At 46.1% G+C, this 72,089-nt stretch overlaps 1 protein-coding gene and 4 non-coding genes across 5 annotated transcripts; all 5 read right to left on the minus strand.

Annotated features, from left to right (window-relative positions):
- Positions 1–31,225: 31,225 nt before the first annotated feature.
- On the minus strand, positions 31,226–42,243 carry EIF4A1 (eukaryotic translation initiation factor 4A1). Its single transcript, XM_078669764.1, has 11 exons — positions 42,149–42,243; positions 40,254–40,314; positions 40,029–40,161; positions 39,524–39,663; positions 38,977–39,145; positions 38,606–38,715; positions 38,002–38,145; positions 33,406–33,543; positions 32,502–32,591; positions 32,138–32,217; positions 31,226–31,899 (listed from the first exon to the last, which is right to left on the minus strand). Exons 1-11 carry the CDS (start codon positions 42,169–42,171, stop codon positions 31,755–31,757), a joined length of 1,233 nt encoding a protein of 410 aa, XP_078525890.1. The 5' UTR covers positions 42,172–42,243; the 3' UTR covers positions 31,226–31,754.
- On the minus strand, positions 33,216–33,353 carry LOC144801117 (small nucleolar RNA SNORA48). Its single transcript, XR_013604993.1, has one exon. It is a non-coding gene; the product is annotated as a small nucleolar RNA SNORA48 (small nucleolar RNA).
- Positions 36,698–36,836, minus strand: LOC144801118 (small nucleolar RNA SNORA48). Its single transcript, XR_013604994.1, has one exon. It is a non-coding gene; the product is annotated as a small nucleolar RNA SNORA48 (small nucleolar RNA).
- Positions 38,783–38,922, minus strand: LOC144801137 (small nucleolar RNA SNORD10). Its single transcript, XR_013605008.1, has one exon. It is a non-coding gene; the product is annotated as a small nucleolar RNA SNORD10 (small nucleolar RNA).
- On the minus strand, positions 39,210–39,350 carry LOC144801116 (small nucleolar RNA SNORA48). Its single transcript, XR_013604992.1, has one exon. It is a non-coding gene; the product is annotated as a small nucleolar RNA SNORA48 (small nucleolar RNA).
- Positions 42,244–72,089: the final 29,846 nt, after the last annotated feature.

Raw genomic sequence — 72,089 nt, forward strand, 5'->3', positions numbered from 1 at the left:
CAAGCATCACCCGAATAAAGGTTGTTCTATGCTTCCTCACCCAATTTTAAACTCACATCCTTATGTTTATTACTTTTTCACGTTAGGACTTCTTTTTGCACTGCACTTCCCCAGTCATACCACACTTGACCACTCACCAGTCTCTAGGAGTGGTAAACCATACTATTGCTTGTTTAGCGGAAGGGACCTATTTACTTCTTGGTCTCTTTCAGTCTAATCATAATACAACTGCATAGATGGTTTTGAGAAAATCCCAAATGATGAAGGGCGGTTCCGAGTGGTGACTGATGGGTACCTCTGACCATCTCTTGGGTTGTCATTGGATACCATTATTGATTGGTTTAGTTTAAGAGTCCTATGTCGTTTGCCTGTTTCACACACTCCTTTAACCACCTTTTCTTAGACCCTCTGGTACTCCTTTGTTGTTCTGTCTCGAGGGGGACGCCTTAGTCACCGCCGGGGTAAGAAAAAGGTCCATGGCCGGTGTGAGAAGTTGGCCTGATGTGCAGTGTTCACTATTCTAGTGATCACTATATATCAGTCCAAACAACCCTTATTGATGATTGGTTGTAAGTCAACCTTATAGACCAGCTATCCTAGTAGCATGGATACGAGCAGTCTAAGGCTAAGACTCTAGAGGGCGTGTTAAGCCAGCTGTTTTACCATCACATTACCCCTTGAACACCCAGTGAAAGGACACCACACAAGTTGTTATGAAAATAAACAGTGTATTTATTTATAACAAGACTACCCTGGCTCTTTATGAGACAGGGAGCTAAGCACACAACAAAACTCTTACGAAAATACTTTTAAGTTAGCACGTTACACAAATGCCCGAGGGGCACGAAAAACCATATACGCTAAAAGTGGAATGCGAATTACTAGCAGGTAAGTAACAGTTTTAATAGGCTTTGGAATCGCTAGGACTGGACTAGGGAATCGTTAGATTACTACTAGGAGGCCCAGGGGACTCGGGTGCAGAGTGTGCACTCTCACGCGGGATGCGGGACAAAGTCTATGGAAGCTAGAATTCACAAAGTTAGTGTTCACGGGCGAACCCGACCTGGTGGGAAGAAAACGACAGTGGATCCTGACCCTTGGATAGTGAGGCTATGCTGGGACACCGGAGTGCCGAAGTTACCTAGCCCAGGGGCTGCAGCTGCATAGGTCTGAAAAGACGTCGGGGATCTCGTTGCCGGACCAGGAGCCTGGAAGAAAGAAGTTGCTGGCAGGCGACCAGTGAAGGAAAGTTCGATGGATCCAAGCCTGGATCAAGGAAGAAGAAAACCTGAAAGCAGAGGGGACCAAGTTCTTGAATCACTAGCCAGTGATTAAGTGGGCACCAGGAGAGCACCGGGCGAAGTCACCGCAGTCAGGTGAGTGGGCACTACTGGGCTCTGCAGTCTCTCGGACCAGGAGGCGTTGTCGGCGACCAGGATGGAGGTGCGAGCTGTCCCACGAAGGTTGAAGTCGTCGGCGTCGAAGTTACCCAGGAGTGGGCAACAAGCCTTGGCTAATTCAAGCCCACGCGGTGGACTCAAAATGGCGTCTTGAGTGGACCAGGAGGGTCCGGGGTGCTCCTCTTCTGGAAGGGAGCAAGGGCCAGTCTGGAGCAACCAGACCAGCAGCAGAAATGTCGTCGGGCGTCGTTCAGAAGGCCACAAGCCAGCGGGCTAGTAGCCAAACAACGCGGTGAGCAGCAAAAAGCAGAAGGGCCCCACGCAGATCGTGGAGATGCTGGGAGGCTGCACTTCGGTGCTGGAGCTGCTCAGGGTCGGGGCTTCTCGGACCCCAAAGCACTCACCAGGAATTTACTCGGCGGGCTTGCTGTGCAGAAGTCGTGCAGTCTTGCAGATGGCCGGTCCCTCGAGGTCTCGTCGCACCCACGGTTCTCAGCTGGGCTGTAGAGGTGGGTAGAGGTCAGAGGTGCCAGGGAAGCCGGTTCTCGTCGAGCTGGGCAGTCGGATTCCGGAGGAAGGACTTGCAGCAGACCGCAGTGTTCTTAAGATGGTGCCTGCGGATGCAGGGTGACTACTCCTTAGCCACAAGGGAGAAATCTTAGGAAGAAGTCTTGAGTTCCTTTCGTAGAAAGTAGTTTCAGGATTCAAAGATGATCTGATTTGGAAGGGGGCCAGTCTCTACCTTTATCCTGTAAAAGGGGGCTGGCACGCGACTAAGTCCTGCCCTATGGGTGGGACTAGGAGGGGGGTGGTTACACCCACTTCCTTGGCGGGCTTTTCCCCAGCACAGGGTCTGGAGTGACCGTGGAACTGGTTCCAGCCAGCCTATGCACAGTGAGCACCGGGGTGCCACGTGCAGTCACCTTCCTCTAAAGCCCTGCCTACCTACAATACACAAAACCCTGTCTGGGACGGTGCTGGCACCGCCCCTGGCAGGAAACCCTTTGTCCTTATCTCCTGCTCTGGGAGGACTCCCAGCAGCAGGAGGGCAGACTTGTGTCTCGGTGGCAGCATCCATTTTGTGGATGCTAAGGCTCTGTCTGACTTTTAACCGGGTTATAGGTTACAGGCATGTCGTGTCCCTCTAGAAGGGTGGAATGCTAACCCCGTCGCCAGAATTGGCGAGGGGTTAGTATTCCAATTCGTATGACACCTTACTCGACATGTTTTGATAAAGCGATACCAGAGTTGGCACATAACCGCGAGGATTATAATGCACTTAAGAGTATATGGTATGCGATATCATGGAAACGGCTAAGGGATGGATCCCGAAAGCCGCAGACAGGCTCAGCTCATGCTAGAGCACCATCTCACACGATTCCAAGCACTCTGCCTTCAGGATTGTTAAGGCCTGCCATAGGAGTGACTGATAGGAGATCTGTGTGTCCATTTTAGGGTTAGATATAGGTATACTATATCTAAAGCAAAGGGTGAGTACACCACCTTGCCCCAGCTGTCGTGCAGCCAGTTGTGTCAGTTTTAGTTAGTCAATCCAGGGGTGGCACAATACATGCTTCAGCCCCTGGGAGACTTCTGGGTGCACCTCAGCCCTGGGTACAGGGACTTGGAGAGGGCCCAGTGCCAATTCAGTACCTGAGTACAATTTGGATAGAGAGAACAGCTAGGCTGTGGGTCTGATTAGCAGGCCCACAGCCAGGGAAAGTCGTAAACCAGTGCAGCAAAAAGCAAAAATCTGGGTGATCATAGGATTGCAGACCCTACTCTCCTACATGACCCCCCCCAAACTTTGGGACAATAAACTAACCTTGACCAGGTGAGTCTTCTTGCTCTAAGTGGAAATACCTGGAGAGCCCATCAGCATTGCTGTGATCAGTCCCAGGTCTATGCTCCACTGTAAAATCCATCCCCTGTAGGGAAATGGACCACCTAAGCAGTTTGGGGTTTTCACCCTTCATCTGATTTAGCCACAAGAGGGGCTTATGGTCTGTCTGAATGGTGAAGTGAGTGCCAAACAAGTAGGCCCTCAGCTTCTTCAGGGCCCAGACCACAGCAAAGGCCTCCCTCTCAATAGCTGACCAATTTTTCTCTCTGGGTGTCAACCTTCTACTAATGAAAGCAATAGGCTGATCATTACCATCAAAATTCAGTTGAGACAGAACAGCTCCCACACCCAACTCAGAAGCATCTGTTTGGACAATGAATGGCTTGGAGTAATCTGGACTCTTGAGGATAGGTGCTGTGCACATGGCCTGCTTTAGGTCATTGAATGCTTTCTGACAGCTTGCTGTCCACTGAACTTTCTTTGGCATCTTCTTGCTTGTCAGGTCATTAAGGGGGGTCACTATGGACCCATAATTTCTGACAAACTTCCTATAGTACCCAGTCAGGCCCAAGAAAGCTCGAACCTGAGTCTGGGTGATTGGAGGAGTCCAGTCCTTGATGGCCTGTATCTTACTCTCCAGTGGCTGAACCTGGCCTCCACCTACAAGGTGGCCCAGGTATACAACCTGTGACTGCCCTATCTGGCACTTTGTGGCCTTGATAGTGAGGCCTGCCTTTTGCAGGGCCTCTAACACTTTCCTCAGGTGGACCAGGTGATCCTCCCAGGTGGAGCTAAAGACAGCAATATCGTCAAGATAAGCTGCACAGAAGTCATCCAGCCCAGTGAGGACTTGATTCACCAACCTTTGGAAGGTGGCAGGTGCATTTTTCAGTCCAAAGGGCATTACCACAAATTGATAATGCCCTCCAGGGGTAGAAAATGCTGTCTTGGGTTTGGCTTCCTCAGCTAACCTGATTTGCCAATACCCAGCTGTCAAATCAAATGTGCTTAAGAAGTTGGCAGAAGCCAATCTATCTATAAGCTCATCTGCTCTTGGTATTGGGTGGGCATCAGTCTTAGTGACTGCATTGAGGCCTCTGTAGTCTACGCAAAACCTCATCTCTCTCTTACCACCCTGGGTGTGAGGCTTTGGCACTAGAACTACTGGGCTAGCCCAAGGGCTATCTGAGGGCTCAATGACTCCCAGTTCCAACATTTTCTGCACTTCAGTTTTGATGCAGTCTCTAACATGATCAGGCTGTCTGTAGATTTTACTCTTGACAGGCAGACTGTCTCCAGTGTCAACATCATGGGTACACCAATCAGTTTGGCTGGGTGTCAGAGAGAACATATGTCGAAAGGATTGCAGAACTTGCCTGCAATCCTGTTGCTGATGTTCAGTGAGGCTGCCACAAAAGACAACACCATCAACTGACCCATCATCAGGATTCTGAGTGAGCAGGTCTGGGAGAGGGTCACTCTCTTCCTCCTGTCCCTCATCTGTGGCCATGAGCAAGCTCATGTCCTTCCTGTCAACATATGCCTTGAGCCTGTTAACATGGAGCACTCTGAGAGGGCTCCTGGGAGTTCCAAGGTCCACCAAGTAGGTAACCTCTCCCTTTTGCTCAATGATGGTGTGGGGCCCAGACCATTTGTCTTTCAGAGCTGCTGGGGCCACTGGCTCCAGCACCCACACCTTCTGCCCTGGCTGGTATACAGTCAGTACAGCCTTTTGGTCATGCCAAGCTTTCTGAAGTTCCTGGCTGGCCTCAAGGTTTTTGGATGCCTTTTCCATATACTCAGCCATCCTGGAGCGGAGACCAAGTACATAGTCCACTATGTTGGTTGCAGGCTTTTTGAGAGGTCTCTCCCATCCTTCCTTCACCAAACACAGGGGTCCTCTTACAGGATGCCCATACAGAAGCTCAAAAGGGCTGTAGCCAACCCCCTTCTGTGGGACCTCTCTGTAAGCAAACAAAAGGCAGGGGATCAGGACATCCCATCTTCTCCTAAGAGGTTCAGGTAGTCCATGAATCATCCCTTTCAGGGTCCTGTTGAATCTCTCAACAAGCCCATTGCATTGTGGATGATAGGGTGTGGTGAACTTGTAGTTCACACCACACTCTTTCCACATAGCAGTCAGATATCCTGACATGAAGTTTGTACCTCTGTCAGAAACGACCTCCTTAGGGAAACCCACTCTGGAGAACACTCCAACTAGGGCTCTTGCCACTACAGGGGCTGTAGTGGTCCTAAGGGGAATAGCCTCAGGATACCTGGTGGCATGGTCCACCACCACCAGTATAAACTTGTGTCCTGATGCTGTCTGGGGTTCCATTGGACCAACAATGTCAATCCCCACTCTTTCAAAGGGAACCCCCACCACAGGTAGTGGTATGAGGGGGGCCTTTGTTGTGCCACCTGACTTACCACTGGCTTGGCAAGTGACACATGAGCGACAAAACTCCTTGGTATTCTCATTCATATGGGGCCAGTGAAAGTGTGAGACAAGCCTGTCCCAAGTCTTTGTCTGACCTAAATGACCTGCAAGGGGAATCTCATGGGCCAAGGTGAGAAGGAAACCTCTCAGAGACAAGGGGATGACCAGCCTCCTGGTTGCACCAGGCTTGGGGTCTCTTGACTCAGAGTACAGGAGTCCATCTTCCCAGTATACCCTGTGGGCACCTGTGGCATTCCCTGCAGCCTCAGCAGCAGCCTGCTGTCTGAGGGGTTCAAGGGAAGGGCAGCTCAACTGTTCCTTCCCCAGGTCTGCTCTGGAGGGTCCCCCTGAGCCCAGAACTCAACTTGATCAAGTTCAAGCTCTTTAGGCTCAGTTTCCCTCAGCTCTTCTAGATCAGCCTCCTCAGAGACTTGATCCTCAACCTGGGGCAAGGGGGAAGGCAAAGCCTTACCCTTACTGCTCTTCTTCTTGGAAGGTGTCTGGTCCATAATTTCAGGATCCAGCACCTGTTCAGTGGGGCATCTTCTGGCCTGTGACCTAGTCACAGCAAGCACATGTGCTGGCAAGCCTAACATCTCCATGTGAGTCCTCTGCTCCACTTCTGACCATTGTGATGACTCCAAATCATTGCCCAACAAACAATCAACTGGGAGGTCTGAACTGACTACAACTTTCTTTTGTCCCTTCACTCCACCCCAGGAGAAAGCCACAATTGCCACACTATGACTAGTAGTGACATTGCTGGCATTGGTCACCAGGAAATCAGTACCTGGCATGATCTGTCCAGGGTCCACAAAGTTAGGTGTCACCATGGTGACACTGGCACAAGTGTCCCTATAGGCCTGAGCCATCTTGCAATTAATCAAAGGTGTCTGCCTGTATTTGCCCAAAGTATTGGGACTTATTTCAGGGGACATATCCATATCCCCTGTACAGACAAGGACAGCCTGAGTGAGTGTGCCAACTAAGTTGTCAGACCCCTCAGTACCCAAGGTTAACCCAACTAATGCCTTGGGAGTGACACTACCACTACTGACTGTACTAGGGGGTGCAGTTGCTTTAGGAGCTGTAGTGGCAGGAGTTTGTCCTCCTCCTCTTTTGGTGCACTCACTAAACCAGTGAGATTTACTTTTGCAGTACTGGCACCACCTTTTTGACTGGCCTTCTTGAGTCTTCTTCTTCTGGGAAGCCTGACCCCCACCCTCTTTGGTTTGTTGGGGACCTGGTGAAGACTTCTGGTCATTTTGCTCATTCTTAACATTACCCTTCTGGTCTGCTTTCTTCTGACCACCCTGGTTCTGGTTCTGGTTCTGCTTGATCCTTGTCCTGACCCATTTGTCTGCCTTCTTTCCCAATTCTTGGGGAGAGGTCAGATCTGAATCAACAAGGTGCTGGTGCAGCAACTGGTTCTGACAATTGTTCAAAATGTGTTCTCTCATCATTAGATTATACAACCCTGTGTAATCTGTAACCTTGCTACCCAGCAACCAGCCCTCCAAAGCCTTAGTGGCACAATCCACAAAATCAGACCAGTCCTGAGACTGAGTTTTCTGGGTGTCTCTGAACAGCAACCTGTACTGCTCAGTGGTTAAACCAAACCCATCAACCAGTGTATTCTTCAGGACCTGGTAATTGTTAGCATCCTCCACTCTTGTAGTGAGGAGCTTATCTCTACCTTTACCATCAAAGGAGAGCCACAGTATAGCTGCCCACTGACTCTGGGGAATGTTCTGCACAGTGCAGGCCCTCTCCAGAGCAGCCATCCATTTCTGGATGTCATCCCCTTGCTTAAAGGGGGGCACTATTTTAGTCAGGTGTTTAGTATCTAAACCCTTCTCTCTATCTCTTGGGAGATTGCTGCCACCAGTGGGAGCTAGCCCACTCATCTGCTGCTCTCTTGCCAGGGCAAGCTTCTCTTTGGCCAGGGCAATTTCTTCCCTTTCAATCCTCAGTTCAGCTTGTCTCATCCTAGCCTCATGCTCCCTTCTCTGAGGGGAAGTAAATCTCCTCTGTGGAGGATTCCTTCTCCCCTGAGAAGAGGCATTAGAGTGCAGAGATCTATTGGAGTCCCTAGAAAGAGATCTATCTCTCCTAACTCCAAGGTTAGGCCCACTTCGGGTTAGTACTGGGGGTCCCCCAGATCCTAGCCCAAGTAAGTCTAAGTTGGTCCTAGTTAGCCTTCTGACTACCTCAAGACCCTTGTCTACCTCATCCCCAGAGAGTACCTCCTGATCCTCCTCCTCAACTGCTGAATCAGTGTTGTGGAGATCTGGATCCCCAGAGGTTCCCTCTAAGGCTGGCATGCTCTCATGTAACTGAGAGAGCTTTCTGGCATCATATGTCTCTAAGAGACCTATCAGAAAGGGAATGGTGGGGTTAGACCCCTGCTTCAGTTTCCTGGAGACACAGATTTGTCTCATCTCCTGAAAGCTGAGAGCTGCATATCTTGAAGTGACCTGTGGAGGGTCAACACTGACCAGGGGAGTCTCAGTAGAGTCCCCCTGAGTCGACATGCTTTTCTAGTGAGGTGTAAGTGGTGCACTTACCTACACTATATGTTTGCCTACTGATCCCTTGCTAGAGTTGTAGTTTAGGGTGTGCTAGGCCCTAGGAGCTACAACAGCTGGTTCAGTAGAACTCAGAGTATTCTAAGCTAAGTTATATGTACCTTTAGTACTTATGTGATCTTTCACAAGATATTCTTAGGGCATGTGTGGTAAAACAACAGCAAGCTCAAATCCCAACCGCTGCTCACCAATGTGAGAAGTTGGCCTGATGTGCAGTGTTCACTATTCTAGTGATCACTATATATCAGTCCAAACAACCCTTATTGATGATTGGTTGTAAGTCAACCTTATAGACCAGCTATCCTAGTAGCATGGATACGAGCAGTCTAAGGCTAAGACTCTAGAGGGCGTGTTAAGCCAGCTGTTTTACCATCACATTACCCCTTGAACACCCAGTGAAAGGACACCACACAAGTTGTTATGAAAATAAACAGTGTATTTATTTATAACAAGACTACCCTGGCTCTTTATGAGACAGGGAGCTAAGCACACAACAAAACTCTTACGAAAATACTTTTAAGTTAGCACGTTACACAAATGCCCGAGGGGCACGAAAAACCATATACGCTAAAAGTGGAATGCGAATTACTAGCAGGTAAGTAACAGTTCTAATAGGCTTTGGAATCGCTAGGACTGGACTAGGGAATCGTTAGATTACTACTAGGAGGCCCAGGGGACTCGGGTGCAGAGTGTGCACTCTCACGCGGGATGCGGGACAAAGTCTATGGAAGCTAGAATTCACAAAGTTAGTGTTCACGGGCGAACCCGACCTGGTGGGAAGAAAACGACAGTGGATCCTGACCCTTGGATAGTGAGGCTATGCTGGGACACCGGAGTGCCGAAGTTACCTAGCCCAGGGGCTGCAGCTGCATAGGTCTGAAAAGACGTCGGGGATCTCGTTGCCGGACCAGGAGCCTGGAAGAAAGAAGTTGCTGGCAGGCGACCAGTGAAGGAAAGTTCGATGGATCCAAGCCTGGATCAAGGAAGAAGAAAACCTGAAAGCAGAGGGGACCAAGTTCTTGAATCACTAGCCAGTGATTAAGTGGGCACCAGGAGAGCACCGGGCGAAGTCACCGCAGTCAGGTGAGTGGGCACTACTGGGCTCTGCAGTCTCTCGGACCAGGAGGCGTTGTCGGCGACCAGGATGGAGGTGCGAGCTGTCCCACGAAGGTTGAAGTCGTCGGCGTCGAAGTTACCCAGGAGTGGGCAACAAGCCTTGGCTAATTCAAGCCCACGCGGTGGACTCAAAATGGCGTCTTGAGTGGACCAGGAGGGTCCGGGGTGCTCCTCTTCTGGAAGGGAGCAAGGGCCAGTCTGGAGCAACCAGACCAGCAGCAGAAATGTCGTCGGGCGTCGTTCAGAAGGCCACAAGCCAGCGGGCTAGTAGCCAAACAACGCGGTGAGCAGCAAAAAGCAGAAGGGCCCCACGCAGATCGTGGAGATGCTGGGAGGCTGCACTTCGGTGCTGGAGCTGCTCAGGGTCGGGGCTTCTCGGACCCCAAAGCACTCACCAGGAATTTACTCGGCGGGCTTGCTGTGCAGACGTCGTGCAGTCTTGCAGATGGCCGGTCCCTCGAGGTCTCGTCGCACCCACGGTTCTCAGCTGGGCTGTAGAGGTGGGTAGAGGTCAGAGGTGCCAGGGAAGCCGGTTCTCGTCGAGCTGGGCAGTCGGATTCCGGAGGAAGGACTTGCAGCAGACCGCAGTGTTCTTAAGATGGTGCCTGCGGATGCAGGGTGACTACTCCTTAGCCACAAGGGAGAAATCTTAGGAAGAAGTCTTGAGTTCCTTTCGTAGAAAGTAGTTTCAGGATTCAAAGATGATCTGATTTGGAAGGGGGCCAGTCTCTACCTTTATCCTGTAAAAGGGGGCTGGCACGCGACTAAGTCCTGCCCTATGGGTGGGACTAGGAGGGGGGTGGTTACACCCACTTCCTTGGCGGGCTTTTCCCCAGCACAGGGTCTGGAGTGACCCTGGAACTGGTTCCAGCCAGCCTATGCACAGTGAGCACCGGGGTGCCACGTGCAGTCACCTTCCTCTAAAGCCCTGCCTACCTACAATACACAAAACCCTGTCTGGGACGGTGCTGGCACCGCCCCTGGCAGGAAACCCTTTGTCCTTATCTCCTGCTCTGGGAGGACTCCCAGCAGCAGGAGGGCAGACTTGTGTCTCGGTGGCAGCATCCATTTTGTGGATGCTAAGGCTCTGTCTGACTTTTAACCGGGTTATAGGTTACAGGCATGTCGTGTCCCTCTAGAAGGGTGGAATGCTAACCCCGTCGCCAGAATTGGCGAGGGGTTAGTATTCCAATTCGTATGACACCTTACTCGACATGTTTTGATAAAGCGATACCAGAGTTGGCACATAACCGCGAGGATTATAATGCACTTAAGAGTATATGGTATGCGATATCATGGAAACGGCTAAGGGATGGATCCCGAAAGCCGCAGACAGGCTCAGCTCATGCTAGAGCACCATCTCACACGATTCCAAGCACTCTGCCTTCAGGATTGTTAAGGCCTGCCATAGGAGTGACTGATAGGAGATCTGTGTGTCCATTTTAGGGTTAGATATAGGTATACTATATCTAAAGCAAAGGGTGAGTACACCACCTTGCCCCAGCTGTCGTGCAGCCAGTTGTGTCAGTTTTAGTTAGTCAATCCAGGGGTGGCACAATACATGCTTCAGCCCCTGGGAGACTTCTGGGTGCACCTCAGCCCTGGGTACAGGGACTTGGAGAGGGCCCAGTGCCAATTCAGTACCTGAGTACAATTTGGATAGAGAGAACAGCTAGGCTGTGGGTCTGATTAGCAGGCCCACAGCCAGGGAAAGTCGTAAACCAGTGCAGCAAAAAGCAAAAATCTGGGTGATCATAGGATTGCAGACCCTACTCTCCTACAGCCGGTTCTTCCAGGCCCGGAACCAAGGGCAGTAATGGCCGAGACAGATGTTTCTGATGCAGCGTCTCAAAGATGACCGATGTCTTGGGCGTGGGCACCGTCAACGAGATGCCCAGTTTTGCTGCACCTCGTAAAAGGACGTCGTGGAAAGACATCAGATCATCAATTGGTGAAACCCTTGTTTCCGGTGACTCCGACAAAGTCAGGGAATAGTCTCTGGTCCCTGAAGACCTTGTCCGGGAACCTGTGTCTCCTGTGGCGCCGCTTTGACCTTGTGGACGGCCTGTTGTGCGAGCGTTCCCTCCTCCTGGAACGTGAACGCGATCTCCCAGCACGTGGGCGCTCCGCAGGTTTCCGTGGAGGCGTCTTCCGTGGCCTATCCTGGGGTTTAGGTTTTGGAGTCCCCTTAGGCGGAGTAGGGAGCGGAGGCAGGGACACCGATCTCGGTGGCAGGACTGGAGGCATCTCCGGCCGAGGCACGGGCCCATGAGGTGGGACCGGTGGCGGAGGTTGTCCCGCTGGAGGAACTGGAGGAAGAGGAGGCAGAGGAGGATTGATGGGAGGATCCTCCTTAAGCAAAGGAGGAGGCGTCTTAGGCCGAGGTGGTGTATAAACCACCGAGTACACTGAGCCCGGTGACTTCTTCGGGGGAGGGGACTGTGAGCCAAACCCTCCAGTACATGAGCGACGCCTCCGGCGTCCTTCTCCAGCCCCAGCGTGGCTTTTGGCGCCAGAACTCCTTCTGCGCCGCTTAGGAGAAGCGGAAAGCCTCAGAGACGCCGATCTCTTTCTCCTCGATGTCGAGCGTTGCTTTTCCGGCGCCGAACGCCACCACCTCGACGCGACGAACGGTCAGTCCTCGACGAGCGTCGACTCCTCCTCTGCGTCGACCGTTTTCTCGCGGTCCTCGACGTCGAGGAGCCCCTCGACGGCGAGCGCCTGCTCGACGGCAATCGGCGGCGAGCGCCGATGCCTGCCGGTCCTTTTTCGTCGACCGTCCACGCTGTCTCGACCCGTAGCCCCGGGGAGATGGGGAACACACCGTCGTCATCCCTCTCGACGTCATCGTCGATGCAATCGACGTCGACGGAGACCGGGACCGTTTGCTGGGCTTCCTGCCTCTGGGGAGCCCCCCAGAGGCCTCAGCAGAGGCAGAGGGAGCCTTCCCAGCTGCCCAGACCCACCTGCAGCCTGCAGTCGTCTCTCCTCCAGGCCTTGAAGCCTAATCTTCAGCCTGTCCCTCAGGGTCCTTGTAGTGAAGGTCTGGCAGATCTCACATTCTTCAGGGACATGTGCTTCAGGGAGACAGAGTATGCAGACGTCGTGTGAATCAGACTTGGCCTTCTTCCTTCCACATGCTGGGCACTTGTCGAAAAGAGCAGGCATTTTAGAGCCCTAAAAAGCCTGAACAAATACACAGGAGTGAAGGGAAACACCAAGCACACAAACTGAAAACACTTTTAATCCAAAAGTGCACAAAATTCCAATAAACCCTTGAAAAAGGGAGAGCTTAATGCACCAGGGTCCTGTTAGCAGGAGCCGGAAAAAAGAACTGAAAGTAAGAGGGACCTGCTGTGCATTCTGGGAGAAGTTCTGGAAAGTTCTCTTAAAGGCACAGTATCCTATTTAAGCCACATAATGGCAGCCTATGGGGCTTGTCTGTCCATGCCTTCCTCTCTATCATTCCAGAGGCTTTTACTGGTAGAGGCAAGTTTCTCTATGGGAGAAACTGGGCAGGCTGTGCTGTTTGTGTGTTTTTTGGTGGAATTTCTAGTTGAAGTAAAGGACAGTGTAGCCTGTGGATATAGGCTGCATTATTTGTCTTTAAATTCTCTCTTAAGTGTCTTTGCAGTTCTGCAATTTTCTGACAACTTAAGAGATTATTTTTGATTGCCGGGGTCCACGCACATGGGCGGGACTATTCACTAGATTATGACTATACACAGAGATCCCCTACTACAGAAGTGGGTTATTGGTAGGGGGGCAAATGTAGGTCTGCCACTGGCAATAAGGCCCTAACACATGGTAGGACCCAGCATCGGTCTTAGAAAATTATTCCCATGCTCAACCCTTGGTAACGTAGCTGCGAGCAGACAGGTTTAACTTCAGACAGGTATGTAAAGCATTTAAAAACACAATTTCAGTAAAAATTTAAGACAACACAAAATACAAATCCAACACCAATTTATAAAAATAAGTAATATTTTTATCTTTTAAATGACAAAAAAACGAAAAATATCCACTGTAGGGAACCAGATATATGAATTTTTAAAGCTTAGTCACTTTCTAGTGCTTAGAAACCAACAGTGCCCCTTTTAGTCATTTCGTTTTCTCGGACGGGGACACCTTTAGAAATTGTTCTGGAGAATCTCACCAAATGTGCCGCTTTCCCCAGCAGGCGTGGTCCAGTTAGTACTCCTTCCTGAAGTTCTGCTTGCGGGTCCCAAAGTAACCTGCACACAATCCAAGGTTCTGGAATCTCCAAGAGGGTCCTTGAAAGTGTGAAACCTCAATTTCCCAATCCACCTGAGCAAAACCCTTACAAATCCACTGGTACTCCAGGCTGGTAATTCTTTGCAGGGGTGTCCAGGTGAGCTCGGTTAACCTGTAGCTTGCAGGGAGTCCACTCTTTAATCCTTTTGCAGCAAGGTAATCCACAGGGCTGCAGTTTCAGTTGGTGCAGTCTTCAGAGGTCAGGCCGTCGAAATCTTTGCACAGCAAAACTTCTCAGCATATTGCTTCAGTAAGTTTCAAGCAGCAGATCTGGAGGGCTCTGCCCCTCTCAGATACTTTTTCAAAATTCTCTGGGTCAAGCATCAGGTCACTCCTGACCAATGACAGGAGGGTAACTTCTCAAGGCAATGACCACATTCTGTAGAGCAGTGGTCTTCAAACTTTTTGGTGTCAAGACACCACCCCCCCTCAAATTTTTTAGGCGTAAGGACCCCCTCCAGGAAAAAAATCTAGAACCCGGTAGTCCTGATCATTGACAACCATATGTTCTCCAGAGAAATGGTCAATCTGTGGTTGCACCTCATTAGTACCAGTTTAACACCTAAATATAGCAGTAAGCAACAAAAATGTGCCCATAGCAGCTTTACAAAGGGCCTTCAACAGAGCGGCAACACCTGTTGCTGCTTTTTAGTAACTTTTAAACCTTTTGAGTAAATAGAAAAATGTGTGTTAAAATTAGCAGATTATGCAGCAGATGGATTATGTGGCAAATGCAGCAAATCTATAATTATGCTAAAATTGCTGCAGCCGCACAATCACATAATTCCAGTGGCACTTGGTATAATAGCTGAAATGCATGGGCTGCAACTTTATTGCAAGACATCAGAGGAAAACCAGGCTATATTTAATGGGATGCCGACAGCTTGGCATTTACAGCTGCCTGTAACTGGAGATAGCGGAACATCATTCATCATAACTAAAACATATGTACGTTTTTAGGTCTTTCACTGTCCGGTAGCTACATAAAAAATAACAGGCAGCTGCAATGAATAATATATACATTTTAAAAAGTTGTTTCTCAGTGGAAAATACAATAAATTAGGAAACCTCTATTAGTTAATGCATTGCAAAAGTCTGTGTGAAAAGAGCCACAGAATTAAATCATGGTTGGTGCAGTAGTGACTTGTGTATTTTTAGTGCTATGAGGTTACAGCGTTCGACAGAAAGCACTGAGAATATTTAGGTCTCTATTTTATACTTGCATTACACACAGTATAAGAAAATGAGCAAAATGCTTTACGATAAAATGGTGCTTCCAAAATATAGGGGCTTAATTATAAGCCCCTTGTGCTGCCGTATCATTTTTTATGACGCTCTGGTTGTGCAGAGAGCAGATCCATATCTGAAAGGTCCCACAAAGTTCCTTTGGGTGGCTTTTCATGGCCTCCTAGATATGGTGTAAGGCAATGCAGCGCAAGTTGGTGCGCTGACTTACATTGCGTGGGGGGGGGGGGTGTTTCATGTGCGTTGCAGTGGGTTTTCCCACGCGTTTTGACATTCCCAGATTTACAAGGATCTGTAAACCTGAGGATGGGTCAAAACTGTACGCTGGTCCTGGGGATGCATAACAAGGAGAATTATCTTTATTTCTCTTCAATTGTTTCCTCTTTCTATGTGTAGCACACACAGAAAGCAAAAGACCTCCATGGATTGTTTTTGTGCAGGAAGGCGGGCCTTCCTACACAAAAACAATCCTGATATCAATGCAAAACCCTTGCACTATGGTTCAAGGGTTCCTGCATTGGCGCTAGGCACCAAATTGTGCGCCAGCAGAAAGGACAGGAGTGCACTGTATCTTATAAATACAGTCCATTCCTGTACTTTTGAACTGGCATAGCGCAGCAAAAATACTTGCAGAACTGCCCTACACCATTTCATTGGAAATGAGACCCATAGATTCTAGTGATAACCATACCCAATGCAATCCAATTTCTTTTTACATAACTGTCCCTTCAATACATTCTCAGGGATAGTAAGCACTATGTAAATACAATGACTACTAAAAGAAAGCACTACCTCTCAAAAAGTGATTTGATCAATTAACTGCACCAGTAGTCTCATATCCAGAGAAATCAAAGCCACGCAGACAGCTAAATACACCTTTCTGCCAGTGTGCTGCTGGTCTGAATGAAATGCAAATGCGCACGAGTTAATCTGCAAATACTTTACATTTGCAGATTAACGGATTGTGCACATTTGCATACTTTTCAGGCCAGCAACACAGTGGTAGAAAGATGTGTTTAGCTGTGTCTGGCTTGAATTTCCCAGCACAGGAGAGTCCCTGAATAACACTCCAGGGAAAACATGTTAACTATTGGAATCCACCGCCTGGGCCGTTACCTTTAGCAAATGAAGAGCGCGACCCCCTTTTCATGCTTCCAGGGCCCCCCCCCCCTTTGGGGGTCACGCCCCACAGACTGAATACCTCTGCCGTAGAGTGTGGCCTTATTTTGTCCCAAAGTGCATCAAATCTTCCAAATCCATAATGGCTGATTTTCCAGTAGAGTCAAGACCTTGCTAAACACACCACCAGGGGTGGCTTATTTCTCTAGACTCACTCACTACCATCTGCACATACCTTCCTTAACCCTAGCCCTGAATCTGGGTCGAGTGTAACCGACACCCAGGTCTCCCCTCTGCCTTTGAAGAGCATGGTTTACGACTACACCCCCTGGCCAGGTATTCCTATGGACCAGCACACTGTCCTCCCTAGCAGAGTTGGTAACCCCAGGGGCTCTTTATCATCTCTTCAAAGCAGCCTGGCTAATCCACTTAACTCTGACCAATCAGGGCAGACCACTGGAAGGCTGAATTTGGACTCCCAGTCTTATAACCTCTTGTATGTACACTTAAGGAAAGATTCAACAATATGATACTGTTGGACTTACTACCACCATTCTGGGAAGTCTTTGAATGGTCAGGCTAGTCCTCTCCTATCAGTTAATAACTTCCTACCATGTTAACCTATGCAACAAGTGATTTGCAGTGGGGAAATGACTTGGGCCGTTTTTTCCAGCACCAGGACTTATAAAAACATATTTTAAGTACTTTCTTCATATCTACAGGAACCCCACCCCATGTGCAACTAGGGGAGACTTTGTGGGTTCTGAATTTGTAGAAATAGTGCAGATTCTCCCTTTACTTGGCTCCTAGCATCAAAGTCGAATTTGAGAGGCACTTTACCACAATGTGAGGAATGAAATGTGAAATTTCAGTTTACCCAGGCATATAAAAACGAATTGTATAAGGGTGTACCTTATAGATAACTGACCCCCTCTACCTCTGGGATACCTAGGGGAGACCCTGAGGGCCCCTACTATGCCAAAACATTGTAGGTTATTTAGTTTTAAGTGCCCCTACCACCAAAGTCGAATGTGGGCACAATTTACTATTTAAAAGTAGTCCTGGCATCCAGGGCTGTTTTTAAACTGAGCTCAGGCTTCAGCAGTGCACACATGCAAGTGCAGAAAAAGCAGCTGGCCTCTAAACTGCCATACCCCCAGGGTACTGGGTACTTCTAGGTAGTTTCAATCCCCTGCCCTATTATATACTAGGTGCCCTTTAGGGGAGGTCATGCCAATCACAGGGGTACCCCACCATACCATAGTGTACGTTAGGTGTTTTAATTGTATATGTTCCTTTCACCTTAGCACTGGCCAGGGCCTGCTTAGGCAGACCCCAGGGTCAGCAAAATCAGTTACCACTAGCATCAGTCAGCAAAAAGATGGGGGGTGCCCAGGGTACAAGATGACTTTGCAACAGCCATTGTAAGAGGCAATGACTTGCGTCCTCAGTGGGACTAAATGTCATGGGAGGGTGGTCCAAATACCCTCAAGTCCTTGCCTCAATTTCTAACAACCTTTCAGTTGATTAGACTGGATACTTTTACACTTTAACCCCTTGGGCGAGGCCGGAATTTTGCCACAGTTCTGCAAAATTCTACACGTGCGCAGATCGGACAGCTCCCGGCCGTCCCGACCCACACAAGCACCACGGCATCAGACGGCCGTCCGACACATGCAAGGGGTTAAGGGAGACCAGGCTGCCAATAACATGGTGACCATCACGTAATTGATTGCATCGGACCCTCCACTGGTGACCATTGTCCTAACAGGCACTTTTGAATTAAACGCATGTGTAAGTTGTGATTGGGGTGCTATCACAATGCCGAAGGCCATCATACCAAATAGGAGCCTTACAGTCCTGACTGAAGTGATGTTGTGGTAGAAGACTTGAGTAGGTGTTGCTGTTGACAGATCAACAGCACTCCAAGAAAGGTTGCAGGGGGGGGGGGGGGCCTGAAAATGGGACATATATCAGATTTATGGTCAAGACCGCGAAGTAGTGAGATGGTTGCCTGTGTGTACTGATGGCACTCTTGGTTGCTTGCACTCAAAGATATGGAGATATCCACGATTCCCTCTAAGTTGGCGCTAACCATTGCCATGCACTTGAAGCCCCTTTGGGCATTTGTGACACCAAAGCGAAGTATTTTGACCGGATAATGTTGGCCAATGACCATGAAAAGCAGTACAGGATGGACGTGAAGTAGGGATCCTTGAGGTCTAATGCCACCTTGTAGTGACCAAGCGGGAAATACAGTATCACATCCTGCAGCCTGCCCATATGCAAATGTTCCGCGATAACATCCACTGCAGGTCTAGAGCGGGTGTGAGGGATCTAGTCTTTGAAATTCAGGGAGTACACCCTTCAGCTACGTTGAAACATGGCACTGACCCGATGGTGCAGTGTATATGAAGCACTTGGGTCGCTTCCTCAGAGATGGAAGCATTCCTTGCTGGGAAAATGTCTGTGGGTACAAATGTTGGCTAGGCAAGAGGTTTTAAGCTATACCCATACTAAACTATTGCCAATACCTACTTGCCTGATGTGATTTTCTGCAAGGGGGGGGGGGGGGGGGGGGGGAAATTTGATTAGTTCTCCCAACAGATGTGTGATCCAGAGTAGCAGCAAGGAGTCCCTATTTGGAGAGGATGTCTCCAACAATTGTTGCCTCTTTAGGCCCCCCCCCCCCCCCGAGCAAACTTGCGGCGACTGCTGGCAGTAAGCCAGTTTCTGCTGCCTCTGACGTGAGGAAGATGGATCCAGAGAGGTGGTGAAGCTGCACGCCGAGTATTGCAGCCTACAAAAGGACCTCCGATGAGTGGATGTTGGAATGGCGTCCATGACATTGGCAGTGTATTTCCAGCATCTGGTCAAGCTGTAGCCCAAAGAGGTGGTTGGCATCGAAGGGAAGGTTAAGCAGATGTTGCACCTCCAGTTTGAGAATGGAGACAGGTGTTGAGTCTTACTAGGATGCTGGTGTCAACCCATCAGGCCGCATGGTCAGCAGCATCCAGGAAGCTGCAAATGGTGGCATTGGGGATGGCGTTTCCTCCCGAACACAAACCCTACCCTCCGTCTACCCCTCAGGGTGGTGCTCAAGGAGGTCCTGCACCTCATCCCAGTGCACTGTTCTATTTGAACAGCGCAACAGAGTTTGCAATCGGTTGGCAGCCTGCACAGCTACTCTTTAGCCAATCTATTTTCTCGCTCCCCTGGTCTGGAGGAGCAGCCTTTCTGAAACCTCCCCCGCTTTAAGAGCTGGGTGATCCCTCTGTTAAATAAGTACAGGAAGATGTGGTGGGTAGGTGAAGCCAGGAGGGCTGGCACACCTGTCCTTGAGTCTTGTGTTTGGAAGCTGAAGGCTACAAAGCAATTTACTTCTTCAGTGTGTTGGAGGCAGTCTGGTGGTGTTCATGCCCGTGTGGATAAAGCACTTCACTGTGCAGCTACAGACATCCTTTAGGCACAACGCCCCCATCATAGGTTGCTGTAACACTACCTCAACTGAGGGATGTTGTGCTGGTTTAACTTGTGGGTCAGCCCAGACCATTCATGGCTGTGGTCATCCACTTCTGTGATATTATGTCCTCTACCTAAAGTTGGATGTGGCCACCTCTGGACTGGAGGATCAATGCCTTGGAGTGGTCATCTTTTGGGAACACTTGCGATGAAGCAGCAATTAGTGGTGTGAAACTTCTGCCTACGCATCCTCCTGATGTGCCCACCTCCACTCAATTTTGTACCAAGGAGTCTCATCCAGAAGGCGAAGCAGGCCATGCACATGTGGCTGGCAGAAATGCAAATATTTCAGGCTGGTTAGTGGGGGGTAAAGGCCACAGGAACTTTGAGGGGCACATGGTTAAATCTTGGATGTGCGCCCTTTCCATTAGTGTAAGCATTCTTTATGCAGTCTTCAAGGTAAGGAGTGGGGTGCCAGTGGCCCTGGCAGTGACAGGTTGAAAGAAAAAAGATTTTCTACTGAGTCAAAGTGAGCGAGTTGCCCCAAAGTAGTGCTGCAAACCACTAAACCAATAATACACGTCCAAAACTGCTGGCAGGAGGGGGGGGGGGGGGGGGGGAAGTAGCCCATGTGCATTGCCAGCTAAATGGAGGAGCCACTATACCCTGTGATTCGAAAGACTTCTTTGAAAAAAAATAACTTGCAAGTATCCAACACACCAGATGGTAGGATACACAGCCCATGTTAATCTATTTAATGTAGACTTTAACGCATAGATACTGCATTAAGGCTTGAAATCCACGTGTGAAAGTAGTTTGTAGCATTTGGGAAGAGCTGCAAGATGGAGCTGACCTTAAAAAGGCACATGGTTGAAAAAGTGAAGAAGAATTTGGGAAGATCATTGGGTGACTAAGAGCATGAGGAATTAGAAGCAATGTGAAGATAACTGCGAGGTGTCATGGGTGGGAGGCAGTGTGACAGGGATTTAAGATAACCACCTGAAGGCATGGATGATGTAGACAAGGTGTTGGGGCAGCTGCAGAAGTCTGTTTTGGGTGAATGTCAGTTAAGGTGGAATGGCTCCTGCTGTGTGTGGGAGGGTGATCTACAGGAAACATTGAGACAAGTGGGCTGCAGATAAGAGCTTAATAGTGGGGGCTCGAAGGCTTTATGGCATGTTGCACAGGTGAAAATTGTGTAGCACATCGAAGCTTGGTAGGACTGTATTTGGAGTTGCTGTGGATTTTTCAGACGTTTCTATTCAGATACCTCTGCTTTAGAATATAAAAATTAACCGGAATTTGAAGCAGCTGAACAGATTGTCCATGTATCCCTTGAATCTGGACACCTTTCCCTCCAGGCCCATAGATGAGTTTTTGGTTTAGATTTAAAAAAAATTACCAGTGCAAGACGAGTCAAGTGATTTTGGAGTATTGAAGTGGCAATCCATCAGCCCAACGTTGTTCAACGTACACATGGCACCACTCGCCCAAAGGCCATGACCTAAACATCTCCTACGCTGACACCCAGCTGATCCTCTCGCTCACCAAGGACCACCACACTGCCATAACCATCCTCCATGAAGGAATGAAGGATGTAGCTGACTGCATGAAGAGCAGCCGTCAGATGTTGAACTCTGAAAAGACTGAGGTCCTCATCCTCCGTTCCACCCCCTCAGCCTGGGACGACTCCTGGTGGCAGACACTAGGAGCACCCCCTACACCCACCGACAACGCACGTAACCTGGGGGTCATCCTCAACTCCACTATCCATGACAAAGCAAGTAAACGCAGTCTCCTCCTGCTTTAACACCCTCCTCATGCTTTGCAGGATCTTCAAGTGGATCCCCACCACAACAAGGACGGTCATCCAGGCCCTCAGACTAGACTACGGCAAAGCACTACGCAGGTGTGCCAGCCAAACTCCCGAAACTGCTCCAACGCATCCAGAACTCCTCCGCATGCCTGATCCTCAACATCCCGCGCTGTAGCCACATCACACCCCACCTGAGACATGCACTGGCTCCCCATCAACAAAAGGATAACCTTCAAGCTCCTCACCCATGCACACAAGGCACTCCACGACACTGGACCAGCATACCTCAGCCAACTGCCTCTACACCCCATCCTGCCAGCTCTGCAGACCACACCCTCGCCACCATCCCCTGCATTCGACAAGTGACCGCCGGCGGATCATTCTCCCACCTCGCTGCCAAGATGTGAGACACCCTCCCAATCTGCCTACGGCAGACCTCCTAACCTTCAGAAGACCTGGCCATTCCAACAGTAGCAGCGCCCCTCCTCCCCACCCGAGCCTAGAGACCCTCACGGGTATGTAGTGCGCTCTACAAATGCTATGATTGAATGACAATATAATCTACCTTATTCTAGCTGGAGATTTAAAATGTGTCCAACATAAAAAAAATAGACCTTGCATACCCATCAGTGCCAGCCCAACTTCCAATTGTAGCACGATCCTCTCGCCACAACCTATGAAAAACACTTAACCCAACCACACTATTCCAAGGCATATAACTGGCAACCAATGCTGCTTAACAGGTACCCCAGATAGGGAAACCAGCAAATCATTGAGGAGCAGAAGAAACCGTGCTAAAACGCATGAACCCATACGTAGTCACTTCATGAACAAGTGCACTAGGGCCCAAGAACCCAAACAATTCACCAAGATGATCTAACACAATGCCAGCCTTACTCACCAACACATTAAATAGTCACCTCCAGAAGAACCAGATTAGATAACCAGGATCAAGTAAACGCAACTGGTATGCGGATACAAGTAGTGGCTAAGCGTAGAGAGTAAACAGTTAAAAGAAAAGCCAGTCATACTGAACCCATAGTACCTTGCTCATCCAAGAAAGGTCGCAAGATGGCCGCCTGGTAGGAGCTCTGGTCCTGAGCTCCGAGTGCTGGGGACGCCTCTCCTGGAATCACCCCCGTTAGCACGCACCACCACCGGCGGGAAAAGGAAGAACAGGACCATAACGAGTAACTGGAGTTATTTCAAGTAACTGGATTCAAAAGTAACTGGATTATTGCCGAAATACACGTACCTGCAGCAGAGAAGGTTGGACCCTCTGCGCAGCCTCGGCGAAACACAGGACGGCAGGACGGGAGCCGAGCTGAGAACGCGACCGGAATATTGCATTCTGAGGAGCTTCCAGACAGAAAACGTTATCTCAGTGCCCTCTTGACAGCGGAGCTACCCTGCTGGCCCGTGGACACCGCCGGCAACTGATCTGGGTCACTGGAGCCGCCGGGACGAGTGACAGGCGGACGGGACGGGAGCTGGCGGTGACGGCTCTGGCTAACAGATCCCAATTCATTCGGCACCCAGAGCGGCTCCGACGTGCCCCCGCAGGAGTGCTTGGGTCAGCGTCTTGGTCTGCCAATGTATGGCGGTCTTGGAACCGTGAGTCAACGGTTGCTGCCGAAGTGACGGAGGATAGCGGCAAGAACAGGCAATATCTGACCGGCGGGAAGCGGGAGGCAAGCGGGGGGGCGTGATGCGCCGCTTCAGGACCGGCAGCTGAAGTAGTGGAACCCAGAGGTCGGGAAGGATCCGGAGAAACGTTTGATCCACGACTTGAGCCTGCACCGCATGTGACGGGAGCGGGCGGCGACCGGAGCTGGGACACCACCACACAAGGAGCAACTTGAGTGGAGCCTGAAGCGAGCGGGACTCGGGGGCACAACGGACAACTAGCAAGGTGGTGACCGGAGATTGCAGCGCTGCACGGCAGAGGTGCCTGAGCCCCGAGATGGTTGGGGAAACAAATCATATCAAAACACACGACAACACGACGCTACACAGGGGATCCACAGGGAAGGAGTGGAGAAACAGGCAATCTAGTCTCATCTGGTCCCATGTTTATTATAAAAAGCGACGACTATCGGATGTGAAAGGGCTGCAACACAGCTGATCCAGGCTTGAACGCACTTCAACCTGCCAGCAAGCGCTGCACATTTTTAGCTTTGTTCCAGGTGTTATTGTCTACACCTCCAATAAATGCTGCACCTTTGCGCCACTTTACTGGCAACATCATAATACAGGCTGAGAAGTTCTACAAGAAGGTATTGTACACTTTTTCCTTCCTCCCTTTGTTCAAAATGGCTGGGGCCATAAAGCTGTAGTAATAAATCTCCCTCCTTTACCCTTGACGCCCACAAGGCTCCCCAGCTTGACTCCTCCACACAAGAAAAGACGACCAAAAAAAAACAGATAAGACTCCCTCCCAACAAGTCAGAGCTGGGCTTGCTCAAATAGAAACTGAAATAGCCCTTCCTTGGTCTTAAAGCAACAACAACTGACAGAGGACTATCGGATATATCCCCCCTATTTGGCGGCCATATTTGACTAATATTTCACCTTCTTCGGCGGCCATCATGGACTAGTCACTCTCACTGCTTGCCCAGCCCCTAAGAACTGACAATTTCATAGCTCTGTATCTAAACACTGTAATTAAGTATCTGCTTTGTATTGCAGTATTGTATTTTATTTTTATTTTATTTTGATATTTTGTTTTTCTACTCTATTATACACATTTATTGTACTTATATTTGTATTCTGTGCACTGCTGGACCCTGTACCCACGTCACTTTATCCTCACCTGTAATTCACCGATTACTACCTCACATGTATGTGATTAAGTATCTGCCTCTTATCGCAGTACTGTACTCCTACCTGTACCTATCTGCACCTACACTTTTAGTATTATATTTAGTATTTGTATTGTATATGTATCTTGTGTGATTAGGTGACCACCCTATATTGCAGTTTTATACCTCTACGAGTATTCTATACATTCTGCGCAGATTGCTCCCATTTCACTTTTTCCCCATCATTCAATGTTCGCTACCCATTTATTTGGTTCTTCGATATCAGCTACGTCGCGATGTTGCATTGAGTACTTCTACCTCATTCTCTTGGTCTACTCAAGTAAGCTGCACCTAGCCACTTTCTACATCTACACCTAGACTACACCGCTGCTACCTCGTACACTCTGGATGGGTAAAGGTGATTCCACCTATCCGGTTCTACCTCCCATCTCTTGTACATAATGTAAGCTGACTGCTAACTCGCATATAGGATACATTTTGTAAGTTGCACCTTCGCACTGTTTGTTCCTGGATGCACTGACTTCTACCTCATATACTTTTGGTCACTCACTAGTGTCACTCCTCTGCCAACGGCTGACAGTGGTTATTGTCGTTACATCTCCCACATCCAACATCACAGCCCTTCCAATATGGAACCCAACGGCAAGCACACGTTTAGAATTAATTACCCCTCCACCCTCACCAAAAAAGCCACTAAACGTTTTAAACATAACTTCCTGAGGTCGCACCCTGACACACCCTTTGTCGACACCTACTTCTCACAGGGCAGTGGAGCCCTGAATACTGATTTCATCTTCCACACCTCACGCAGAGCCCAATGGAGAAAAGTGTTCCTAACTCTACTCACCGTCTCCTCCACCAGGAAAACTCATGGCCTAACTCTCTCTATCACACCTTCCCACCTCTTCCCTAGCAGGGCTACCATTACTATCTACAATAACTGGATTGTCCTAATTCAATCCACGGACAAAAACCTGGAACTACTAGACAACCTGTTCCCCAAGTTCAAAGAGCAACTCTCCAAGCTGCGGACCCACACCCAGAACTCCACCAGCACTATCACCCCTGACGTCGCAGCCCTCACCTACAACACCTCTACCCCCAAAACCCCAGTAAATGGCCCACCTGCTGTTAACGCCCCACACCCCAAGAAGAACAGTCTCTAATGTCTCCACCTCCTTTACTAGCCGCCCCACTAACTTGACCCCCTCTACCCCCACTCACACCCCCCCACCCCTCCCTCCCTTGACATATCAACCCCCACCCACAACACGCCACCATCTGAACATACCACCGCTCGGAGTTCATCCACCCCCCCCTCCCATCCCCCCCACGGCAGACCCCTCTCCCTCCCCAGCTCCCTCCCCACTCACCCACGACACTTCTACCCCCACTCACACCCCCCACCCCTCCCCCTTGACATATCAACCCCCACCCACAACACACCATCCGAACACACCACCGCGCGGAATTCATCCACCCCCCCCTCCCATCCCCCCCACGGCAGTCCCCTCTCCAGCTCCCTCCCCACTCTCACCCACAACACGCCACCAACGGATCACACCACCATTCGGAGCTTATCCACCCCCCCCTCCCATCCCCCCCAGAGTGGACACCTCTCCCTCCCCAGCCCCCTCCCCCCCACGACACTCACCCTCCCTACAAAACATACCATCTCCTCTACCTTAGCATCCCCCCCTCTCCTACCTCCTACTCACTACCCTCCTGTCTCCCCCACTGTACTCAGCCACTCTTCTACTCACCAGCACAGTCTCTCACCGATGGCACTACCTATGCCTCCCACCCACCGCCTTCACCGCCTAAGTCACCCACACCCCTCGCCCACAAACACGCCCACACATTGAATGCCATCCCACTCATTAGCACCGCAGAACCTCCCAACAACGCTAGCATATCCCCCCCCCCTCGATACCCTGCCCGCTCTTCAGCTCACTACTCAACCAGTCACCAATGGCTCTCACCACCAACCCCATCCCCAATACACCTCCTGACCTGACTTTATCCACCCTCCAACAAGTCAAAGATATTCTACAAATCAAAAAAGATGTCCACTCAATTAAAAACCTTCTCTCCTCACAGCCCAGTCTGCCTCCCACCTGCCCTCTACCCTACAAACGACGCACCCTCCCTACATACCATCGCCTCCAACGTCACCCGCGTTGGCAAACTATCCCCGCTCGCAATAACTCGCGCCCCCGACGTGTCCTCACCTCACTGTCGGACCGCGACATATGCTCCTACGCTCTTATGGCCCAGGCCCGGTGAAACAAAGATCCAACACATCCCCATACCCACAATTCTTACACACCCTCCGAGGCTCCCAACACACAACAACAGCGGTTCCGTCCCTAACAACCTCAGAAAAGTTCCTCACCCTAGAAAGCTCGACCACCCTTCTCTCTCCCAAACTCAAATGCATCCTACTCAATTGCAGACCGGCCCAGAGACACTCCTCCGACATTATTGATCTCGTCTCAGCTAGGGATCTGGACCTAGCCATTCTAACGGAAACGTGGCTTACTGAAGCCTCTACCCCGATTATGGACATACTAGCCCCCCCTAATTATCACATTAGGCTAGACAGGTCCCCTGGCAAAACGGGCGGGGGAATTGCATGCATCTTTAGGAGCAACCTTTCCGTTACTAAAGTCAACTCCCCCTCCCTTTCCTCCTGTGAACTCCTATGCCTCGACATCACCAGCGAGGGCAAACAAGTTTGTGCTCTACATCTCATCTATCACCCGCCTGGGGACAACCTCACATTCACCCAACAACTCATGGACATGATCACTTCCAATGCCGGTCGGCAGACCACCCAAGTCTACCTGGGCGACTTCAATCTTCATTGGAACGATCAGAAAGACAGTGGTGAATAGCCTCAACTTTCCTGAATGCGCTTGACCTCACCCAAATATGCGATAGACCAACACACGACAACGGCTCGATACTTGATCTCATCATCGTCAAAGAGAACTCTACACAACTGGAGGCGATACAACCGTGCGACTGGTCAGACCACCACATTATCACCTTCTTTATCAACGAAAAAGTTAAACCTAACCCAGCTCAACCAATCAAATCCAAAACATGGAAAAGGGACATGAAGAATCTTAACCCCTCTTCTCTGCCTACACACATCGGCAATCTCCCCCCCCCCCCCCCCTCAGGTGCCTCGGATGTTCAATTACTGACCGACCACTACCTTGACTCTATGTATACAATAGTCAATGAAGTCGCCCCACTGCAACTGAAGAGTCTTCACCAAAATCTCTAACCCCTGGTATGACGAGAGACTCAATGACGACAGGCGTACTATGCGAATGGCAGAGCGCACCTGGAGATCGGACCCTTCAGCACTGCACCTCAAAAGGCAGAACAAGAGAAATGCCTACTTCAGGAAAATAAAGAGCACAAAGTCGGACTTCTTTAGCCGCCAGTTGGACCTAGCAAAAAACAGGCCAAGAAAGTTGTTTGAACTAATCAAGACGCAAACAAAGGCACAACCCTTACAATCAAACGGCACAACAAGCGAAACCCCACACTGTGAAGCCTTCCCTGCTTTCTTTAAGCTAAAGACTGACAACATAAGAAATGATCTCATCATGGATGTAAGCCGATTCACCAACCACACCCGGATGTCCAACACTCAACCTAAAAACAAGGCATCTTGGCTATATAGGTGCTATAGGTGTTGGATCAGAGATCTCCTGAACGTTATAGGTGTTGGATCAGACTCTGCATTGCTTTGTGTCAATGCTTACCTTGTCCTTTGGCACTATACCTCTACTTGAGAGAGACACTACTACGCTACTCTTACTACCAACCAATATATGATACACGTTGGGTCACTGTTTCACCCTCCCGGTGCCCCCACTCAGTGCTCTCTATACTAAAACACTGTTATAAGCCTTCCACACACCCAAAGTGTACCTGAACACCTCTGTAGTGGGATCATGGACTTGTGCCGTCTTATATTTCTTGTTTACCTGACTGTATTTTGATATGTTTTATGTATGTTATTATCCTTTCATGTTAGTGACTATTACATTGCTCCCATTACCTCTTCATTCCTACTTCCCCTACCCCTTTCATTGTGAAGCGCTCTGATATCTGTAAGGATCTTGTTCGCGCTATATAAAACTTTGAATAAATAAATAAATACTTCGATACTTATTCGGAAGAAACAATACACAAACTGCTCTGCACCTTGAAGCCCTCTAATCACATCACTGACCCCCTTCCTGCTAATGCTGTAAAAGACTTCATCCCATTGCTCCTCCCTCTCTGGACCAAAATCATCAACAGCTCCCTTCAACAAGGTCTCATTCCAGACTCCCTCATGGTGGGGCAAGTTACGCCTATACTCAAGAAACCTACAGCTGATCCGTCTGACCTAAACAATTACCGACCCATCACCAATATCCCCACCCTGGCCAAACTGCTGGAGAAATGTGTCCAACTCCAACTAACTAAACACATTGATCAATTTGACCTCCTCAACGCTCATCAATCAGGCTTCCGAGCGAAACATAGCACGGAAACAGCTATGACACACATAATTGATGACGCCCTCCAAATACTTGATCGCAATGAGTCCTGCCTCCTCATCCTTCTTGACCTCTCTTCAGCATTTGACACGGTCAAACATGAGAACTTGCTGGAGCTGCTAAGCACTAGAATGGGTCTATCGGGAACTGTTCTCAAATGGTTTTCGTCCTTCCTCCATAACCGGTCGCAGAAGTTCAAGATCGACAATATGCTATCTACACCTGTGCCTGCAGATCTAGGTGTGCCACAAGGATCCTCCCTCTCCCCCACACTGTTCAACCTCGTCATGGAACCGCTCGCCACCTTGCTCCAAGCTTCCAATGTCCAATTCCATATGTACGCCGACGACACAACTTTACCTAAAGTTAGTCCCCGGAAGATATCAAACATCTGAATTCCACACTTAACACTCAATCTTGGCTGGCCGATAATCACCTCAAACTAAATGCTATGAAAAATGAGTTCCTACTCATCTCACCCCCGGCGAAAATTTCAACTGCCCAAACCTGGCTCAATAACCTAACAGCACTCAATGTCCAACCTACCATCGTGGATTTGGCGAAATCCCTAGGCATCACACTCGACGCCAAGCTCAACATGCAGCAGCACATTAGCAAAGCCACAAAAGGAGCTAACTTCCAAATAAACACTGAGGAAAATGAAACCCTTCCTCCCTGCCGAAGACTTCCAAACTGCTGTACAAGCCTTAGTCATCCCACGAATAGACTACGGAATTGTGGCCCTCAGCGGACTCCCGCTATATACAACGGCACCCCTAAGAGCCTCCCTGAACGCTGCTGCGAGACTCATTACTGGCTCAAGAAAACACTCGCATATATCCCCAGATTTAAAGTCTCTAAAATGGCTACCTTTTGAAGCCAGAATACAGCTAAAAATTGCAGTTATGACACACGCGGCCTTGCACCACAAGGCACCCAACTACCTCGCTCAAAAGTTGTCTATATCAGGAGGTTCGAGATCCTTTATAAGTACTGGATCAGAGACTCTGCCTCGCTATGTATCACTGCTCACTTTGTCCATTGGCACTATACTTCTACTTGATTATGACACTACGCTACCTCTTACTCTTACTCCCGACCAACATATGATACACTTTGGTCCCCTGAACCACCCTCCCGATGCCCCACTCAGTGTTCTCTCTAGCCTAAGAACTTGGTATAAGCCATTCACACATCCTAGGTTTACCTGAAAACCTCTGCAGTGAGATTAATGACTTGTGCCGTCTTATATTACTTGTCTACTTGATTGTATATTGATATGTTTTCTGTACTTTATTAGCCTACTATGTTGGTGACTATTTTACTGCTCCCATTATCCCTCTTGTTTCCTGCTGCCCCTACCCATGTCTCTGTGAAGCGCTCTGATATCTGTAAGGATCTGGTTCACGCTAAACAAAACTTTGACTAAATAAAAATAAATAAGTAGATTCCAAGACAAACGCTAGTATGAGCTCAGAATGCAAACCGTGGCAGCACGCTGCAGACTGGCACATGCTGAGATAGCACAATGTCCTCCAAGCAAGCACATTACATGAAGGAGACTAGAAAGAAGACGGTGCCAACAGCCCCGGCACACTGGAGGTGCCTAGAAACTCTTCCCATTGCAAAGAGCATGGCTCGCATTCCATGTGAGAATACCAGATACGTCTGGAACCTCAAACTTGACATGAGGCGTTCAAACTAAGAGTTTGAACACTTATCTTGAAACTGGGGTTTTCAGTTTACAAAATTATGAAGAGTATGTTGCCGTCAAGCAGAAGACTCGTGTTTTAGGTTAACTTCTTACCGTTTAAAGTCCAAAAGAGCTGCTGCATTGCTACCCAGCTGAGTTGGCAAAAAAAAAGCCTTTCAACCAGCACAGCAACGCGGTCTGTGTCCAGACACTGCGGCAGCCAAGACTCACTTTCAAGCTTTCCAAAACCAGTTGAGTATGGATTTAACCCACTTTTAGTTAGGGTGATTAAAAGCCCAGTTCATGCCACTCCTTTATCAATTCCCTCAGTGAGAAGACCAAGCAGAGCTGCAAGCTGGCCTCTGTTCTGCCATATTACCTAGTACAGTTCACACCTGCCAGCCCTGGGCCCGACTTCAAGCAGCTTCTGCCAGCGCATGTTACCCAGACTGAAGCAAACTAAAACATGTGCAAACATGCACCCATCACGTGGCCACACTAAAGACCCGAATAACCTTCAGTCAAGTCATTGGGACTGGACTTCAAAGCACAGAGCACTGCTTGAAAGAAAGGATACAGACAAGATCAGTTTATGTTTACATGTGGGACCGGTTCAACTCTCAACGCCAAGCCTGATGAGTGCAGAGCACAGATTAAAGGCGTCTGGAGAAGCCATGAGGGGTTCGCCAAGCGCAAGCATCGAGGTTCGACTTGTGTTGCTCACTCCCTTCTCCGGCACCAAGCCTGGGAATCCAGGGTACCCACCTCCCCACTGCACGCACCCAGGTTCGGGACCCCGGAAAAAGGTAAGCCGTCAAAGAAACATTCTTACAAGCGATAATGTCGCAAAAAACTTTATTCATTTTATCTTCAATAAATACTATACAAAAACAAGTAAAAAGTTCATACAGTTGGCCATGTGGGTTCATCTTTTAGCTCTCACTGGAGGTTAAACAGATGTAATCTGTAGGTTGGAGTGGGGCAATTTAGGGGCAAGAGTTTGGTCCACGTTTGGTGGGACTGGAACAGGGAGGGAGCAACCACTACTGTTGAGGTAGTTGAACTCAAGCAGTAATAAGCACCACTTCTGGAGGTACGGAATCTTTGCATCGTGTCCCTGACAATTGTTAGCACGATTAGTGTTCAGTCTCTAATTTAACTAGACGTTAACGAGACGCTCGAGGACAGAAAATACCAAAGTTCCTGGCGACAGGCTGCCTTCCGAAATATTTATTCAAATCAAAAGAACAAAAATATACTCCAAATAGCCCCAACATGAACAAGCCATGCTAGAAAGACTTCCGGGTTCTTTTCCTCCTCTCCTTTGCTCGGTGGTCCACCATGCAAGCCCTCCTCGCGGAGGAGGCTTAGATCAGATCGGCCACGTTCATGGGCATCTCCTCAATGGTGGTGTTGTAGAAAGTCTCAATGTCCTTCAGGGTTCGCTTGTCCTCTTCCGTCACCATGTTGATGGCCACACCTTTCCTACCGAAGCGCCCACCTCGTCCGATTCTGCACAGGTAGAAAAAGCACGTGTCAGGCACGCAGGCACCAGGAAGCCAATAATCGCATGTCGGCTTCTATTCAGTAGTGAGCAGCATGCGGTGCTGTGCACTGTGGAGAGAAGCGCATTCATCTACCAAAGGCCTTCAGTCCACCGTCGGCACAGACAGCCAGGCAGAGAGGGATTCATCTTTGGATGCGTGCGAACCCACCCTTCTTCCCTAAGCATCTGGGAGCAGACACTTACCTGTGGATGTAATTCTCCCGGTTCGTTGGCAGGTCGTAGTTGATGACCAAGGAGACCTGCTGCACGTCAATGCCTCTGGCCTGAAAGGGCGAAAAGGTGTGCGTTAGTAAGTGTGAATCCGCCCACCCTGCAACCATTCAAGGTGGCAAACGCACAACAAGCCAGCTACTGACCTCTGGTGACAACAAAATATTTCTTCTAAATCAAGGTGCAAGCATCCGAACCCAACACCAGATGGCGATCTATGCTAAATGTACTATCTGCAGCTCATATGCTTCGAACACCAATTCAAGTACATGCCAAAGGCGACCACCAAGCTTCCCAAAGCAGCAGGGACCTGTGGTATGCAGTATGCATGACTTACCAACAAATCTGTAGTGATGAGCACACGACTGGAGCCGGATCGGAATTCACGCATAATTACATCTCGCTCTTTTTGGTCCATATCTCCATGCTACAGGGATTAAAAACATTTTTTTAAAGTTATGCGACCCTACAAAGACAGCCAAGCAACACACTGAAGAATGAAGTGTTTGAGAGCCATTATGTCCTGTATCTACCCAAGAACTCTAAACTCAGCAGCCACACTAATCCTGGACCTCACTGCTCCCTGACCTCCAAGATAAGCCCACACCTCACCAAAACAAGCATTTGCAATGCAATAAGTCACATTTGGAGAGAGTTGGAGCAATTGGCATTGAAATGATGCCTTCCAGTTGTGTTTTTTAAAACAAGGAATTGTCAAAATGTTGATAGCTTAAACTGTCGCAAATGCAAGACCTATTGCACTGCAAGGATGTGCCATAAAAAAAAGCATAAGTACCAGTGGAGGATGCTCCTTCTCACCTGGCAGCCAAAGCTTGGAACACCCTTTCCCAGCACCACCCATCTCCAGTAATTCAGGGAAGGACGAGACTTGGCTGTTAGAATGAATGGATAACCATGAACCTAACAGCCACCCCACCTTGAGACTGTAAAGAGTGATTTGCTGTGCTTTATAATTTGGATCGGTAGAAAATCTGCATGAAGCTCCAGCCTCCACCCTATGCACAGACAAATTCTCATCTCACCCACTGTGGTGTGTACCCATAGCATGAACCAGCCAGCAATCACTCAAGGAAGGCACTGGGATGAACATGGATGAGTTTACTCTGCCCCCGCCAGATATAAGAAAGGCGCCACCAATAAGACGCATCCTTGCCCAGTGACGGGGGGGGGGGGACACAGCTGGCCAAGCTATCAGCAACATAGAGGAAAGCAAGTCTCACCAGAGCGGAAACTGTGAAGTCACGGGCGTGCATCTTCTCCGTCAGCCAGTCCACCTTCCTTCGCGTGTTGATGAAGATGACAGCTTGGGTGATTGTCAATGTTTCGTAAAGATCACACAAGGTGTCCAATTTCCACTCCTGCAGAATAGATTAATAACAGTCAAGCAACCGAAAACAACCAGGGTTTAAAGAGCGGAACACCATTTATACAAGATGGGTCATGAATTTAAATGAGAAACTGGTGCAGAAACTCAGTTCAATTTGCTTTCCAACATCTCCCAGACCTTGCGTTGCAGGTGGGGTGGGTGGGGGGGGGGGGGGGGGGGACACATCCTTCAGTCAGAAGGACATTTCCTTTACAGCACCGGTAATAGAACAAATGTGACGTTACCATGCACTTGTTTAGCGCGCAAGCCATAACAACTTGCTTTAGGGGTCACATTGGTGGAGTGGTGTTCGATTCAAAGTCCAACATCTTCCCTACTGTTGCGCAGACTGGAGTTGGAATACTAATTTAATTGCAAGTCCAGCGTACCCCTAAGCAAGCCGTAATGACTTGCGTGCAAAAAACTAGTCTTAAAACATGTTCCCATGCCGATGTTAAAGCAAGCAAGCAAAATGCTTGCATGATGGTCATACAATCGCTGACAGATATACCCCCTTTTGTAGTGTATGAATAAGGCTTCCGGTTTTCCGTTTAAACGGATATTTACATATAAATACAGACGGAAAACATTTAGTTTTCGGTCTGTATTTATATATAGATGCGGGAAAATACTGACAAAACAATTGTTCCTGCCGCCTCTGTGCTCCTCTATAAAATCTGTGTCAGAGGCGCACAGGGGCTGCAAATGAAATCGGAAACTACTGACGATCTGGAGAGGGGTGAATAAGTGCAGCTGGGGGCGCCGTGTCTAAAGATTCCCTCCAGCACCCCTCGCTGTGGTGCTCATGCAAAGTTAATTCTTTGAGCAGTGCAAGCATCCAAAGTCCTTTAAAAGGTGTGAAAACACCCGGGACATGGCTGCAGCCCCATCAACCTTTTGTTGTATTGGGGGGGGCAGGAGTGTTGAACAGCATGTGCAGGGCCACTTTACAGAATTGGCCAGAGGCAGGCTGTGTAGACGTGGGTTGTGGGCTGGTTTGGCTCCCTGTGTTGTTGAGATGCCAGTGAAATGGGACAGCCTTGGCTCGGTCTCACTTCCAGCTCTATTTTTTGATGAGCTTGCGGTCTTATCTTTTTAGCAAGTAAACGAGGACCATGGTAAAACGTGCCTGATGCCATGAGCAGTTCTATTGCCCTTGAAGACGAATTAAGCCTTCATACAGTGCTAAATTACCCCGTTGTAGAAAAAAAATATTCCACACATAAAAGTAAACGAATTTGATCTCTGTACCCAAAAAAAGCCTGGTGTGACCATGTGTCTTAAATGTTTTATATTTTTTATTGAAGAAACTCCAAAGACAAAGCACATTATTCTTGCTTTGTCGATATTAGTAAGCAGTAGTTCTGTGAAGGTCCGAAGCTGTGGTATTTGCCATTCCAAACCAGTGTCTCCTGTATCGTATCCTTTACCCTGGTTTTTGACATAGATATTACTATTAAGTGTCTTGCTTGGGAAGGGAAAAAACTTGGTGTTGGCAATTATATTCCAGGGGTTGAACATATCCTTCACAAAACTGACGGATTTCCAGGCTGTATTCTGTATTCAGCATGCATCAGCATTTCAACGTTTTATTTTTTACAGGGCCAGATGCATAATGTTAGATGGACATATTATAGGTAAGCAGAACTTTAGAAATTGTATAGGGGGCGCAGATGCCTCTGATGCAGCACCGTTTGTGGCTAGGCAGACAGCATGCTTGTGGCAGTCATTTGTCAAGCGAATCCTTATTCTTTCCCACTATGGATTCAGCCGACAAAGTATGCATGTCAATTTAAATAAATGTGAAAAAATACTAGTTGCAGTGCCTTTTTTTTATTGCGGCAAAAATAAATGTGGATAAATACAGATAAAATGACCCAGAAATAAATATGGATAAATACAGACGGAAATGTTAAAAAAATAAATAACATAAAACTGGGAGCCCTATGTATGAATTAAAAATCACAACTAGTGTCATTTGGAGTGCTCATGGCCGTCTACTGTAATTGAAGTACACGTCCAACACGAGGCAGATTGGGAGGACTACTGTGGTTCATGATTCACATTATTAAAGTGATTTCTGTTTGGATGCTGGTGCTGTACATGTCTGTCCAGCAGCCTTAATTATCTTCAACAGAAAAACTAACAGCGTTTACACCATTGACAGCCAGCCACTAGAGCTGAGCAAACAACCCACTCTTGTACAGCAGACCCAACACTTTCACTGTGCCAGGGTCTACAACAGTACTTGCAAATCCTTTCCATGGGGCAAAAGAGTGAGGCCCACACGCATGCCAGGTTGGGTGGAGGGGGTAAGGTGGGTGTAGGGAAAGCATTACATTTAGTGGCAGAGTTGCACGTGAAATCAGAAGACCTGGATAGATTCCAACTTTTCCACTTTATCAAATTGGATTATCCTAGCAATGGTTTAATTCCACTGCATTATCAAGTACACTTTCAAATAAAGGACTTGAGGCAGGGACTATACAAAACCTTTTATGTATGATGTAATAAACTATGTGTAACAACCCAGGCCACGAAATGAGGCAGATTGCTCCAGCAATTCAGGGAAGGACTTGGCAGTTTGAATTTATTCATTTAGAAAGTTTTATATAGCGCGAACAAGATCTTTGCAGATATCAGAGCCCTTTAACAAAAACAAGGGGTAAGAAAACGAGTGATCAGACTTTTGAGCAAAGAATAGTTGTAGGTAATAAATGAGTAGCAAAATAGGGTAGGTACATGGGGGAGCATAGTCATCAGCTAAACCAATAATACAAATCGACAATCAGAAAAACGAATAGTACAAATAGGTGCAGTGTCTCAAATAGTTCCAAAGTAAAAGTTCAGGTAAATTTAGCCATGAGGATAGCTTTTACTTCTTTCTTAAAAAATGTAGGAGATAAGCCTGGTTTCTGGAGGGAGTGAATTCCAAATCCTGGGTGCCATTCCTGAAAAGGAGCGTTTATATGTTTTTTCCTTCCAGAATCTGAGGTTTCAGAATGGAGAACCATGAATCTAACAGCCACCCCACCATGAGACCGTAAAGAGTGATTTGCTGTGCTTTATAAAGCGGATCAGTAGAGAATCTGCATGAAGCTACAAACTACAACTTATGCACTGCGACATAAATCTCACCCACTGTGGTGTGTACCCATAGCATGAACCAGCCAGCAATCACTTAAGGAAGGCACTGGGATGAACATGGATGAGTTTACTCTGCCCCCGCCAGATATAAGAAAGGCGCCACCAATAAGACGCATCCTTGCCCAGTGACGGGGGACAAAGCTGGCCAAGCTATCAGCAACATAAAGGAAAGTCGTTCACTATTGCCATTGTATGCAAAAGGGTTTTGAGCATAAAGGTTACTAATTTGTGGTTAGAAACAAATCGCTTCTTAATGCACCCAATGTACTAGTGTGAAACTGCTGAGTGTTATCGAAATACACTTGTTGAATTTTGAACACATTGATATTTTACTCATTTACTGTGGTATCTTCAGAAGTGAAGATGATCCTCAAGTTAAGCCGTGCAGGACACCTAGCCCCATCCATTCAACATTAAATGTTAGTGCTTACTCATGTTAACAACCCAGTGCTGCTCTTGTCCAAATGGCAGCATGCAAACGCACTCAAGATCACTGATCTACAAGGCGCCCAGCACCTGTATGTGAACTTGTGCCACAGCCACATGCTCCCTGGTGTAAGGCTCTGGAGAGCCCAGTATAGCTGGGCTAGAAAAATGTTAGACCTCCTGGTCTAGTAACTTTAATTCACTGTAATGTACTTGACCCGTTAACTGGTCTCAAATTGTGCTCGTAGAAATACTGTCTTACGTAGCAGCTCATTTCCTCATCACAGAAGCGACCACCTTCAAATATGCAAGCTCACTATTCCCGCTTTACAAAAAAAAATTTTTTTACTAGACTAAATGTTTGCTCCATGAAGAAGCGAGCCCATATATAGGGTCCACATGATTCCTGGCTTGCCTCTTAGTTCACTAATAGCATTGTGGTAGTGCATTGTCATTTCAGATATCATTTTCTATAGAAACTGACAAAATGTACCACCAACATGTAGTTCAATAGCACAAATTATTGGAAGTGGTTTAGATTTGCACATCACTAAGTAAAGCGTTCTAATTCGACGCTATAAAAATATTCTCACCTCAGAATTACAAAAACGGGTCTTTCATAACTTGTGAAATATTTGAAAAGTTAACTTTGGCTTTTTTCTGACGCAACATTGAAATAGCTAACATCTTACAGCCCCTCATTGAACAGGCTTTCCAAAGTTAAATAAAGTGCAATTTACAAAATCCTCCAACTGAAGTCACATAGAATAAATAAATGTAAGCTTGGTCAGAGGTCAAAAGTCAGTTAGCCTTCCCTGAAGTTATAGGATTTTTAACTGGACAGAAAGGTCTTGCTCGACAAAAGCTCACTACTCACCTCTCGCTCCACATTGACATAGAACTGTCGGATACCCTCCAGGGTCAGCTCCTCCTTTTTCACCAGGATACGGATGGGGTCTCGCATGAACTTTTTGGTCACCTCCAAGACGTCGGCGGGCATGGTGGCAGACAAGAGCACTACCTGGGGCAGAGACAAGAGGCAGTTATTCACCTGTGGGTAAACAGCTACTCTACCTCAGTGCAACTTTACGCTTTAAAATGACTGTCTCGTTGGTATTTCCCCAAATGTAAAACTCAAGTCTCAAAACCACAAAGGGAGACAGGACAGGCAACCCTGTGCGTTTGGACTCGCTCTGCAAAACAGCAGTCGATTTCAAGTACTTCTGTGGTAGGTCGGTGTGGAGGGGCCACTACTAACATTTATGAATGGAGAGGTTGGCGATACGCAACGGGATAGCTGTAGAACCACATGCCGAATGCAAAAAACGACATTGTCAGCATGCGTTGCTAATTACGCACACTCCTAGTCAAGACTAGCCAGGTGTACATTCGTAAATTCTGACCAGACACCCATTCTAGTGCTACTCCCATGAAACCTACCCATGGAGCTAGCTGATGGAGGCGCTCAAACACCTTCTCACCTGCGTGTTGCTGCTCAGCTTCTGAAAGATGTCATAGATCTGGTCTTTAAACCCACGACTCAACATCTCGTCCGCTTCGTCCAGCACAAACATCTTGATGCATTTGGGGGCTGCAAGACAGGACGCTCATTAGAACACTGCACAGGTACTGCAGAAGAACGCACAACACAGCAGCGCTGTTTTCAGAATCTAAGGCATGATCATGCTCCCACGCAGCTGCCCACCCGGGTCACCCTGCCAGCAGGACGCCGTCAAGGGCCCAAAGAACGCAGGCTGCGTGAGATCAGATGACACGCATGAGTATCATCACCAGAACAGCAAATTCCCAGCCCTCCCCAAACTGAATCACGCCCTAGGTTCAAGCCACTTACACAGGTATCGTCGGTTAATCATGTCAAACACGCGCCCAGGGGTGCCCACAATAATGTGGGGTGCTTCCGACTGCAGCTTCTGCACTTCAGCCCTCACGTTGGTGCCCCCGATACAGGCGTGGCAGGAAGCCCCCATGTAGTCTCCCAGAGCCATTACCACTTTTTGGATCTGTAAGAAATACATGTGTTAGATAAAGCAACGAAGGCATGATGTACATGGAACTAAAGCTTAGGAATGTGCCCATAGCATGAACCAGCTAGCACCACTACATACAGTTTGTGCTGGGATGAATATGGATCACATTGATCTACCCCCACCAGATATAAGGAATCACACCACCGGACAGGTGTGTCTTTGCCCAGTGGTGGGGGTGTGGACCACGCACACGGAACTACAAAGTCTGGGTACAATTTAAGATGCGCTTGTTGAGCACACACAAAAGTCAACCTGCACACCCCCTAACGCAGCACAAGAGCTACATGCTGTTTGACAGCCAGCCACAGAGAAATAGAGCACATGAAAAGGAGCACGAACCACCTCACTCACCTGTTGGGCTAACTCGCGGGTAGGCGCCAGGACCAAAGCTTGGGTAGCCTTCAGGTCCAGCTCAACCTGCTGAAGAATAGAGATGGCAAATGTGGCAGTCTTCCCAGTACCAGACTGGGCCTGTGCAATGACATCATACCCTGTGGGAGAAAGGTAGACCAGTGAGATGGGGCACTCGAGTGCAAGAACAGCAACACTGGGGCAGGATGACGGGTGTGCTTACGAGGGAGCTTGGTGCAGCACTAAACACGGGTAACAAGTCTAATATCTGCCGCTGCATTTAATTGGTGCTGCATGTCTCCTAATTGAGGGGCAGTGGTGTCAGTGGCCGGGTAACACGGCTCCAGACATTTAGAAGCACGAGCGGTTTCAGTAACACTAATGTTGACTTGGGTGCTTTGTCCAGTCACAAATAAGGTGGCTACCACCTTTTGGCAACTCGTGAGGTCGAAGTTTAACTAGGATAGTAGCCGTGTATTACCACAACCCCCAGCTGAGAGCTTACCCTTGATACAAGGAAGAATGGCCCGCTGCTGGATGGCGGAAGGTTTCTCAAAACCATAGGCATAGATTCCTCGGAGAAGAGACTCCGATAAACTCATGTCATCGAAACTGTCAACAATTTCATTCCAGTTACTCTGTTGAAAAAAAAAAAAAGGGTACAATGAGGTTGACTGGTCTCACACTCACCCCTTCAAAACCAGACAGGCCGAAGAATCAATAGACTCACCTCGATGATGCCATCCGGCTCCATGCCTTCGGGGCCACTGTCACGGCCATTGTCTCTAGTGCTGAGAAACAGAAATAGGGAGATTAATACAAGGTAGCTAGGAAGCAAAGCGTCATTTCTCTGGCTAGACTAGTGTCCCCTAGAAACCTAAGGCAACTGTCGCTGCGACTAAATGTACACGAAGCCATCAGAAACACCGGCAGACATGTCCCTTGGCAATAGTGGTTTGAATGGAAAAGATTGCAGACTCATTTGCATGTGAGCAGCTTCACCCCCAGCCGCTTCCTGAAAGGGGAGGGGACCAGATTTCTTCCTATACGTGACTCACAGGGCGGGCCGGGTGCTGACATCGGGCATTACACAATGTGCCGAGGCAGCATGAGGTTTCTAGGCCATGGGGCAGGAGAGCCGTCGCCATGGTTGCGCAGGACGAGCTTCTCCCGCGATGAAGCAATGGAGAGTTCAGTCCTTGCAGTTCTTCCGGGGGGAGGGGGCTGTGGCTCTATTGAGGTCAGCATGGGGCTTCGACCCATCGTAGGACGGGGGAAGGGACAGCAATGGACAATGCCATAGATCTATAAAAGACTGCAGTATGGGGCAGTTTAGACAGTCGAGAGGTAACCCTTCGTGGGCAGTTAGGATGTGCTCATGTTATCGGGTTTAGGGTAAGGAAAGAGGGTTCTGGTGTCACTGGCACAGAGCGGGGCCGAGTCAGGGGGTACACCCCCTGTGGGATAGGGGGTGTTTATAGAGTCCCGTCACATCTCGGGGGGCTCATCAGTCCTCTTGGGGGATAGATGGCACTAATTGAGTGCTTTTCTGTTGGTTCAAGCACTTGTAAATCACAGTATTATGATAGAAGGCTAGAATGCAGTGCTGCCGGGTGGGGCTGATTTGAATATGGACATGTCAGAACTAGGGTGGCAGAGTAAGCTGAAGAATGATGGATTAAACCCAGATCAGTTGATAGGGGTGAGTGCTTGCAGTGTTTAACACTAGGTCTATCACCCCCTTTGATTTGCTTCGTTCCCCGGGTGGGGGCTGCAGGGACAGTTTAGTACAAAACTGGGGGATAAACAGAACATTACTGGTTCAGAACATGACCCGGAATTTCACTGTACATGGTGTGCCTGTCCGAAATGAATGAAAAGTCCTTAATATTCTCTATTCACTAGCAAGGATTTTCTTCTTGTGAAAGGTACCCCCTCTTCCTGGGGTGCCCCCCTTTTCCAGCCACCCCTGCCCCATAGATGAGAGCCCCTCCCAGACACCGAGCTGGGCCCCTCCCGGGAGCGCCCCGCACACAGAAGATGGCCGCGGGGGCTCAGGCGGCGGGAAGATGGCGCCCGCCCGCTCACAGAAAAAGAGGGGCGCAGGGCCTGGTCACGCGCAGGAAGTGACGTCGCCGCCCAGCTGAGAAAGACGGGCGGCGGCCGCCATCTTAGCACGCGCGCCGCGGAGGAGCCGGCAGGAGGGAGGGGCGAAGGGGGGCCGCGAGGCGCAGGCTGCCGTCCGAGACCAGGTACTCGGACACCCCACCCGCGCCGCCGCAGTGTCACCACCACCCCCCGCAATGCTCCTCTCACGAAAGCGGTGGGGTTTACTTTAATGCCAAAAGGGAACAACGCCAAAGCAGCTAGAAGGGGCGCGGAAGGTTACACGAACAAGAGCCAAAATGAAGTAGGCTCGACAGCCCTATCGCCGCGATTACTGGTTCTTTCAAGTGTCACCCGGCAAATGCCGGTCTTATTCCGCTGAATCCGCTCCCCTTAACCAAGGCAGATGCCTCCGCGCCCAGCAGAACACCGACGGTCAGCACGGGTCCTTACGACACTAAGGAGCGCTACTCGTCTAGCACCGCGCCCAGGTAGACGTCAGCCACGTTCCTCACTCACCGGTTTTCGTAGCTCGCAGACATTCTTCAGAACGGACGAGCCAAGCCGGCTCCTAATGTCTTATACTCCCTGTACGATCCGCCCACTTCTGACTGTCATTGGCCACGCCGAGTGCGCGTCAGCAGGAAAAAGACGTGGATTAGTCGGTCTTTCCCCGCGGACGTCCCCTGTACTCGTTCCATTGGCGGATGTCCCTGTCGTTCATTTCACGCTTTCAGCCTGTCGGAATGTACTGTAACCGGGGCTCTGATTGGCTTATGGCGGCCAGCATACGGGTAGCTGCCGCCATTGCTGCCCGACCTCCGCCTTTGCAAGAGTGGCGCCAAGCTGCTGTCATTTGATTGGTCTGTTAGCCAGACAATCAACTAACCTTAGCCAATGGGATCTCGCGGGATTGTGGGCAGGCGTATGTTGCCGCTTCTGGGAGCATGTTGGGCTTTTAGATGCCATGTTGATTCTAGGACAAGCCGCGCGTCACTTCCGGTTTTCAATGAGAACATTTTGTCTCGAAGAGAACATCGAGCAATTTTTTTCTGAGTACGATGTGTGGCCTATAATGGCGACCAAAGCAGTGAGCTCAGTAAATCACTCAAGAGTAATAAAAGGCGTGATCTTTAACACCCAGTTTATTTACATTTGCTTTGTTACCAAATGTTCTTGTTACAATTAAAACAATCCTGGTTCTCTGAACTCCACCCATTTGGCTAATACAAATGAAAACAGTGATGTGTTTAAAAAAAAATAACAAAATAAAAAAAAAATAACAAATACTACAGGGATAAGGAGAAGCATCTGGTACCTCTTTCACCCTAATACATCTCTACTGAATGTCTCATGAGCTGAAGAAAACGGAGTTGGATACTTTTGGGGAGCTAGGAATGTCACCTGGCAATTGGGGGGAAAAAGAGTAAAAGTCGATATTTACCCACTCGCTTGAAATATTTAAAATGCTCCTCAGAACAATTACTATTAGGGTATTTGGGCTAACAGAATTCAAAATGCAGTATTGTGACTAATCATACACACTTTTCTACAAATTCGAGCACTATTATTCAATCATCGGCTACTGGCCCTTCTAAAATCTGAAAACATTAGTTAATGGCCAGTTTTTTCTTCGGGGGAAGATGGCAAACCTATTTGGGTGAGAAAAGAAGGGTTGCAGTGTGAGTGATCCATTGAAGTATATGAGACATGTAGCATATCAATGTTATACGTGGTTCTGGTGCAGACTCAATGAGAACGGCTTCATATGCTTGAAGGTGTTTCACTGTGCTTAGTGTTGAGTATAAGATGGTGCTCAGTGTGTGAGTGTATGCTGAGAAATAAAGGAGTGCTTGATTGCTGCTCTTGTATGGCACATTTTATTTGCATGCTCCAGAGCTGGGAAAGGCGCTACATCTGGCAACGAGTAGGGGATATGTGCCCTGAAGAAAACAAGGCTGCTCTCCCTAAAAGTTTGCACTGGTACGGCAACTGCTAGTGTGTGCCACATGTGCTTCAAATCGATGCAAAGCAGTCTGCGACAGGTACATGTAGATTCAAAGCCCTACTCCAGCCTATACACGGTTAAAGAAGAATGTGAAGGCCCTGTAGAGGAGCACATTCAAACTGCCTGCCAAAACCTCAGGTGAAGTGGTTGGCGGAAATGCTGCGCTACGCCCTGAATACAGAGTAATTACTCAAATGAAGCAGAAAGATAATATCAGCGACAACCATGTACAATAAACAGAATGTACTCACTGTCAAAGACAAGTAAAGCATTCTATGACCTCAGACATCGGGCATGGTGACCCAAGTTCAAGCACAAGGGGTTGTGCTTTCTGAAGATGCAGGGGCTGCCATGTATAGCGAAAGCTGTCTGAACAGGACGTGCTCTCAATGGCAGAAAACAGGAGCATGAAATACAATGCAGCCATGTTCCTGAAGTCCCCCCGGTCCTTCAACACTTCTAAGAAGCAGAACATGAGTACCAGGTGGGCTGCATGGATCGAAACGTTCGATGACTTCATAGATGCACTAGAAGAAGATGAAAAGATGATTGTCATATACTTAAACCACCTTGTAGACTGCGGAGTGAAAAAAGAACTAAATAAAGTTTTACAGAATGATGCAAAATAATACCAGAAGGTAAAAGAAGAGTTTGAGGCCAAGTTCAACCTGAATGTTGACTACACAAAGTATATCTTTAACCAAGCACGATAACAGGTTGGTGAAACAATGAAAAAATGTGTTGAAAGACTTGATACACTCATTCAACATTGCTAGTTCTGTGATTTCACAGACGAAGAAGTCATGTGCTTCACAGTCATTGATGGCTGACTGTCAGATTTGTTTACAATACGCATGTTGAGAGAAACATACAGCTTGGAGAAAAGGCTGAAGGCTGCAACAGACCAGAAGAACAAGCAGACTGACAAGCTGCTGACATGGAAGCAGGAATAGCCCACAATGAATCAGCTTGGCTGTGAAAAGCAAACACAAGCAAAAGCAATATCCACTTAAGTCAACGTCTTCAAAGAAATCAAAGCTATGCTCCAAATATCGGGCAGGTCTGCAAAAGTTGCAGGAAAAATAATCATTTCATAATTTACATGAAATGAAAATGAAATGAGAATGGCACTTATAAAGCGCATGGCTACCCTAAGGCCTCCCAGCGCTAAGAACCGAGCCTACCCAGTGAGCGGCTTTAGATGGCCGGGAACAAGAACGTCTTTAGCTGTCTATGAAAAGATAGATGGTCTTCTTCCAAACAAATGTGGCCTGGAAGAGCGTTCCACCTCTTGGAGGCAATGTAGGGGAATCGCCGGCCCCCACTTCTGGCCCTATATATTCTAGGTACTATAGCCATCCGTTTATTTTCTGAGCGTAGGGCTCTGCTAGGATGGTATGGAGAGATGATGGACTGTAAGATCGGCGGGCCTTTGGAAGCCGTGATCTTGTGGGTAATGCAAAGGGAATTGAACTGGATCCTCTCCGCAATTGGCAGCCAATGTAAAGAGGCTACAGATGCTCGCCCAGATTCTCTATGGGGGGTGTGTAGAAGCAGTCAAGCTGCATAATTCTGCACCGCCTGGAGTTTCTTTATTGTAGATCGCGGAGAGCCCAAATAAAGGGCATTTGCATAGTCCAAGCGAGATAGAAGTAAGGCTTGGATCAGCAGTTTCTTCGCACTGAAGGACAGTAGAGTTAGGACTTTCCTCACCATCTTAAGTAGTCGGTACCAGCATTCAGCTACCTTCTGGGCTTGCACCTTCATGTCTAGCTTATGATCTAGCCAGGCTCCCAAGCTTTTTATTTGATCTTTGGTCGGGGGTATGCTGCCCAGGCATTTAGGTGGGACCTAATAGGAAAGGTTTACCCAGAAACATCAAGTCAGTTTTTGCTCCATTTAGTTGTAAGAAAGAGCGCTCCATCCACGCCGATACTTTTTCCAACAATTGGCTACATTGTTTGGCCTGTTTCCAGGTTGATTAAGAGAAACTATCAGTTGAGGATCGTCTGCGTACGTGATAATTTGTATGCCAAATAGTTTAACAATTCGGCCAAGGGGCTCATATAAATGTTAAAAAGGGTGGGGCTCAGGGATGAGCCCTGCGGAACCCCACAGCTCAATGGTATACTCTTAGAGATGGAGTTGTCCTCGAAGACCTGAAATGAGCGGAGGTCTCAAAAAGACTCCAGCCACATTAGTGCAGTTCCCGATACCCCTGCCTCTCTGATCCTGGAGATCATCAGTTGATGGTTCACGGTATTGAAAGCCACACTCAGATCTAAGAGGACAATTGCCGCCGAGCCTCCGGAATCTAGAATTTTCCTGGCTTCCTCAACGACTACAATCAGAGCTGTCTCTGTGCCCTGATGGATTCTAAATCCAGTTTGCGTTGGGTGAAAGCAGTCATTATACTCCAAAATGGTAGACAAAATGGAGTTCACATGTTTTTCTGCAATTTTTGCGATCCCTGGAAGCAATCAAATAGGACGGTAGTTGGAGAACACTTCAGGGTCCGCCCCTGCTTTTTTAAGCAGTGCTCTCACCAAGGCTCGTTTCCATAAGGAGGGGATGGTGCCAGTACCCAAAGACAGATTGATAAGTTTTAAAATAGTGGGGGCAACTGTTTCGAAAACTTGGTTCAAAGCGGTAGGAGGGGCCAAGTCCCTCGGGGAACTTATTGAGGTAGATTTTAAGAGATTTTATATCTAGAGGCGGAAAGACCTCCAGTCAGGTCACTAGTGAGTTTACCTTATTTTCCAACAGAGGGTCATTTGAAGAGGTGGTAACTGATGGAAATGCTACGTAAATAGATTGAATCTTTGCGTGAAAGAACTCTGCTATATCATTGCAGTATCACCAGCGGGTATGGCTAAAGGTGTGTGTGGGGGGGGGTTATTGATTTAATAATCTTAAAAATTTCCAGGGGAGCGTTAGACTCTGAGGAGAACGTAGTTGCATAATAGTGCAGTAGTAGTTGCATTATAATTGTGCTTTGCTGATTTCTAATTTATACAATTTTATGGCTTCCTTGTAAACACGCTTCCTCTCGTCTGATAAATCTTTCCTCCACTGTTTGTCTGATTGTTTGCATTTTAATTTCAGTTCTCTAAGACCAGGGGTGTACCATGCTATACTCTTTAGGCCCTTTTTATTGATTCTCAACTTCTTCGGGCCACCAAGTCCAAGGAGGCTTCAATACATTAATTAAATTCATGGTTCTCCGATTCTGGGTCGGCTTCTAATACTGGGCGAGTATTGTTAAGGATAGATGCCCATGACTCAATAGAAAGCCTAGACCAATTGCGACTAAGTTTCTTTACTGGATCCACAGGAGGGTCACTTGTGGGCGAGGACCAAGAAAAGGATATCAAATAATGGTCACTCCAAAGTAATGGGATGGGGTTATCCACTATTAAATTAGTGTTAGTAAAAATAGGGTCAAGTAGGTGACCTTTAAGATGAGTTGAGCCATTTACTTTCAAATTAAGGGACAGAGCCCCTAGGTTATCGACCAGTTCCTCTACATTAGGTGAGGAAGTGTCATCAAAATGGATGTTCAAGTTCATAATACCGAAAAATTGGACAAGGAGCTAACTAAATTGGCTATATTTTCAGGTAGATCAGTATTAAAATGGCCTGTGGCTCCTGGGGGTCGTTAAATTAAGGCCCCGGAGAAGGTGCAAGTGTGCGAAAAGCAGAGAGCAAAGGAGATACGTTCACAATCGCGAATCAACCCCTCATAGATCCGACAGCTAAAGGTATCCCTATGGATGATGGCCAGGCCCCCTCCTCTACTTAGTATCCGATCGTGTCTTTGGATAACATAGCCTGGTGGGAGGGCCTGGACCACCGCTGGGTCTGACCAACTGGTAAGCCAGGTTTCTGTCAAAAACACTGCATCCAGGCTTTTTTCTTCCAAATTTAGCCTGATCTCCATAGCGTGTTTGACCAGCGATCGGCAATTAAGCAGGCACATTTTATAGTCTGCATTATGGGGGAGGGTCTTACCTACTAAAAAATGGGGTTCGAGAACTAGGGAGCAGTGCGGGCATTTATTTTTTCCAAAGGGAGGCCCAAGACTATGGTGACACACCTGCATTCCTTTGAGGTTGGTCAACTATCAGGCCGTGTAAGAACAGGATACCCTCTTGGGGGAACCAGGGGTCCCGGCCCCTGGTCCCGTTCGGGCGCAGACAGGCTTGCCTTTGGCACGCAGCTGCGCGTCCGCTGCGTGGTTGCGTCATCCGTCCTTTTTGAGTCAGGGGTGAGCGTGCAGACCGTAACAGCTGAAGCACTGACCTATCTCTCAAAGATGTCTGCCCCTACCCGAAGTATTGAACACAACTCCTTCCCACACACAATTGAGGTAAGTCAACAGTTAAAACGTTTTAAAAATAGCATGTACAAAATAGCAGTATCACTTTTTAAAAACAAACGTTCTGTGCGCCTCAGCCAAGATTCGGACTGCACGCGTCACCTGTCAGCCCAATTCTGCAGTGCGGTCACTTCTTCCGCCCCTTTTGAGTCAGGGGCAAGCGTGCAGACCATAACAGCTGAAGCGCTGACCTATCCCTAACATCATTGTTATGTAGGAAGAAGCGGGGGTCAAGATTGAATGGGGACCTTGGAACGCACAGGTTATACAGCACCACAGACTTAAAGGTTTATTACAGCCATACAGAAGGGGTTGCAATGTAAAATGGCATTATCAGAATATTGCAGATGAACTTGTGATGAGAATTGGAATTATATGTTAAATCCCGTTCGCGAGTGATAATTGTTTGTTTCATCATTACTTATAGTGACCCCTGACGAAGGGCATTCCAGCCTGAAATGCATTGTGTGTACAGAATAAACGCTGCCTTTTTAAAAGGACTTTGCATTGATCATGTTCTTTCAAGAGGTCTGGAGGGGTACAAACAGAACAGTAGAAACTTGGAAAATTGCACAGAATACCTTGTGTGGATGTAAAAAGGTACTGAACTAAAGAAAGCTATGATTACTTCTGAGTATGTGGATAAGATGGATTAATTTGGAAGTTAACATATTGCCAATGTGGCGCAACAAGCAGTGCGACTGGTTGGGGCAAGAGGTCGCCCCACCCTGGAAAATTCAGGTTATTAGGTACACCACATTGGTAGAATTACAATTGGTGTGTTTCTGTAATGTCCATACCTTTCCTGCTTCCAAGTTCAGTGATTTGTAGTGCTGGTGAGGTGGCAGACATTACAATTCACACAGGCATAGTGGCCTACAATCTCCGGTAGTCCCCAAATGTTGAGGATTGTAGACCTTGTCTGGATGTTTTTCTTCTTCAGGCGGGTTTAAACTAGACTGTCTTTCAGGCTCCTAGCTTTTTTGAATGAGAAAAGGGGCGTCTCCCAGTCCAGTTTCCCTCTGCATAGAATCCTCCAGTGTTTATTGACTACCTTTTTCAGTTGGTCGGAGATGGTGTTATATGTTGCCATATCCCTGACATCATCATCCACAAACATATAGAACATCTGAGAAACAACGTGAAGGAGAGAAATAAAATATATAATGGATTTGATTTAGATGGAGATAGCATCTTGTCCTGGATGAAAGGTAATTTTGCATAGTAGGATATAAATATTTTAGAAATTGTGCTGGCTGGTTTAATTCTCCTGATTATTATTAATATTTTATATAAATCTGTATGTATGCTATTTATTGTCTCACTATTCATAAAACCTCAGCCCCATCTTTTCCCCTGATTGTTACTAAAGCTGTTGCTAGCCTTGACAGCAACTCAGAATTTAAGATGAAAAGTTGCCATGATGATGAGCTGAATAATGAAGTAAAGAGCTTGATAATGATGAATTGAATACAGGTTTCACTAGATGGTGCAAAAGGGTGGGATCAAGCAAGTGTACACATTTGTTTTGAAATTTCTGTGTTGATTGATTTGCTGCTGTTTGCCCATGTGTGTGTATCCTATGCTGTTTTCTTGCGTCTGACGCATTTAGCCTCACTCTCGTGTTTTGCATTGCCAAGCAAGGAGTTATAAGCAACTAACTCAGCCTCTGGAAGTTTTCATTTCTTGAATCTTTTTCAAGGTCCTTATTCATTCTTCTCCGGAGAAGGATGAGCACCTGATTTCTGAGTTTCACTTTCTGTCGCATGTACTCTTTCGCAAAGTGTGCAAGAAGTGAACCCATAAAAAGTCATGTATATCGGAGAGGGATTAGCATTTGATGCTCACAGCTTAACGGAGGGGAAATATTCCTGCTTTACCTAGAGATACCACATTCTGCGTGCTTTGCTGAATCAACTGTGACTGATGATCCAGTTCCATTGCCAGAAAATGTTGTAAGCCCTAAAGAATAGTGGTGGGTGCTGTTGTGTTTCATCCCCACCCATTTGTTGTATACTTGGGGAGAGTTTTCCTTTTTTTATGCTGTTGCTTACTCTAAGGAGGTCACTGGGCTGAAACATTTATTTTTATTATTGGCACATCTTACCACCACCATCCAAGAAAACTGAGCCCATTGCTGCTTTGGCAAGGCACTACCATCCTACCACTCCAGCCTAGAGTCTGAGTTGGCACCATGCCCTATGAGTGTGCATCTTCTTCTCTGTGGGCTCAACGGCAGCGAGTCAGTGTTTGTGCAATCTAAGGCACAATAGAAAACTGCTTGCCACATACCTATTTGAGATCTCATTTTAATCACTTAATTCTCAATTTGCAAACCTGAAATATTTAATTTTGAGAGGATGTTTTTTGCCCTGGACAGTATTCTTCATTTTATTAGGCTTCAAATGATCACTCCTTACAAGTTATTGATGCCAATTCGAATTGATGCCCCCGTCAAAAAAGTCAACACTGGGGCTTCTTCTCATTCCAGCCTTAGCCCCTCAACAGCTTATTGCCATGATCCATGCCTTGCTTACTGATGTATGGTAAGTGGGCACACAGACACTTTCCTTTGAACGTCAATGGTGCACAAGTCAACCACTGCAGAGGAGGCCAGAGATACACCCAGAGCGTCGGTGCCCTTGGCATGGGGCTTCGTGGCTGCAATGCATATACTACATGTTGCAAGAGGAATTACAGTAAACTACATTTCCCAGGGCACCACAGACCTCTTTTGACACTTGCAATGGTGGCGGCCATCTTAGATCCACTTTTTTCCCCATGGTTCAGAGCATTCATTGCTAGGGAGTTGTGGTACTTAGTTGCTGCAGCTGGAATTTTGTTGCCAGGAGACTGGAAATCATTGTGCTATTATGAAGAGTTTTCAGGACCTTGTTCTCAGAGAAGTATTCTGGATAAAAATTAGAGACCAAGGATTTAGACGTTGAGTTGCAATTTAGGGTGTGATTTATATCTTGGCAGCCAGGTTACTCTGTCACAATGGTGACGGACATCCCGTCCGTTGAAATATAAATTCCTTAGGATATATTGGTATTTTTAATTTGGCGGACAAGATATCTGTTACAGTTGTGTTGGAGAAACCTGTCCGCCAATATCTAAACCAGGCCCTAAGTATTTGAGCCATCCTTCCAAAGATTATGAGCTCTATACACTGGAATCAGCCTTATCAACTCTGTTGCACCTATGCACAGGAGGAGCTAGTGAATCCTCTGTATTGTACAAACTTAGCACTTGAATCATGCATGGTATTGAGGTATTGCCAGTAGTGGGGAGGTGAAAGTAGAATACTAAGGAGTATTTATTATGTTATAGCTGATGAGCTATTTGTTCCGAGAATCATTCAGATTACAGTCTTGGGGCCTGAGTTAGAGTTCAGCGGATGGGTCCCTCTGGCACAAATGTAACGGGTATCCCGCTTGCCATATAATAAGTGCCACTGGATATAAGGTACTTGTAATACGGCAGATGGGATACCCTTCACAGTTGTGATGAAGTAACCCAACTGCTGAATTCTCAATCAGGCTGTTGACTTCTAGCTCTCTGAAGGTAGTTATTATAGATGTATGAACGTGTATTACAGTTCAGGTTATTGCATACATAATTTCCACTTTTGGTGGCCAATGTCCACTAGCATTGACAAATAGTTCCACCAACATACAAACATCCACCCAGGGTGGATACGGACACTTTTTATTGCAAAGCATCCTAATGCGTTGGAGCACATTTGGAATATACTGTTGCTCGTAGATACACATGCTCCTCATACTCCCTCATACTCCTGCCACAGTGTTGGACTCTGAATTTTGCAGAAGTCTTTTGAGTCACCAGGTATAGTGACTCCTCCCTTAATTAGCAAAACTCATGGGCACCAGCTCCATTGTTAGATTTCTTTTTCCACCATCAGGTCCGGACGTATACCAATCAGGCTCCATGTTTGATGCCTAATACCTGAATGTTCAACTCCTATATTTATGGAGAAAATCACTGCAAAGGATCCTTGTTCCCATTTTACACCTCCACTCGATGTCCATCGAAGACCAATCTTCTCTTAACGCCTCACCACCAGGGCCTTGGGTAATTTAAAGTCAGTGATGGAAATTATAGCCTTCCAATACAAACCCCAGTGCCATTGCAAGTAATCCTGGACAGGCTATTATTAAGCCTGCAATCACTGTCCCCCCCCCTGTTTTGTTTCATACAGGTACCCAGATATAGGCGCAGGTAGCAAGCCTATATTTCCCCTGCCATTACACTACATAACGGTTCTTGATACTGACCTTTTACCTAGCTACGGTACTACTCAAATGACGTGAGGTTTTCTCTGAAAACTTGCCTCATTCATTATGCATAAGGATTCTTGGAATCTCAGCAGGACAACCATCTGCATAATATATATGGGTCATTCCTTCCTTCATTCTGAGTCTGACATGATACAGCAAGGTAGATCCCCTGAGGGTACCACTTTGGTTTATAAACAACATATCTTTGCTGAGGCAGGAGAGGAGAAAAAGGACTTCCATGCTGACACACCGACGCAAGAGGCTGAGGTTCTTGCATGCCGACACTCCATCTTGCAATGGTCTGACATCCCTCGCAGGGTGTCCATCTCGAGACCAAGACGGGGTCCCACAATCTCTCACTTCAGGTAATGGGGTTGGCTTTTATTTTAGGGAGATTCTTGGCTCTACACCTACATATATGCTACACTTAGGTACATCTAGTCAGGGTTGCATTGAAGGAGTATGCATTATTACTTTCATGTATTTATATACCTGCCTGTATTCACTGTTTTAGCACTATGGTTGGAATCTACCATCCTTTTGCTCTGTTGGTGCTTCTAATAATTTATATCTGTTTCTGACTTATGGCTGTTTCAGCACACATATTTTATACTAGATTGACGCTGGTTCAATAAATACTTATTGAAAACGTCCCCACAGTTTATTCTGTGTATTTCTCTGAGACAAGGTGAGCACGAGTGACTGAGCGAAAAGTACTGTCCTGTTTCCACGGTCCCTGATGGGACAGAGTTGTCATGCTTGATAGTTGCCAAGACCTATTTTTTCCTTGGTAAGAGGAGTTTAGAGTGGCACCCTGAGCTAGCTGGGATACAAACAAACATACCCGGTGGGGGTGTCTGGAAACAGTCTGGACATCAATCCCACAGTCTATGTTGTCTAAATGCACAGATCCTGTATAGGTTTATAGGAATTACACAACACCCCGAGCACAAAAGCACCACATGTGAGGCCTGCTTCTCATTCCAGTCAAAGCAGACTCTTCAGTAGTGACACGAGCATAGGTTGGTCTAAGAGAGAATGGAGGGGCAGGAGTACGACGACACCCCAACAGCTTTGGGAAATATAACACTGAAGCAAAGGAAAAAGTCAGTTCCTCAGAGGTCTGGCTAACCCAGTCCAGCTTCGATACGAGTCTCCCTCTGAATTTGAGGGAGTACAATAGCAAGATACAGGTGCTTTGCAGCCCCAGAAGAAGTCTTCGACCATGAGTATGGTCGACACCCACACACAACGCAAGCTCACACAGCGGCGGTGTGTAGAGGCAGAGCACTGCCCCAGTTGGGGTCGGGCGTCAAGCCCAGAGCCTAAACAACATTCTGCCGGGCAATTCCTGCCTTGGAGGCATGGTCAGCACCAGCCTAAGTCTTCAGAGTCCAAAATGCTCCGCCCTGCGGCCACAAAGATCTTGGGCAAAACCGACAAGGCCCTCGGCACAGGCACCAAAGCCTACATTGACACCAAAGCCCACATCCATGCAAGATCGCCTTGACATGAAGCACTCCCTCAAAACTGAAGGCACACTCTGCGCCGAAAGTGACATACACGACTAGCTCCGAGGATGATCATACACAGTTTTGGTTGCTTTATATAAAAAGACAGCAGTTTATATTCAGTACAATTCAGGGCACAGGGAATTACTCATTCTATCACAATTACGACAAACAGTCTGTCATTCATGTCTTCCCCAGACCCCAAGCAATTTTAGTCCTGATGAGAACTGTGTATTCTTCTAAGGGTCAAAACACCATCGTCTCATGTAAAAAGACAGACTGTTTTTTGTACTTGTGATACAATGATTAATTCCCTGTGTCCTAAATTGTACTGAATATCAACTGCTGTCTTTTGATATAAAGCAACCAATATACAGTAGTGTATGTTCGCATTTAGTTTAACTCTTTTTTTCTTTGATTTCAGTTTTGTTTTGCCTTTACACCTGGGGTATACTCATTCTTTTCTTCTTTGTTTTGAGAAACACTTACAAGTTGTCTGTCTAAATGATTGTCGTATAATAAAACACGGTTTGGCTGAACCGTAGTTACTCATAAATTCTGGCTGTGCTGCAATATTTTTTACAATGCCTTATTCCAGATAATTTTTGATTGAATGCTGTGATGAAGATTGACCTCACACAGAAAGATCTGTGCAACTAAAAAACGTTTCTAAGAATGAGTTCCATGTGAACGCTTGTTCCAAGGATCAGTATCTATAGCAAACCATACTATAAATGGAATATGTTCCCCTATAAGCATCTGTTGTTTGTAGTGCTGCAGATTCACATGCACCCACCTGCCTCCCTGGGATTCATTTGTTGCTACAGATGTACAATTCTTCATTTACATACTTAAACTCTTTGCATATACATTTTTGCACGGTCACCAAACTGTCCTAGCTACTGCTCAATCTCTACGCTCACCCGCTGTGTGGAAAACTAACAATGGAGCCAGTGCCCATGCACATTGCCAACTACAGCTGGTGACTCAAAAGACTTCTTTGAAGAAAGCAAGTTCCAAACATCTGAATCCAACACTTGATGGTAGGAGTTTGCAGAGCATGTGAAAATACATCACTACACGCTACAAACAGATGCTTACAGGGTATGCAACATATTCCATTCAACAACTGATTTGACAAGGTTGTAAGACCGACCTACAAACCAGATCTACCAACCAAACAAAGTAAGGCTCTTAAGTCTGTTATGTAGATACATAAGTCTGTTATATAGATACATGAAAACACTAGAGTGTGAAGACTTGTGTGTTATGGAGTACTTTCCAAAGCGTTCCCAGGCCTCTGTGGGAAGTCGATGAGGCTTTTTTAAGTTTTGGAAAGTGAACATGCCACTTCCAGCTGCCACTCTACTGGCTGGATGTCTGCTTTTTTGGCATGTTTAGATCATTAAACAGGGGGAGGAAGGGGCAAAGCACTAACTGCTGCATGATGAAGGTCAGATGGAAAATTGGAACTGGCTGTTCTATGATCCTTTTTGAGAAGATTTGGATTTTTTTAAATACTAAAAGATTTTCAGGTGATGGGCTTCACTGGGGATTCTATATGACAAGGGAGCTGAATGCCCAGTGTTGATAATGTGACTAAGGACACATTGTAAGTGGCAATGGGAAGGTAGGCTGGGATTTGGTTGAATGTTTATGTCGGGTGTCCATTATGAAGAGTTCACTTTGTGTTTTTTGATGCTTCGTCAGTCAGTGCCCACCTCTGCTCTATTGATGTTTGTAAGAAATGGGACTATTGTGCAGGATGTGAAGCCTGTGCAAGTAATACATCTACAATTTCTCCTTACAGGGAGCCAAGTCCCCCATTGTAGCATTGGACTTATCCTGGATAGTGAAATAGAGCAGTTTAATTCCTACTCAGGGAATATGGTGTGGGCAACATTCGCATGCATGCAACAATAAAAGTCAATGAATGGTTGTCCAGCCGCTGCTTTTTTTCATTGAAAAAGTAAAAGTACATTTATTATTCATGTAAACTACTAAATACTACAGATCAATTTTACAAATCTATACATTAGACAGATGGAATTACGCTTTACTGACTATCTGAAATCACATTTAACCCTTAATGAGTCATGAACCCTACAATTACAGTTACCCGCCCACCCCTCTATACCAGATAGAACTTCACAATACAAGGAAGTATCACTTAAATAAAGTAGCCCTGTTGGGGTTTTCAAAAGGTCACCACAATACATAAGGCAAGCCTACTCGCTCTGGCAAGGGGTCACAGACATTAAACAAAAAACACCAGCATATCATTAAAATCAGTAACCATATCCTAATGCAATCATTATCATCAATAACACATTGCAATGTTTATCAAACATCACTGTCAGCAATTTACTGTCAACAAAATATTTAAAATAAACATTGCACGTGTTTGAGCCTTTTTTGTACAGTTTCAGGTCAAACATAATGCAGCCATAGAACCAACACTTGGTGATTGGTGCATTCTTAAGCTGTGGAACAAATATTTAAGCCTTAGGAACACCTATATAAAAAAAAAAGAATGAAAAGTTTGGTGGTGTCATATATGACCCCAAAATCTTAGGGTCAGTTTTCAAATTCACTTCTGGGGGGGGGGCTGATGCAACACCTGCAGCCACCAAGACACACCTCTACCTCATTGGCGGTGCCCCTGCCCTCATGGGTCCACCGCAAGCAGGAAAATATATGCAAATAAGCCTGCACAATGCATTATGGGATGCTCCCTCACCAGAGCAGTGAATATTTGATTTGCGGTTCTCCCACTACTTTGAGGAGAGCTGCCTGTTAAGGTGAGCAGCTCATGCCTCAATTCTCTCTCCCTATTTCCCTTTCTTTGTTGCGGCTGCCTGGTCGCACTCAGGACACCCCAAAGCAGATCCCACTCTGGGGGATGAGAGATCCAGGGCTGCCGTGACCAGAGCCGGCTCCCTGCACTTGTGCGTGCACCTCAGTGCAAGGCACAGGAGCCTGTCTTTCCTCTGCTGCTCTGTTGGTGAAAGCAGCTTGTTTCCTGCTCCTGCCAGCAGCTCGAGCAGCAATCTGTGGCTGAGCCTCCTTAGCACCCCTCGGTCACAGGCAAGGGGAGCAGGGTGATGCTCTTATGGTCAAGGTCCTGGGACCCTGCATTTGACTCCTAAGGGCCCGGGGATGGGGTCCTGGGCACCATGAAAGTTCCACCATGTGCCAGCCTGGGAAAAGGGCTCCCCAGGCCCAAAGGAGTTCTGTGGGGGAACCCCATGCACACCTTATCCCTGGGCAAAATAAATTAATTAATCTTGCACCGACCCCCGGGCTCTGGCCCACCCCAGCAGTAAGGTTGGAAGTTGCAGCAGAACCCCAAGCACTCTGTCGCTGGATTTCAGCATGTTTAAATGAGCGACTACAAGAATGCATAACCTGGGCCCAGGTCTCCTGGTCTCCACAAGGGTACACTCTGTGGGGAGCTGGTTTCACTTCCTTCCTGCGAGGGTTTCACTTGCTGCCTATGCCAGCTTTCTCCTGTGTCAGGCCCCTGATGCTTCCCTCCTCCTGCAGGGGTACAGAAGTCTAGATCTTTCACCAACTGATTTTCAGGGGCTTACGGGGGCAAGCATGAGCATCACTGGCACTGGAGTGACCCACTAGTCCTGAGGTCAGCTGTAGGCAGAGCCTTCAGTCCATCAACTGTCCATGGTGTTGCCGCTGTCGCAGTCCAGTCCAAAGTCTTGCTCTCGTTCGTGTTCTGGGAATGACACTTTTATGCCCAGTCCAGCCTGTGGGTTGCTGGACATCCCTCTGTCTGACCCTATAATTAGTTCTGGTCAGTTCTTCGCCTTTCCCTGGGTTTGGCTTTGGCCTGTCTACTGAAACGAAAGACTGGTGTCAGGTCTCTTCGTGTGTACTGGGGTAAGCCCCTTTGAAGTGTTATCAATGCACGGCCCAACTCCTCCACCGAGCTATCTGCACCCTGTCTTTTGTGCTAGAAGTTGCATTGGTGACTTATTAATTTTTAAAAGGAATGCTTAAGCCTGTCAAAAAGAGTATTTTTACAGGTCAGATTTGCGGTTTAAAACTACCCCAGGCAGGTTACCTGTGCTCGGCTAGCAGGCTATGCATGACTACAGACTCTCATGTGCTTGTACCCATGTGCACATGAGTGTGCACATGTGTTTACGTGTAACCAACCCATTGCCCCTTACCCTAGCTGCATCACAGCAGCCTTATCTTAAAAGGCAGGTAGTGTCAACAAACAGGCACAGTCCAATTTAACATAAATAATTGAAAGTTATGTTTATGGGATATTTAAAGCGCATGGCTACCCGAGGGCTTCCCAGCGCTGCCAAGAGGGGCAGTCAATTAGTAAGGCATCATGGGAACAGCCAGGTTTTCCGTTTTTTTCTGAAACACCGTTCATTTTTGAGCAGTCTTAGTTCTGTGGTCATTGAGTTCCAGAGTTTTGGGACCTGGTTTGAGAAGGATCTTCCACCCCATCTAGCTTTCTTTATCTTTGGAGTGTTCGTCAGGAAATCGTCTGATGACCTGGGGAGCCTGCTTGGAACGTATGGGGAGACCATGGACTGTATCATGTCTGGACCTCTCCCCTGCATGGCTTTGTGGGTGAGGCAGAGGGCCTTGAATTTAACCATGGATTGGATGGGTAACCAAAGCAGCTTCTTCAGAGAGGATCTCACTGATTCGTGTCTGAGGATCTTCAGGAGCATTATGGCTGCAGCGTTTTGGACCACCCACAGCCTGTCTGTCACATATTTAGGAGAGCCCAGGTACAGAGAGTTGCCGTAGTCCAGCCGCAAGACCACCAGAGCCTGGACCACCGTCCTTCTAGCTTTATCTGGGATTAGGTTCATGATTTTACGGATCATCCGTAGCATACCGAAACAGGTTGGCAATAGTTTTTTGGCTCGTGTTTCCATGGATAGGTTTTGGTCTAGCCACATCCCCAGGTTTTTTATGGATGTTTTAGAAGAGGGGGTAGGGCCCAACTCCCAGGCCAGCTGATCCCGGCCCTTGGCCCAGGGCCATTGCCCCGGAACATAAGCTCTGTTTTGTCGCCATTTAATTTTAGGCTAGAGTTGGCCATCTATTTTCCTATTTTTTCCATGCATGATACAAGCTGAAGATGGTTTGAGTTCAACTCTTCTGACACAGAGACCACCAGCTGAGTGTCATCAGTGTAGGATGCAATTGACAGGCCAAATTCCTGTACAATGTGTGCTAGTGGGGTCAGATCCATGTTGAACAGTGTCAGGCTTAATGACGAACCCTGGGGTACTCCGTAGGGAGCCATGAAGATATCTGAGAGGATGCCTGATCCCATATACTGGAATGATCTCTCCCTGAGGAAAGAGGCCCCCATTGATTGTTTTTGTCCTTAATCCCCATCTATTTGAGCCTATGAATTAAGATCTTGTAGTCCACGGTGTCGAATGCTGCGCTTAGGTCTAAGAGCAAGATTGCAGCGGCTCTACCTTGGTCGAGTATCATTTTTGTTTCTCCATGATCACTAGCAGGGCAGACTCAGTACTGTGTTCCAGATGAAACCCCATCTGAGACTGGTGCATGATGTTCTTTTCCTTAAGGAACTGGGAGATGGAGCTATTCACTTGTTTCTCAACAATTTTACCCAAAATAGGTAGGAGTGACTTGGGACGGAAGTTTCACATAACTGTGGGATCATGAGTTTTTTTGAGCTGAGACTTCACTGTGGCGTGTTTCCACTCTTTGGACACTAGGCCTATCTCTAGAGATAGTGAGATGAGGTTGGCCATATTGTGCAGTATAGGATCCCCCCCTGGAGTAAGATGTGTGGAGGGATGTGATCTAGTGGAGACCCCGACTTAATGTTACTCAGGAGCAGACCTGTAAGATCTTTGCTCAGCTTTGATCATTATGAAGGGAGCGACGTTGGACTAAGCTGTACTGGACAGGGAAGTAAGTCCATCCTACCTGAGCTGTCCTGCCTCACTTCGGAGTTGTCCCTGGGTTGAGTGTGTAGCGAGTTGTAAATGTTTTCAACTTTGTTTTTAAAGAAAATGGCTAGTTTGTTACATCTCTCCTTTGAGGGTTGGTGTGTGTATGAGCCTTGTTCAATTGTGGTGAGAGATTTCACAATTTTGAATAATTCTTTGGGGGAATTAGAGGACCTCGCAATCCTCTCCCCATAGAATTCTGCCTGAGCTTTCTTAATATCCTCATGATATTGTCTGATGGCGCTTTTATAATGATTTGAGGCCTGGGGCATATGTTTTCCTCCAGATCCTTTCGAGTTTTTTACAGTGCTTTTTCTGGGCCGCTAGCTGGGGGTTGAATCAGGTGGCTCTCCTAAGGTTCTGTTGCCCTGTCGGTCTGGGTTTCCGAAAGCATTTATCAACTGAGCTGATGATCCAGTATGACCATCGTTTGCGTGCCTCGTTGAGGTCTTCTGAAGTTGGAGGCATAGTGGACTCTAGATGAATAGTCCACGTTTCAGGTGCAAGCCTTGGCCATTTTCGTCTGATGAAGCAAGGTGAGGAACAAGATTTTGTTCAAACTTGCGAAGTTAATCTCCCATAATAATAATTGAACTAATAGACATGTGGTGAAGTTACTAATCAACTTAGTTTAAAATTACATAGATTGATATACACAGGGAAAACAAATGTGCTTTTTGTTGCAAACGCAAAGAGAAAATTAATGTATTAATCTTGTCTATTGTCTTTGTCAGTATTAAATATGGCTGTTTAACTAATGGCATGTGCTTATTAATGTGCTTATGTTATGTCCTTTCTGTGATCAATGCAAAAAAGAGTTCGCATGATTCCCAAAGGAGAGGTGAATATAAAAGCTGCCTGTTTGTGCTTTGCTAGGTAACATAATTAACGGAGTTAATTAGAAAAGGGGGTGGGTAATAGAATGGGTCTCAATTCTTTAATTAATTGATGTCTTGTGTTTGTTTAATAATAGTTTCCGAGGTGAGGCCTAAAGGATGATTTGGAAAATGGCTGGCAGAGCTGCAGACGTGAAAACTTGACCAGAGTGAAGACTTCACACATGCGCAGATGTGGAGATATTTGCTGTTCAGTCATCATTAAATGCGGAAACAGTTTTTGGTCGAGTTAAACGTGCTCATGGAGAGAAGGCTCAAGGACAGAAACAATAAGTCTCTGCCAAGATTAGGAAGTAATGTTCTGAACTCGGCAGAAAGTATCCTTCTCGAGGAAGCTAGGAGGATGTAGAAGTTAAGAACAATAGGGCTTATGTGAAGCCCGGACTTGGTCAGAATCGTATGACCTAACGGTGGACTGACATGGCTCAACCAATGACAAGCCTGGATTTTCAAGAAAGAATGCAAAATGTAGATAGTTTAGCTAGGAAGAAAGGTATAAAAACTGCCACAGAGGGCAGGGAAAAAACTCTTGCTTTCCGATTCCTGATTGACGTGACATGCTGTTGGACTTTTGGCGCACGTAAGGACAGCAGACTTTAAATGATTTTTCCTTTCTAGGTGGAGTGAGAATTAGACAGGGAAATAGGGTTTAGGGAATGGAAACTGTTATTCTACTAATAATTCATGTTCTTGAGCTCGCCTTCATGTTGTCAGAATATTAATTCAATTTCTTAATAAAATGCTGCTTTCTTGATTGCTTATGAAATAAAGACTTTAAATCTTTAATACTATTTTTCTTTATGAATAAAGCTAATAAAATTAGATTTGAAATAACAAGCTGGTCTTGCTTATTCATGGTCTAGTTTCCATCAGTTGATAAATGCTTAAAAACCATGGTAAGAATAGATAAACTGCAGTTGTATATATATGTGTAAATAATTTGTGAATAGTTTAGTTTAATCAGGCCACATGATTCAGACGCTCAAAAGTTGTCCCATTGGTTTATGGGCCTTTGTAAATGATTCATGATTAATGGTGAGTAATGTGGTGTTAGGTAGCGTTGGTGAGACAGTTTTTCAATCAGAGCGCTGGATCAATTTCTTGGTAGCAGGGTTTGGTTACTATGGTAACTAACATGTTACATGGTAGTACATAGGATACATGTCTAAAACATGTTAAGTTTGTTCAGTTGTTATATGTAGTCGAAAGGTTTTTTCCAGCAGTGGGAAAATTCCTGGTTTGCCAGCATAAGAAGTGTGACAGGTGAAGTTACACAGTGCATTTATTCTGTTTCAAAATAGTGGTACCACCGTATATCACAGGTGTTGTGGACGTACAGCACAAGTTTAGGGATTTTAGGTGTGGAAGGTAGAATGTGATAGTGAGGATTGTCTATGAAATCGTAGCTTTCGAGTATAGGGACTTCTTATGTCCTGCTTTAAAACTCACTGTGAAAAGAGTAGTAGATTTATCTAAGCTTGAGTGAAGGGTAAGGAAGTGTCGTCTATCTTACTGGCGAGTGAGGATTTCTTTTGGTGGGTTAAAGTCATACTAAAGAATTATTTATGCATGGTTAGGGATTTTTCTGTATGTGTGTGCGTAAATTCATTTGTAATATACGACCGAGTGAAACTCTGAATTGTTTTTATATATGCATTCAGAGAGAAACGAGTTTGTTATTACCTGTTAGAAGGGTAGAGAAGCCTTACTTTATCAACAAATCTAAATATTCTGTGAAAATAGCATCGTCTATTTCACGTGAAAAGAATACTTGAATGTTTGAGAAAGCTATCACTTTATGTTAGTTAAACGGACAAATGGTTTGTTTTTGTGGAGTTACTAACGGAATCCGATTGAAGGATTTGTAAATATGGCGCTGTGAAAAAAAAATTTTTGTAAAGGAGGTGTGAGTTTACGGAGCGAGGGACAGAGAAGCTGCCACAGCATCATACGTCACAAGAGCCGCGCTGTGATTGGCTAACATACGTCCCAGTAGTCGCGCACTGATTGGTTCACGTGACTAAGACGAGCTGACCGCTGATTGGCTCATCCTGAAAAATGTAATCCTATTGGTTGAGTAAAATAGTGACGTGGCTTAACCTGATTGGTTTGTTGGTGAGTTTCGCGCACGGATTGGTTGGTGTTGCGGAAAAACAACTTCCTTGTTAAAAGTAGGTACGATCATTACCGAAGTAAGGGAAATTGTTTAAAAACATGGATTATTATTATATGAAAGAGAAAAAGAAACTTTCATGGTTTCAGAAATTGAAAAATAAAATTAAACCTGACAAGGAAATTTCTACGCGAGGTGGAAAATTACTTCATAAGTACAAAACACCTGCAGCTTATATGTTAGGTGAATATGGTTATCATACTTGCCTTTGGATTGAGAATTGGATGGAATATACCAAAAATGATGGTGTTTTAGCCTGGCCGGAAGATGGATCATTTAACATAGCGGTTTTGAAAAACGTAAGAGAAAAGATGATGAGACTTGTGCCGAAGCCTAGGCCTACTCAATTTGAAGCTTTAGCTGAATGTACTCTGAATGGGAGGATGAAATGTTTGAATTAGAACGAGAAAATAGAGGAATACCAAGATGTACTGGATTAGGTCTTCATAGAGAAACACATGAGGATAGAATGCGTCGTTGGAGACGTGCAGATATGTTTGTACCCAGCAAGATTAGTTGGTGAGGCAACTGGACAAAAGAGTGCCCAAAAGAAAAAGAAAAATAATGAGGAAAGCGATTCAGAGGATGCGGTTTTAAAAGAAATTTCTATTAGAAAACCGCCACCTTATCAACCAGTTTGTACATGGACTTCCCCAAGTGCCCCTCCAAGAGAAATCATTGTTGAGACTTCTCCTAAAACAAATTTGAATAATAGAGAAACACCCGAAAGAGTAGAAACAAGATGTAATTCTAGTATATCAGGAGAAAATAGAAATTTTATTGAAACTCCTAGAAATAATTCAGAAACCCCAGTTCAGAGAAATGAAACCCCAAGAAATGTAATGAGAACAGAGAGGTGTGAGGAATTACCAAATACTTCAGAATACTTTTGTTCCAAAGATGAATTAATACAGCAGTTAACTAAAAGTATGGAAGCAGTAACAGTACCTGTAACGATTGGACCTGTTCTTCCAGTATTTGATCAGAAGGAAGTTAGACATTCAGCTTTAACTGTTCCATTAAATTCAGAAATTCAGAAAGTGGCCGAAAATTTTTATTCAGATTTGTCTGAAATACATCGAGAAAAAATGATGCCTGATTTAACTTTTAACCAAGGTTCGTCATGTAAAACTCCATCAGGTGCAGAATCTGACTCTGGAACTCCGGAAAAGAGCCTGAATAAAATAGATTTAACACAAAGCCCAGAATCTAAATTACTTGATGTTGCAAAATTGAAAGCAGATATAGAGGAATTAATAATTGGAACAATTGGAACTGACAGTTTGAAGGCATATCAGGATGATGAATTATTGTTTATTTGCAAAAGTATAACCTGGAAGACGAAAAACAAATATGATCAATTAGAGGAAATAGCTTTTGAATTAGAAGTAGATTTGAGTAAGCAGAAAAACTTGCAGAAAACTTATAGAGTGGATTTATCTGAAAAAGACATCGATAATTTGAATACAATAGGAAGAATAACTCATATAAAAGAATTAATTTTGATTTTGAGAAAATGGGGCGAATTGAGCAAATGGAGAATTAAATGGGCAAAGAAAAGAGAGGAATACCGAACAAGCTTAACTTTTCCTGCCAGAGAAAAAGGAGAAGTAGTAAATGAGTTTCCAATGAGAGAAATACCGGGAGGAGGGTATGTGGATGTCCAATGGACGAGACAGGACATTTTACTGTTTACAAATGATTTCCCCCAATTGAGAGAAAAACCTGTAGAATGGTATCGACAGGTAGACAGGTTTGTGAAGGTTTCAAAAGTTTTGTGGGTTGATCTTGATGGATTCTTTGACATAGTTGTCCCATCAGATCTATGGACAGAATGTAAAATTTCTATAGATTGGCCTAAAGAAGAACCTCCTCGACATAAGGTGACAGGTGCTCCTTCATCAGATGTAATAAAAGTGTACAAAAAGGTAATTGTGTGGTTGAAAACCAAGATTCCTCCAAAAGAAGTAGATTGGGTTAAAATAGATAGAAAAGCCCAAGAGCCAAAATAATCAGTACATTCATTATATGAAAGATTGCTGTTGGTATTTAAACAATACAGTGGTTATGAAAATTTAAGTGAAAAAGATATGAGCCATTTTATATACAGATTTGTATATGGCTTAAGACCTGAAATAGGTGAAATGATAAGATCTGGACTAGTTGGTTGGCAATTACTTACAGTAGATGATATTTTGAGAAAAGCAAAATACTGTAGTGATGAATTGGATGCTAAACAAAAGAAGCTGAAAGAAAAGGCTATGTGGGCACAGGTAAAAGTGGCTGAACAACAAATAGCAACATTAGGAAATAAAAAATTTGACCAGAATCAAGGGAAATTTAAAGGTAATTACAATAAACCAAAATTGATGGGAAATATAGAAGAGTTAAAACAGAAACTCCCATGTTTTAATTGTGGCGAAATTGGACACTGGAAGCGCGAATGTAAGAATCCGCCCAGAAATTTTAAAAATGCATCATTAAATCCACAGATGCAGAATGAGATAAATCAGCAGCAACAGCAGGTAGTGAATCAGCAAAGTCAGATTCCACAACCACCACTTCCGAACTGTGTAAATGTGCAGAGATACAGTGCAGAAACAGGATTCAGCGGAGGTGAACAGGTAAACAGATCGCCAAGAGTGAATGTGTCAAATGTTTTTCAACAATATTGGTTGAAAGAAGATGGAGGGAGTGAATCTGAGGATTACTTCTGACGGTGCTGAGAGAGGAGGAAGAGTGTGTGCTTGAAGCCACTCTTGAGGTAGATCAATCTGGTCCATTTGTAAATGCTAAAGTGAATGATGTAGAAATTACTTTCCTAGTGGATACAGGTGATACCTGTTCTACTGTTAGATCAGTGGAAATAGAAAAACTTCCTCTCTCTGGTGAAACAATCCAAGTAGTAGGTGTAGCTAATCAACAAATAAAAACAGATTTAACTGAACCAGTTGAAGTCGAAATTGGTAAATATAAGGATATGCATAGATTTGTAGTTTGTGACAGCAGTCCTGTAAACTTGTTAGGAAGGGATATACTCTGCAAGATGAATTGTAAAATATATTGCTCACCGGATGGTATAGAGCTTCAAACTGCAGAAGAAGATGGGCTTTACAAATTAATAATGTTATTGGTTGAGGCAGAAGAAAGTAAATTATTTCCTGTATTTGATAAAAGTAATCTACCTGAAGAATTAAAAGAGGCAGTGAATGTTAAAATTTGGGATTTCACTGGAGATGAAATGGGTTTGATGAAAAATGTAGACCCAGTAAAAATAACAGTAAAACAAGGAGCAGATTATCCAAACATTCCTCAGTATAAAATGAAAGCAGAAGTAATTGCAAGGGTTACACCTGTAATAGACAAATTCATTAAACAAGGTGTTCTAAAAGAAATTGAGAGTAGGACATGTAATTCACGGATTATGGGAATTAAAAAGCCAAATGGAACTTTCAGGATTGTTCAAGACCTGAGAAAAATTAATAAAATTGTTGTTCCATGTTGCCCAGTTGTACCAAACCTAGCGGTAATTTTATATCAGATTCCGCATGATGCAGAATGGTATACAGTTATTGATTTATGTAATGCAATCTTTACTGTTCCATTGCATCCAGATAGTCAACAAATTTTTGCGTTCCGGTTCAAAGAGCGTATTGTAGCATGGTGTCGAATCCCTCAAGGGTACACTGAGAGTCCATCTATTTTTAATCAGTTGCTAAAGAAATACTTGGAAAATCTAGATTTACCTGGAAAATCTACGTTAGTGCAGTACATAGATGATCTTCTTGTGGCTTCAAAAACGAGAGATAATTGTGTAACAGATACCATTACTCTTTTGAATCATCTGGCAGGTGAGGGACATAAACTGTCTCCTGCAAAATTACAGTTTTGTAAACAAGAAGTAAAATATCTTGGTCCCAGAATTGCAAAAGGAGTCAGACAAGTGACAACTGAAAGAATAAAAATGATTCAGGCAATGCAACCTCCAAAAACACAGAGACAGGTTAGAATGTTTCTAGGAATGGTAGGTTATTGTCGTCAATGGATTAGTGGATTTTCAGTAAATGCAAAGCCACTGCAGAGACTGACAAAAGCAGACATAAAAGACCCAATTAGTTTACCAGAAACTGAATTACAAGCTTTTGAGCAGTTAAAGAAAAGTTTGTGTGAAGCTCCAGCATTACGAATGCCAGATAATGAAAAGTAATTTGAGCTGTATTGCAGTGAAAGAGAAGGATGTGCATTATCAGTTCTGATTCAAAGACATGGAAGACTGAGAAAGCCAATAGCATATTTCTCAGCAGTTCTTGACCCTGTTGCAAAAGCATTACCAGGATGCTTGAAAGCGGTAGCTGCAATAAGTGTAAGTTTGGAACAGGGTGAAGGAAAAATGATGGGATTTCCTGTAAAAGTATATGTTCCACACTCAGTTGAAATTCTCCTCCCAAGAAGCAAAACACAGCATTTGACAAACAATAGACTAACGAAATATGAAAAAGTTATCCTTGGTTCAGATAATGTATCAATTGTGAGATGTGTGAATTTAAATCCTTCCACATTATTGCCTGATGGTACTGAAACAGAAGTCAGGGATGAGGTTGATCATGAATGCCTGGATGTATTAGAATATTGCACTAAACCAAGGCAGGACATTAAAGATGTCCCATTACCTGAATCAGATTATGTTTTGTTTGTTGATGGTTCATGTTTGAGAACAGATGGAGGAAATCTAAATGCAGCATATTCAGTCTGCACAGTTGCAGATGTAGTTGAAGCCTCCTGTCTCAAAGGAATTCGTTCAGCTCAAGTAGCAGAATTGATTGCTTTGATTCGTGCATGTGAATTGGGAAAAGAGCAAAGGATTACCATAGTGACTGATAGTCAGTATGGATATGGTGTCGTCCATGACTATGGCCAGCTCTGGTCTCAAAGAGGTTATTTAATCTCTGCGGGATCACCAATAAGAAACGCACAATTGATCAAAAGACTAATAGATGGAATTCAGCTCCCAGACAAAATTGCAGTAGTAAAGTGCACAGCACACAAAAAAGGAGAAGATTACATAACAAAAGGAAATGCATATGCTGACACAAATCAAATCAAGAAAGCTTTATTCGATTTTAGGTAAAAATCATAAAAGCATACAGATGAAAAAATACATTGCATTATAAAAGGAAACGTGCATACATGAACCACAAATTGATTTTAAGTTACACAGTTAAAAGGTTAAAAGGACTTTAGCCCTCCCTTTGAGCATAACAATCTTTGGTAATAGCGTACTTTAGACATCATTAGTGGTAACAGTGTTCTAAAACAAATTTAATAGTTACGGTACATAAAACTATTGGATGACGGTTTGAGGCGGTTAAAAACCACAGGAAAACTACCGCCGTTAATTACATGACTTCCTCTACTCACTAAGTTGTTGTCCATAGCCTGGGGTCTGGGGGAAAGCATGTAGGACGTATTTGGGTAGAAGTCATTTAGGTTCCAGGTGCAAATAAGTCCATCACCTTTTTGAGGTAACCAAGATTGCAAATATGGCACGATGTGTCTGCTCCTAAATCGTATCAGGATCAGATCGCCCGAGATGTCTTTTTTGAGGGGACCAAGCCAGCCCACCCTCCGGACGCTTATTATTCTACCATCAAAGTGATGGGGCAGCGGTCTGTTTTTAGCTAACCAGAACTTGACCTTATTCATCAGCTCATATTGTCTCTCAGCTTTACGTTGTGTTAGTTCAGGGACTCCCGAGAGAACAGTTACAAAGGGGCAGCCTCTGGTGGTAAATGTATGTGAGTGGTGTGCTCAAGTTTGGGGGGAATGTGACGCGCTGTCGTTGGGTTGGGAGGGACTTTGGGAATGACTGGAGGCATGGAGGTGGGGACTGATAATTGGGTAGGCACCGCTTCATGAGATGTAATCGATTTGGGCGGATTTAAGAAAACAGTTGTCGGAGGGCAGTGAGGTATTACAGCATGTGTGGAAGATTTCAGGTGAGATTTGATTGAGTTCTCCAACCCCGTCAGCCTATCCCCCAACATGGTAATTTTGTCAATCAAAGGATGTAGTAGAGATTTGATCAGATGTTCGATCATGGGCAGTAGGGCCTGCCGGGATGATGGTAATAAGTCGTCCAAATTTTCGACAATTGCTGGGGTAAAAGGAGACTTGCTTACGAGTGGTGTGGGACTTAAAGATGGTTTATCTAATTTTTGAGTTTTGGCTAAGCACCCATTTTGATCGTCCCCATCGTGTTTCCTTTTGACAGGGGTAGCCCTGTGAGGTGTAGCGTTATGTGTTTCAGGGAAGGGTTCCAGCTCCCTTGGACAAAGTGGTAGGTTGCTGCTTTTTAACGTGGGGGAAGACTCTGCTGGAGCATAGTTTGCCTTACACAGGCTATTTAATTCTTCCAACCATGAGAAACTAGATGGTAGATGTTGGATTGGATCTTCACAGGGTGAACTAATCGTGAGATGGCAAGGTGTATTTTTATGTAGAGGCCTGGAATAAACCAGGTCTGACCGGGAGCTCTAACCATGTGTCCCGAAGGTTTCAAAACTTTTTTTGTTATTAAGCGTGATTACTTCAATTTTTTTAAAAGATAATTAAACAGTTGTTATGTACAAAACATTGCTTTTTTAGTTCACCATTATAAACATGAATGAGACAAAGTATATAAGATACAAAGCGTCATGAAAAAAATGATATTTCAACTTAACAATCAAATTCTTTTCTATTATGACTTTCAAAAGTGTTTTAAGTAGACAAAAACTAATATAATATCTCCCAATGCATTTCGGGTCATACTCGACCCTTCTTCAGGGGAATATTCAGGTGTAGAACTAAATCCAAATTTGTTAATCTGTGTGATTCACATCAGTTCCGTATACAGGCACTGCAAAATTAATAAAAAGTAATATATCTCTACTTGAACATGGTTACATGTAAGTTAATGCGTATGTCGTTGATACATGCGAAATTGAATATAGAATTAACACTAATCCCACTAAACACAGATAAGGAGAGAATATGTGTTTGTTTGAATAAAGCGTTAGAAAAGTGCAAATATAGAAGGAACCAAACTACCATCACCCTTGTGGGAGAAAATCGTAGTAACTAAAATGCAACAACTAGGTGCATAACGTGTGAATCTAAAAAATATGCAAAAAATGCGTTTTCTAGGTACCTGACTGTAATAGTCCTAAATCCGTGTGTTAGGATTTTAACAGGTCCTCAATAGTGGGAAGGGACGTCTCCAACAAAAAACGTAATACCAGCCCTAGAGGATTCCCTCCGGGCGAAAAAACAATGTTTGTGAACTACTGATATGTGAAAAATAATAAACGCGTATTCAGAGAGAAAATTCAAGGACAGTAAAAAAGAAAATTAGACAAGTGTCACGGGTCCGACGAGCAAGAGTCGGTTGAACACAAAGACTGGTGGTCCGCCACCCCCCTTTCACCCTGCGCCTTCTCCCCACAGCCGCAATCCAGTACCTGGTACGAGGGTCCCGGAGACATCGAGACGGAATGGTCGGACGGGATAAACATGTGTGGTCCCTTTAAGGCCGAGGAGTGTGAGTACGCGGCTCCTCCCCTGATGACGACAAAAGCAGGAAGTTCCAGCCAGCAGACGGACGGCGATTCCCCGGCGGAGGTGAAAGCAGAACGAGGACGGGAAAGCGTGGAGAACAGGAACGACAAGCCAGGAGGCCACCGGTTGGACGCTTCGCCCTGCCACGCGCCCACGGGAGGAGCGTGGCTACGAGAGGTACGGGGCCGGGTCACGGGTTGGGTCAGGAGGTTTAAGCCGCCACCTGTGTAAACCCCGCACGACATCCTTCCCCTGAGCACGAGCACTCCTGAACCAGCACGTTTGGTTAATTGAGCACTACACCGTGGGCGTATATCCTCACTCCTGGCCCCTTTATCGATCACCACAGAGTACAGGACGTAACTCGTCTTTTCTCTTTTTTCCTTTGGGTACATCGGGAGCATCGACTGCAGAGACGTGTCCTGGAAGACCACCCCGACCACAAGATACCGCGACCGAGCTCCGTGTACAGAGACTATAGACATTTGGGATCCATGAAAAAAACCTATATACCAATAAAGCCCTCCTTGAAATCGTTACTTAAGGCACCTGTGTTTCTCTTTGAGCCACCAGCCCCTCCTCCGAAGGTCGACCCCCCTAAGAACCCGGCACCCCCGGGACAACAAGTAAAAGGATATAGTGCCAATTCTGTACAATAGGCAATGAAGAAACAGTTCTAAAAAAATGTAATAGATGTAAACAACCTATGCGTATTTGCTGTATGGGGACAATCCAAGTGCAAGGTCTAATATACAATAAATGTTATAAACCTCATAAAAAACACACCATCTCATACTGATCATTAAGCCCTCCTGGTATAAGTGTTCCAAGTTTTTTTATCCAAAATGTCTCTCTGCGGGCCAAAGCCACATTATGATCTATACCCTTGTGTTTCTCAACTACTTCTAGAATAGTGAATCTAAGTTGCGGTATAGTGTGACTGAATTTTGACCAATGAGTTGCTAGACAAGATGTGGTAGACCTGTTACGTATGGTGCTTTTATGCTCGATAATTCGAGTCTTGACTTTCCGGGAGGTTCTACCCACGTAGGTGAGTCCACAAGGACAAACTATTGCGTAAATTACCCCAGTGGTATTGCAATCTCCATTGAATTTCAGTTGAATTTCTTTACCAGTGTGAGGGTGTGTGTACTTTTTGCTCACCATCGCGTTGTTACATTGCCCACAATTGTGGCACTTCACCATGCCCTTGTACTCAGTCTTTGCGTGATCACGTGGATTCTTTAGTATTTCTCTGATGTTCTTGGATCTAGTGTGTGCAATAATTGGAAAGTTTTTGAATAAATTAGTGAAGTCTGGTTCGTTGGCTATCATTTCCCAACGTTTCTTTAGGATCTGTTTTATTCTTTGTGATTGTGTAGAGTGCCTCATCACAAACACTATCCGATCATTAGCAGATTTTTCTGTTTTTTTCAATAGCGTACTCCTGTCCATCGTGGAAACCTTTTGTACTGAAGTTGCTAATATTTCTGGTGGGTAACCTCTAGCAATGTATTTTTCTACCTGTTCTTCAATCAAAAGGTTGCAGTTTATTGGGTCTGAGGAAATCCGTTTAATCCTAATCAATTGGGAAGTAGGTAAGTGATCTTTCAAGTTTT

The sequence above is a fragment of the Lissotriton helveticus genome, chromosome 12, assembly GCF_964261635.1.
Source record: "Lissotriton helveticus chromosome 12, aLisHel1.1, whole genome shotgun sequence".
NCBI lineage: Eukaryota > Metazoa > Chordata > Amphibia > Caudata > Salamandridae > Lissotriton > Lissotriton helveticus.

What these genes read in the sequence shown, in the direction of transcription:
- EIF4A1 (XM_078669764.1), bottom strand. Translation starts at nt 42,171, where the DNA reads ATGTCTGCGAGCTACGAAAACCG. An exon ending in TCTGCGAGCTACGAAAACCG is followed by an intron (nt 40,315 to 42,148) that starts GTGAGTGAGGAA and finishes TCTGTTTCTCAG; the next exon opens with CACTAGAGACAATGGCCGTG. An exon ending in ACTTCACAGTTTCCGCTCTG is followed by an intron (nt 32,592 to 33,405) that starts GTGAGACTTGCT and finishes TAATCCCTGTAG; the next exon opens with CATGGAGATATGGACCAAAA.